Raw genomic sequence first — 55,087 nt, forward strand, 5'->3', positions numbered from 1 at the left:
ACATATTTGTGGTGCCATCAGTGTGCACTTGTCTAGCCATTTCCTTGGGCCTAATTTATATAAGGGGAATTACCGGGTCAAAGGAGATTACATATTTAAGGCATTTGTGCATATTAAAAAATTGCCCTGCAGAAAAGTCTCTTAGTCTTTTTCTAAAGTCAAATGTAGGAATAATATGAATTAGCAGTGATACAATATTCCATTTACATCCTGACATCTCCAACACAGTATGCCCAATAATCATGTGATAAGGTTTGGATCCTGTTTGGAGAAAGGTCCCACTTTGGCCTTCCTATGGAGCAATGTATGTTTGACAGAAGTTTTCCCATTTAATAATCATCTGGATTTGGTCTTCTTCATCTCACCATGATGTTTTCATGGCTACCTATGCCCCCATCAGGCATAGAGGGGCTTCTGTATCTTTAGATTCGAGAGCAGGTTTAGACCTCTGACTCCAGGCTTTGTCTTCTCAAAGTGGATATGGCTGCCAGCTAGCCAGCCTTTGGGGAAAGGTTCTTCCAAGAGGGACGGGCTCTTAGCCATTTGATACCTTCTTACCTCTGATTCCCAACACAAGCGCCTGGCAGGTGGTGGATCCCCAGGAAATGTTTGTGAAACAAATGAGTAAACTTAACCTTTCTATTTTTAGCTTCCACTGTTTTCCTATCATGTAAAGTCAGGACACATTAAGGTAGAAATATTTTCAATTTTCCTCTTTGAGGATAGGTCTTAATCAACTTTGAATCTCAAGCTTCTAGCACATAGTAGGTTTTCAAATAGTGTGTGGCCACTGTTCATTTCATCCCCTCTGCCTGAAGTTCTCCATTCTGCCTCCATGCAGCCAGGCTGTGGACTTTGCTGAAATCTTAGCTGTCCTGAAAGGATTAGCTAAAAATGCCACGTTCTTCCTTGGTTACACCTGACAGCAGAGTAATAACTGATTATTGTTTGCTAAGTGTTTTACACATATTAATCCTCAACCATTCAAATTAGGTATCATCCCCATTTTACAGTTCAGGAAACAGAAGTCCCCAAGGTCAAACAATAGTAAATGACAGGCCAGAAACCAAATTCTGTACCAATGGCCTCAAAGACAGTGTCATCCACAGTCACTGAACTCTACATAAGGTATCTCTGTTACCCATCCCATCACCACATGGGCTATAGACACTTCCAGGCACCCCCTTCCCCAAAGGCAAGCTTGCCAAGAATAGATACTGGGGGTCGTGCCCCTGGTCTGCTGAAACACAGCCCCAGCCAGGACCCCACCAAGCTGGGAACCAGGGTTTAATGCTTTAGCCTTATCCTGGGCTTGGCCTTTGTAGGGCTGTCGATCTGTCCCTAGTCTACCCATGGCCTCTTTCTTTGTGTCTCTGTCTCTTTGTCTCTGCCGGTATCACTGTCTTTGTTCCTCTGCCTCTCAGTCTCTTTTTTTCCAGGGTCCCTGCTTTTCCGTAGCTAGCGCTCCTCCAACTCTGCTTCACTGACTTTCTCTCTCTCTCTTATCTGTCTCTACATCTCTTTGTCTCTGGTGGCCAATCTTTTGCTCCTTTATTTTTGGTTTGTTGCTGTCTCTCCGTCCCTCTCTGCCTTAGCGTCCTGACTCAGGGCTTTCAGGTTACAACATTGCCTCTAGCACAGGTTCTCTGTTCGGGGCCCCAGCTCTGATTCGACGTGCCTGCCTCTTCCCAGAAGCGATCAGGCATCTGCCTTTAGCCTCAGCGCCAGTCTCGGTCTCCCCTAGACAGCCCAGCCCAGCCCAGCCCCCAGCCACCGCCCCCACCCCGGCGCTCGGCCACTCGGACCGGCCCTGCTTTGTTTCCAGTGTCTCGGCGCCCCGCCCCCGCCCCGTCGGGGTCTCCGCCGCCCTCTGCCGCCCTTTGTCTGCCTTGGTCTTTCCCCGACACCTCTCCCTGGGTCCGTCTTTCGATCTCTCTTTGTCTCTCCGGGCCGGAGTGGCTGGCACTATCGGCCAGCCCTGGAGGTCAGCGCAAGCGGCCCAATACAGCGACAATTAGGAAGAGTCCTTGACTCTCATCACCCAGCTCCAGCCCCGGAGGCACATGGTTAATACCACCGAGTTCCATCAACTATTCTTGGCTCAGAGTAGCCCTCTCTGCGGCACGCGGCGGCTCGCCGGCCACCGAGCTCCGGAGGACGCTGGTCGTCCCCACAGGCGTGCACCTCCTCCAAGGTCCTAGAGCGGCTCCGAGCGGCCCAGCGCTTCCGCTTCCCATCCCCGCCCCTGGCGGTTGTCCCCGGGACGCCTGGGTCCGAGCTCCTTCCCCGTTGGGCGCGGAGCTGGCATCCCGGAGCAGCCGGAGGCTCGGGCGCCGGAGCCCAGCCGAGGAGCTCCGGAAGGCGCCGGGGTGGCGGAGCCAGAGGTGGCCGGTAGGTGAAGGGGACGGCTGTGTGAAGAAAGGAGCAGCAGGTGCAGGGACAGCCGGCGGCGCAGGGGAGGGTCACCGGGAGCCGCGCCCCGCACCTCGGATCCGGACGCTGCCTTGTGCCCGCCCCGGCCGGCAGAGGGCAGCGGCAGGGCGCCACGGACCGCACATGGCTGTGTGACGGTGGGATTGTGTCTGTTCCCTTATCCAGGGTGGCGTGCAGGCGATGGAGCGCACAGTGGAGCCCTGGGGCCCGGATCTGCATGGCCCAGAGGACAGGGAGCCACTGAGAGGCGCCCGCACAGGTGAGGGCCGCGGCGGTGCGCCGCCAGGACCTGCTAAAAGGCTGGGTGGGGACTCCGGTGCTAGGCTCTGACTGGCCAAGACCCAGAAAAATCGGACATCAACTGCGCTTCCAGGGAGAGAAGGGGAGGGGTATAAAAATTGAGAGAGGGAGCCAACGTCTCTGAGCATCTGTGCCCCAGGCCGTGAGGGGCATCATCTCAAGGACTCTCTCCCAGTCTTCGACAGTCTTCACCGTTCTCACGGCCTCTGCTCTACTTGAGGCCTCATTCTATCCATCCCGGCAATTGCAGCAGCCTCTCCTCAGCCCTTTTCTCTCCAGTAACGCACTCTGCAGCCACATTGATCTAAGTCCAGATCTAATCCTGTCTCGCTTCTCAAAAAACTTCCCAGGCTCCCTTCTGCCTACTAATTAAAAGCCTTAGCTTCAGTGTTCAACCCAGACTTTACATGCTCAATCTAATCCCATCATCCCTTTACAGTTTTATTTTACATTCTTCTCCATGGTTTGCTTTTTTCTTCGCTGTGAAAGCCTGGCCCTATCTTCTTTCTTATTTCTCCTCTCTTGTGACAGCACAGTTATTCTGAGCCCACGATTATAATTATTTGTACTTTATCTTCTCACCTCCCAACCCCAAGCATCTTGAGGAACAGGTGTGTCTGGGTCCTCTCAGGTACATACAAGATAATTAAAGTAAAAAAAAATGGGCTGATATGAAAAAAGACATAATACAAATAGCAAATATCAGGTTTTCAAATAGAGACAAATATAATATTGTGGTTGACGTAGGTTTGGGTATCAGGCAGACCTGAGTTAGAAACCTGGCATTGCTACTTTCTAACGTTTCTAACCTTGAGCAAGTGACTTAAATTCTCTTGAGTCTCCATGACTGTAAAATAGGGATAGTAATAGTATTACCTCATAGGTTTGCAAGGATTCAGTAATGCTTAGTTCAATGATTGGCATAGGTGAAGGGTGTGGTAAAGGAAGTTACTGTTACTATTAAAAGGCATGGTCAATAATAAGGGTTTCAGAATTTCAGGGGTGAGAGAGATCCCTGTGACCCCAGATTGTTGAGGAAGCCTTTCTGGGGAGATTTCTATCAAAGACATGGAATGAGCCAAAAAGCAGGGTCTGCAACTCCCTTTTCTTTCCCCAGGTCTAGGCAGTGAGAATGCGCAGCTGTCTCAGCCAGATGAGTTTGAACATACCCCACAAGAGGATGACTTGGGGTTCAAGGAAGAGGAAGATTTGGCCCCAGATCATGAAGTAGGAAATGCGTCTCTCAAACCCGAAGGCATCAAGACCTGGGATGACTTATGGATCCAGAGAGAGGGACCAGGAAAACCACATACTCGGGACAGAAGCCCTCGGCTCCTGGGAGAACCACGTTGGGGCCAGACTAGTGATCGGGCTGCAGTGTGTGGCGAGTGTGGCAAGAGCTTTGGGCAGATGTCAGATCTGGTGAAACACCAGCGGACCCACACAGGGGAGAAACCCTACAAGTGCGGAGTCTGTGGCAAGGGCTTTGGGGATAGCTCTGCCCGAATCAAACACCAGCGAACTCATAGTGGTGAAAAGCCCTACAGAGCCCGACCACCAGCCCAAGGTCCCCCAAAGATTCCTCGGTCCAGGATCCCTGCTGGTGAGCGCCCCACTATCTGTGGTGAATGTGGCAAGAGCTTCCGGCAGAGTTCTGACCTGGTAAAACACCAGCGGACACATACGGGAGAGAAGCCCTACAAGTGTGGCATCTGTGGCAAGGGCTTTGGTGATAGTTCTGCCCGAATAAAGCACCAGCGGACACACCGTGGGGAGCAGCCCTCTCGGCCAGTGGTGCCCCGACAGCAGCCGTCTCGAACAGCCACTGCTACCACACAGGGACCCAAGGCCCAGGACAAGCCATATATCTGTACTGACTGTGGCAAAAGATTTGTGCTCAGTTGTAGTCTTCTGAGCCACCAGCGCAGTCATCTGGGGCCCAAGCCTTTTGGCTGTGATGTATGTGGAAAGGAGTTTGCCCGGGGCTCAGACCTGGTGAAGCACCTGCGGGTGCACACAGGAGAGAAGCCTTACCTCTGCCCTGAGTGTGGAAAGGGCTTTGCTGACAGCTCCGCCAGGGTAAAGCACCTCCGTACCCATAGTGGCGAGAGGCCTCATGCCTGCCCGGAATGTGACCGCACCTTCAGCCTCAGCTCCACCCTTCTCCGCCACCGCCTCACTCATATGGAGCCCCAGGACTTCAGCCTCCCAGGCTATCCCCTGGCTCCCCTAATCCCTACCCCACCCCCAAGCTCAAGTCCACCTCCTCCCCCTCTTGGCACCAGTCCCCCGCTGACGCCTCGAAGCCCTTCACACTCGGGTGATGGGCCTTTTGGCCTTCCCGGCTTGGAGCCAGAGCCAGGGGGTCCACAGGCTGGGGAGCCACCCCCACCACTGGCAGGTGACAAGCCCCATAAGTGCCCTGAGTGTGGCAAGGGCTTCCGCCGAAGCTCGGACCTGGTGAAACACCATCGTGTGCACACAGGGGAAAAACCCTACCTCTGCCCTGAATGCGGCAAGGGTTTTGCTGATAGCTCAGCCCGAGTCAAGCACCTCCGTACCCATCGCGGTGAACGGGCTCGGCCACCACCACCATCCACTCTTCTGAAGCCACATAACCCCCCCGGCCCAGCAACCATGGCCCCCCAAGTTCGAGTTCAGGCCCAACCCTCTGGACCCAGCCAGCCCCATGTATGTGGCTTTTGTGGGAAGGAGTTTCCCCGGAGCTCAGATCTAGTCAAACATAGGCGCACACACACTGGGGAGAAGCCATACAAGTGTGCAGAGTGTGGCAAGGGATTTGGTGACAGTTCTGCCCGTATCAAGCACCAGCGTGGGCACCTGGGCCTGAGGCCCTTTGGGATGGGGGATGGTCGGGCAAGGCCTCTCAAGGAGGAGCCGCCAGCAGGACTGGAATGATGGGTCCAGTGAGAGTGGAGGCCCAGGAGACCAAAGGGAGGGTATCTGCTGCTTAAGCAGAGAAGAAAGGGCCTGGGAGTAGTGGGAGGGTGAAAGGGGAAGAAATGGGAGAAAGGAGTGAATAGATAGAAAAGAGATGGGAGACAATGACCTTGAAGCTCAGGAAACTGTCCTGGTTGGGCTCAGTCAGGACCTTGCCAATGTGGTCTATCTCCCCCAGCTTCTAGAACACTGCCTAGTACACAGACACTCAACTTGTTGGATGAATAAATTGGCTTTAGCCTGAGGGCCCTTGAAGAACCCTAAATTCCTGCTGCCACTTACTGTGTTAAGAACTGGTTCCATCTTGCTCTGGGAGACCACCCTGAACAGGGTTTGTTTAACCTTGTGTGCTGCCAACAATGAGATTTCTGGAATTCAGGGTGACGGAATGAGATGGGGACATTTGGATAATCCTTATGGTGGGAAGAGTATTACTCTGGCAGGCAGCACTCAGCCTCAGGCCACTGGTCATGGTCTTAGGAAGGGCCCTCTTGCACAGAACCCAGACCTATCTGCCCTGGAGAGCCCCAAACCACCCTGACACCTGGACACTGGAAGAATAAACCAGAGACAGCAGAAGGAGCACTGAATACCAAGCCTAGCTCCTGGTGCACATCAACAGAGAGCCTGGCTGCGAAAAGGGCCGGACTGGAGTGAGGCCAGGGGGCGCTCCAAGGACCAACAGCCACGTCTCCATGTATCTCCTCGCCAATAAACTGCTTCTTGTGTGAGGCTTGGACTCTGTGTGCGTTGATGTGAGCGTGCATTCGCGTGGTGAGGAGGGCAAAAGGTGTCAAAGTGTCACCTCAGGTGAAACTGACAAACCATGTGAAAACTTGCGTGGGTCCCTTGCCCTCTGAACCCATCAAATAACGAAGATGGCTTGGCATAATCGGCTGCTTTCTAGCTCCAACATCTGGTTGAAAACGGCCACCAAGTCTGTCAGCTGATAGTATAGACCAGAGTTCTGACTGCCCACAGGCGCCATCTACACCATAGCATCCAGTGCGACCCTTAAAAAACGAAAACACGCTACGGCTTGGAGTGGTGGTGGGGTGTTCAGCGAGCGCTGTTGCTACGGCGACCGGTACCGGGAGAAATGTGGCCGGCTAGTCTGGTATGGTCGCAGAAGGCCTGGAAGCTGAGGGTCTTTCTACTGGGAAACCACGCCTCCCTGAGGCCCTTTTTGATTAGTCGAGAAACAGGTCATTTGGCTGCACAGCCCAAAGAGAAGGCAAAGGGGATGACTCTCCTAGAAAAGGGGGCCATGTTTTCCCAGCGACCCATGCGTTATTAGGTGCAGGCCTCCAATTTCTAGCTTTTTCTGAGGGCGTCGATGGGGAAAAAAGGGAGAGGCGCTGACCTGATTGGCCAGAAACAAAAAAGACTAGGGCTGTTAGCGCACGCAGAAACGAAGTAACAAGATTGCATTGCCGCTTAGTGAATTGGGCATCTCAGCTAATTTACTGCGGGATAGTCCCCGATAGAAGCCCTCGTGAGATCTTAGCCATCGGACAGGCTTCCCTAGAAATCAATGAAAGCTTGCTACAGTGCGGTTCCTCCCGTGCTCCCATCCCTGCCAAGTCATTTAGGCAACTCGAAACCCTGGAATTGAGTTCAAGTCTGGATACTTCACGGCTTCAGTGCAGAAGTATACACACGCCCATAGTCCTGAATGGAGGCCTTTTGGGGCTTTTGGTAAATTCTCCCCTGCTGGATTCCGTGTTTCCCCTACCTACCAGGTCATCCTCTAACCCAGCCTTGCGGTGAACTTGGTAAAATACATCTGTGTTACTCCCCTATTGAAAACCCTGCTGTATCTCCCCCATGTCTTCTCGGTAAAATGGAACTCCTTAGTTGGCATTCAAGGCCTTCCACTTGTGTGGTTTCAGCTCTGTGCCTCTTTAAATGTTTTGTTTCTTTTTTTGGAATGCAACCCCCACACTCCCACACAGCTACACACTTGTTAATCTCTCCAGTCAAAACAACTCCAGCATTCCTCCCAGAAGCCTTCCCTGAACCTCCAGTCTGGGTTAGAACACCCCTTCATCTGAGCATTTAACACATCAAGAGGTTTTTGAGGATAGTGAGTTACTATGCAGCATTACCTACTGTGTGCTATGTACTGGGGAAAGAATTAAAAATAAGACAAAGTCTCTGCCTTCAGTCCCTGCAGAAGATAGACATTGAACAAATCGTTACAAGTGTAGTAAGGACTATGCAGGAAGCATACATGCAGGAGAGAATCCTAACTGACCCAAAAACCTGTCCAAAGGGTGACAGCCTAAAAATCGACTTGGATAAGCTAAGAAAGGAGGAGGTGGGGGATGGGAAGGGAGGCATGTTCTATGCAGAATGAAGAGTAGGCACCTTCCCTGGGGATTCAAGAACTGAAGTAAAGTTCTAGTGAGGATTCAAGAACTGAAGTAAAGTTCTAGTGAGGTGAAAGGCAAATAGTGAAAGGCAGGGTAATGAGGAGTAAGATAAAGACTTTTCCAAATTCAACTACTTTTCAGTCCTAACAGGGGCCTGGCATACAACAGGCCTCACTAAATATTTTGGTGAAGTGTCCTTGGAACATGATATGCTCTTTCTAAAATTTATAATCCCACAAGCAGCTACCTCCTTGTTAATCTGGCAAACTCCTACTCATCTTTGAAGGTCCTTTACATTTATCTCTTCACTGAGGCCTGCACCCAATAGCCACTCCCTTCCAAGAGAGTTATTCAGTAATTCACTCATCCCACTCCTGTATTCTCCTGCCAGAACACCTACTGCTTTCCTTTTCATAAATATATATGTGTGTGTGTGTATATATATATATATATATATTTTTTTTTTTAAATCACCATCTTCTTTACTAGACTATGAGATTCTCAAGAACAGAAACTAGATCTGGTTCCAGGTAAATTCTTATACACGTCTGTAAAGCAAATGGATGGAGTCCTTTTCCTCCTTTCACAAGAATCTGTTCCCTAGTCCTCACACAGCAAGAGGCCCTTCCAGCAGGATTTCCATTTTTCCCAGCTGAGTCTCCTCACTCATTCTCTGAATCAGGGCAAGAAGGCCTTTCCTTTTGCCAGGAGTGGGGTTCCAGCCATAATCTGGCCCCTGCCTACCTCTCCTCCATTCCCACATTGTATTTTCCCTCACTAACCCACTTGGCTCCAGCCTTCTTTCTGTTCCTCAACATGCCAAGCTTATTCTCACCTTAAAGCCTCTACAGTTCTGTCTGGAACACTTTTCCTCCAGATTTCAAATGGCTAACCTTTTCGTATCATTCAAGTTTCATCTCATATATTATTTCCTTGGAGGTGTCTTCCCTGCTCACATTTCAGAAGCCCTCCAACCACAGTCACTCCCTACTGCACAATTTTGCCCAGTTTGCTTCTTGCACCTATCATTATCTGAAATTGTCTTAACTTCTTTACATTTTTTACACTTAGAAACACCATAGCTGCCATGATTTTTGTCTGTTTTGTTCAGTACAGCATTTCCAACACCTAGAATTGTGCCAGGCACATAGTAGGGCTCAACAAATACTTTAAAGAATGAACACAATCAAAGTGACTGTTGGAGATCTTGAGTGTGAGTATCCGGGCATTTACGCCCTTTTCCCAGCTCTAGGGAAGAGCAAAAGTTTGACAAGATGTAATCCCAACATCCAATTTATGCCCTGGGCTCTGTGGACTGAGGCTCAGGTTTGAGTCCTGACTCTGCCACCAATTTCCTATTGTAACCTCATTTCTGTTCTGTAACTTGGTGCAAGAGAAAAAGCATGAGCTTAGAAATCTGCTACTTAACAGCTACATGACTTTGAGCAAATTACTTATACTGTCTAAGCTGTAGTTCTGTCATTTGTCACAGGGAGATAATATGATTGATTTGCACAGGACTGTGGTAGAGACTGTGGTAGGGACTGTAAGCACTTACTGTTATTTCTTTCTTTCACTTCTCAATCTGTTCCCCATTCATACAATGGGAGAATTAGATTATCTTTTTCAGATCAAGTGGGAAATTCAGATCTTTATAAGAAATACCCCAATGTTTAAATGTTAGAAATTAAAATTTGTAAAAGATCTTTTTTTTTAAACCAATTTTTGAAAGTAAAAATACCCTGAGGGCCAAACAAGGTACTTTATGAACTGAATTTGGCCCGTGGGCCCCTAACTTTGCACCTAAGCTACCGGTTGTCAGGGCTGCTATGAAAAACTTTATGCAAAATTTAGGCAAATCAATTTACCTCTCTGAACTCCAATTAGCCCATCTGTAAAATGGACCCACCTTTGTGCGGATCAAAGGGGATGAGCAGTGTAAAACGCTTAGCATATTGCTGGCGCGCAGTAGGGATGCCACACAATAAGCCGCAGCGGTAGTTTGGGTGGCTATCGATTTGGAAAGTATTCAATGCGCAAGCTAGCCCAGAGATCGGAAGACCGGGAAGACGACGCGCGAAAGATGGAGAAAAGCCGGGGGAGGAGGAAAAAAAGGAAGGAAAGAGGTGAGGAGGTAACAGGGTCCGCCCTCCAGGCGGGGCGCCAGCGAGAGGCCCAGGCCAGAGCAGGAGCGCACGTGGCCTATTTCGGGAGGAGCAGAAGCGCCTGGCTGCAGCGGAGACCTCCGAGCCGGCCATAGGAGACGAGTCTTGAAGGTAGGTTACAACCGGGCTGCGAGGACCTTGAAACGCCGGGATGGAACTGCCCGAGGCCCCTGGAACTTGGGGAACAGCAGAGGGCGCCAGGTCTGGGCTCAATACCCTCTGGGGACAGCTGGGACCGGACGCCTGGGTTCTCTGGGCCACACCTCCTCGGGGGCGGGGTTGTGCGTTCTGACCAGTGACCGGCCGTCTCCGAGGCCCCGCCCCTTCACGCCCCCGGAGCCGTGGCCTCGCAGTGCCCCACAGCCCGGCGCCCTGGTCTGGGCAGGTAGAGCGCCGATCCTGCGCCTGGTGAGTGCGCAGCCTCAGGGTCTCCGCCTTAATCCCGCCTGCAGCCCGTGTCCTAGAGCTCCGGGCCTCCGACCCTGGCGCCGGGGAGTGACTCAGCCCGGTCTGGGGGCGGGGGAGGGTTGCGACTCGCTGGGGCTGGAGATTCCAACTGTTCAGGGCCTTGAATGCCGCGATGAGTGGGGTGACGAGTGTCTTCGAAGCTAGTCCCGGAGCAGTGCTAGGGCCTGGGGCCGGGCTGGGGTGGAGGGGAGAAGGCCAGACCCAGAGATCAGGGCTGGCCAGGAGAAACCAAGGCGCACCGCTTTGCATGGGCCAGGGCCATCTTTGGCGGGGGTGGGTCCCAAGCTTCTGACCCAGCTCCCTGCCCCAGGACAACAAGATGCCTGGAGAACAGCAGACGGAGGAGGAGGAGGAGGAGGAGGAAGAGATGAAAGAGGAGATGGTGCTGCTGGTGAAGGGTGAGGAGGATGAGGGTGAGAAGTATGAAGTGGTGAAACTCAAGATCCCCATGGACAAAGAGGTACGTGTGGCACACCCTGGGGCCCCGTTAGCCCTAGGAACTGTTCATGTTCAGTTCTGAAACCATGTTCAGATCCAGCCTCCCTCAGACAGAAGCCAGGGATCCAGACTCTGGATCAGAACCTTGGACCTAGAATCACAGAGTTGGCCGACTATCCTTCTGCCCCCACTGCCTATGCTGCCATCATACAGATGTCACACCTGTGCTAGGCTCTGTGCTGGGGAGTAAAGGCTACCCTGGGTTCCCTTGGTTTCCCATGGAGCTTGATGTCTAGTGGGTTCTGACTGACAAGTAACCATACAGCTATAATCTTGTGTGATGGGTGGAGGCAGGGGGTGTGGAAGCCCAGAGATGGAACTTCATGCAGACTTAAGGCATTGGCAGCAGTAAGAACTGACTCTTAGTAGTGTTTACTATGCACCCCTGTTCAACGTTCCTCAATTCTATGACATAGGTAGTATTTGTTCCATTTTACAGGTGAAAAAACTGAGGCCCAGAAAATATTGGCAGTTTGGTGACTGGTTGAAGGTCTCAATGTTAGTAAAAGGGATGGCTTATCCAAGACCAGCGGTAGTCTGAGGAGAAGAAGGAATGGCCTTTTCAGTGGCTCAACAGAGTGACTGCGGCCCTCGGAGAAGTGAAGGCAGGTGGCTCAGTCATGCTGTAGCATGGATGAGGTGGTTGTCAGACTAGGTGGGGCATCTGGGCTTTATCCTGAGGGTGTTGAAGGTTTAAAGAGAGATGTTTGAGAAGATCAGAATGAGTTAGATTTCCCCCTCCAAACTCTGCCTGCCACCAGGTGCATTTCCTTTTCCCAGATCCCAACAGGACTCCACCCTCAGCCAGAACAGCCCTGAGTCCCCCTGGAGGATTCCTGCTGCGCTGGGATTCTGGGCCCAGGCTTCCCTCTGATTTCTTCCTGCACAGGGGACAGTTCCCAGGGAAAGAAAGTTCTGCTGCCCCCTGGTGGGTATGGTAGGTCCTAGAGGGATGGGGCTGGCTGCTTTGGCCTCCTCTTCCAGTCAAAACACGTAGTTCTGTTTTTCTTGGGCTTCCTTGGCCCATTCTGGCTCAACCTGCCTCTTCTGACCCTGTGGATCCCCTGATCTCCATCTCTGGCATGTAAGTTAAGAACTCAGACTCCAGAGCTTAGGGTCTACTTCCAACTCCAACACTTAACTAGCTGTGTGACCTTGGTAAAATTTCTTAACCACATTGTGCCTCAGTTTCCTCATCTGTAAAAAGGAAATCATACAGTGCCTGCTCTCAGAGGTTGGGAGGACTAAATGAGTTAATACATGTAAAGAGTTAGAACTATGTCTGGCATATAATAAACACTATGTAAATATTTGCTGCTATTATTCATTCTTCTCCCTGAAGTTCAGGACTTTGGAGATTTTTCAACTTATTTTCATCAAAGGCCTCTCTGGTCTGAACTCTGAAGTAGGGAGTGAACAGGCAAACCAATATGGAAGCCTAGACAGAGGATTCAGGGTAGACAACTCAAGGCAATGGGGAAGGCTTCATGGAGATGACTTTTGACTTTGGCCTTGAAGACTTAGTGGGGATTTGGCAAATGGAGGAGGAGGAGGAAAGACATTCTGGGAGAAGGACACAGCAAAGAACAAAGGCTCAGAGGAGATGAGGCCAGAGTAAAAGGCGTTAAATGCCAGCATAAGAATTTGAACATATTGTGTTAGGTTATGCATCAGAAGCCTCAAATCAGAGAAGGGACATAACTGGATTTTCTATGTAGAAGAATCATTGGCTGGTATGGGGGAACCATGCCAAATAAGGCTGGTAGCCTGCTCTAAGGTAGTGGCAGCAGTGGAGAGAAAGAGATATTTGGGAATGCTGATTAGACTGGCTGGCTGGGGATATTGGGAGTGGGCATGGCAAGTCATGAAAGGTATGAGAACTAGACTAAATGATATCATCATACCATGTAGACTCTAAAAAGTACCATGAAGCAGTTAAAAGCATTGGTCTAAACCCACTTATCAGCTTTACCTTGGCTTTCTCATCTGTAAAATGGGATAATGAAAGTTAAGATCTTTGAATGTTAGCCAGAGAATTGTCATCTGGGCAACTTTATGTGGAGGAGGACAGTGGAACTGAGGATTACACGCACAAATTCCATAAATATTTAACACTGTGGAGCTATCTTCTGGGCACAGTGCTAAATACTCAACTTGCTCTGTGGTCTCTGAGTCTCTATTTCTATGAAATAGTGGTCTCAAAAGCTCTTTCCAGTGCTGACATTCTGTGACTCTTAACTATCACTCAGTCCCATGGCCAGTCATTTTCCAGAACAGGTCTTAATTGTGCTACACTCAGGTACTGGAGTGTTCTCACTGCTTGTCAAAATCGAATCTGTCCTAAATGAATAGAAAAGATTTTCTCAGAGGGTTTTGTGCACATCCAATCCTGTCTCTCCCTGCTTAAAACCTTGAGTGGTTGTCTGTTTAATTCAGGATAAAGTCTTGGCTTCTAAGCCTGGCATTCAAAGTTCTTCACCATCCAACCTCATGTCGTAGCTTAACCTCTAATCACCCAATACCCATCCCATGCCCCAGCTTCAGGCACTCTGACCCTTTCTCATCTCTAAGAGTTTGCCCATGTGGCCTTTCAGCCTGTAAAACCCTCTTCACCTTTTCCACCTGCTTTCTCTAGAAGTAGCTCTTCTCTCTTCCAGTCTGGATTTCTTGATTTTGATTCAGTAGGTCTGGGTGGAACTTGAGATTCTGCATTTCTGACAAATTCCCAGTGATGCTGATGTTGCTGGTCTATGAACTACACTCCTGCAGCTCAGAGCTAGATGATAGGGGTTGCATTTTATACTTTGTACCCAAAGGAAGGGAGATTCTGACTGCTAAAAGAGTTCAGGGAAGAGTGAGAAGCTGCATAGGTAACCTCAAACTTGTCAGTGAGATAGAATTGCCTCATGGCTGAGAGAAAAGGTGTTATGGATAATGATAGGCTTGTACTTCAAACCCTGGCTCTGCCACTGAGGCCTTGGGTAGTCACTTTACTTCTGAATCTTATATCCTTATTTGTAAAATGGAACTAATGATGCCTAGTCCAAAGGGTTATGAGAATTTAAAATGAGAACATGAGTGAAAAGCACTTAGCAGCACAGTTCCTGACACATAGTGAATACACAGTAAATAGTAGTTATTATCATTAGTTAGAGAGTAATGGCTGAGAAGGAAACTGGGATGTTTGCCCTAGTTAAAAATGTACTTAAGCAGGAACACAAAATCACTAACTTCAAATATTTGGACTATCCTATTATTATACCACATTGTGTTCTTATGGTACACTTTGTTACAGTGCAAATACCATTTATGCTAATTTTTCAATCTAGTAGAATTTCAGACATGTAAGTGCCTGTAATAATCACCTAGTCTGGTATTTGCCAAGCTTCAGTCATATGTATATTGCTCATCTATTGTGCTCATTTATTTCATGCTTTTCTTCAAATAGATTCACATTGTTTTGTTAAATAAATTTGCTTTTATTCAAACAATAGTATTGATGAAATTGTGGGTTTTATGTGGTCTGTTGTTTTTTTAATGTCTGTGAAAATAATTACATAATTATTGTAATAAGATAAAAGTTTCCCTACATAACACCGAAATCCTCTTGCATCTTATGGTGTGCAACTTGGGAAATTTTGATAGAGCCTACTTCACCTTCTTTGGGACAGTGAGGCAGGGGATGGGAGTGACTTGGCAGGGTCCTTAACAAGCTAGACTTAGGCCTTCTTACCAAGATTATTCCTGAGGCATCCAAGTCCCCTCCCCTTGGAGCAGAAGGTAAAAAAAGGTAATTGTGTGAAGAATTTCTTTTTCGTAAGTCAGTGAACCCAGCATAAGGCAGTCCTCAGGTTGATCAAAGTCATCTTAATGAAAAGCCGCCCTACCCAAGCCCCAACAAAAAGAGGACCAGAAAGATGTAGATATGAGAAGAGTTCTCTCCACAATGGCTGACGTGTTAAACCCAATAGATGTCAAAACCAGACCAAGACTGGAAAGTGACCTTGAATTCAGACCTGCCAAAATGTTCTGTGAGAAGTTTCTCAATTTAAAGTATCAAATTGTATTTTAACCTTGCATCCTCTTGGAGAGTGCCAGGAACTTGGGAGTCCAGCCTCTGTCACATCTTGGTTGTGTGTGGACAGGAAAGCAGTGTAGCCTACTGGATAAGGGTGAGCACTTTAGAGTCAGTCCTGACTCCCACTGGCTATGTGAAATTAATCTCCCTGAGCCTTGTTTTTCTCAACTATCAAAACTAACACCTGACTCAAGGAGGTGACAGGAAGATTTAATACAATAATGTACATAAAATAGCACTGTCAAACTTTACCCTGTAATGTTATTGTCACTGTTTCCATACATAGTGTTTAAACCAGAGTTCCCTTGACTGGTCACTAATTTCTCAAACTGCCTTGTTTTCCAGTTTCTGAGTTGGTGACCAAAACTGCCTTTTTACAAAGGATCCTGAACACTTTGAAGTCTCCTTCCTTGCAACTTCAGAAAGAAAAGGTCTTACTGCTCCCTCGCTGCCACTCTTCCTCTCAACCTGTTTCCTTATCTATATGATGATAATAGTAGTAACTACATTGTGGACGTCAATGGGGAGAAGCTAACAGTCTTGTCCTTAATACGTGCTCGGTATTTCATTTGGTCATGAATTAATGTACCTAATTGCTTGGCCCACAGTATATACTCAACATCACTTTTGCTGGGATGAGTGTTCTCTTTTCTAAGAAGGCAGCAGTGTGTCCTCAACATTCCTCTTCACTCTGCTGTTAGAAAATATTTTCCCTTGACCTGCCTCTTACAAAGCATTTCTTTTCTTTTTCTTATGTTATCTCTAGAGGCTCAGACCTCATGAAACTGGCTCATTATCAAAATTCTTTCATTTCAGGACTTGCTTTCTTCTTTACAGTTTAAAAAATGATAGGTGCTTGCTCTGAAGTTTCTCAAAAAGCCTGGATCTAAGACACCATGGTCTCCTCCTACACTGGCTGTTCCTGCTCAGCCTTCTTTTCTGGCTGTTTCTCACCATGTTGCTGCCGCCCCCCACCGCCCCACGCCAGGTTTTCTCTGCCCATTCCTTGGATGCTCTCATCCACTCTCAAGGTTTTAAAAACCATCTATAGGCCAGCAGCTTCCCAAGTAGTATTTTCAAACCTAGGCCTCTCTCCTGAGCTCCTGATGTGTCAAGGAGAACTGGAGATACGATTCCAAGCAGGATTCACTTAACCAACTTACCCCTCCTGCCATTATAATCGCTGTAGATGGCAACTCCACCTTGGCAGTTGCTAAAGCTCAAAATCTTTGGAGTCATTGTGACTCGTCTCTCTTTACACCTAGCATTTAATCTGTTATCAAATCTGTTGTCTCAAACTGCAAAATATATCCAGAAGCAGACTCCTCCTCATCACCTTCACTTTCCAAGTGTCACCTGGGTCTGAGCCACTGTCTCCTCTTGCCAGATGGCTAACCTCCTCACTGGACTCCTGCTTCTGCCCTCTCCCTTCCTTGATTCTGTTCTCAAACCCAGCAACCTAAAGGAGCCTTTTCAAATATGAGTCTGATCTGTTCAGTCCCTGCTCAGAACCATATAACATCTCTAATGGTTCCCCATCACATTCATATTCCAAGGCCCTAAGCTAAGAGATCCCCTCCAGGATCACCCCACCCATTACTTTCCTAGGTACTTTTTCTTGCCATTCCTGGAATTCAGCAGGCAAACTCCTGCCTTGGCCTTGCTGTTCCCCCTGTAGCCCCCTCTCTCACCTCCTGTAGGTCTTTGCTCGTGTTATATCGGTAAGGTTTCTTAACCCTGTCTAAATTTGCAGCATATTATACCATTATACATCTCCCCCCATGCCAGCACCCCTTACTGTTCTTCCTGGTAGCAGGAATATTGTTTATTTAATGCTGAATCTCCAGAGTCTGGCACCTCAATAAATATTTGTTGAATTAATAAAGAATAGCTAGAATGATTAATAGACATTGTGATACGTGCATTAATGTATTATCTCATTTAAGTGAACCACTGTCCTGAGGTTGGCACCATTGCTTTTTCTATCCCACAGGCGGGGAACTGAGAGATTGCAGTTTGCGGAGACCCAGGTCTTCAGCATCCGGGTCTATCAGTCAGGGCTGACCTGTCCCCCCTCTCCCCGCAGGTCCCGAGGGAGGCGCCAGCGCCGTCTGTAGATCCGGCGCGCCCACACGCGTGCCCGGACTGCGGCCGCGCCTTTGCGCGCCGCTCCACGCTGGCCAAACACGCACGCACGCACACGGGCGAGCGGCCCTTTGCGTGCACGGAGTGCGGCCGGCGCTTCTCGCAGAAGTCGGCGCTGACCAAACACGGCCGAACGCATACGGGCGAGCGGCCCTATGAGTGCCCCGAATGCGACAAGCGCTTCTCGGCCGCCTCGAACCTGCGACAGCACCGGCGGCGCCACACCGGCGAGAAGCCGTACGCATGCGCGCACTGCGGCCGCCGCTTTGCGCAGAGCTCCAACTACGCCCAGCACCTGCGCGTGCACACGGGCGAGAAGCCGTACGCGTGCCCGGATTGCGGACGCGCCTTCGGCGGCAGTTCGTGCCTGGCGCGCCACCGACGCACGCACACAGGCGAGAGGCCGTACGCATGCGCCGACTGCGGCACGCGCTTTGCGCAGAGCTCGGCGCTGGCCAAGCACCGGCGCGTGCACACCGGCGAGAAGCCGCACCGGTGCGCGGTGTGCGGCCGCCGCTTCGGCCACCGCTCCAACCTGGCGGAGCATGCGCGCACGCACACGGGCGAGCGGCCCTACCCGTGCGCTGAGTGCGGCCGGCGCTTCCGCCTCAGCTCACACTTTATTCGCCACCGGCGCGCTCACCTGCGGCGCCGTCTCTACATCTGCGCCGGCTGCGGCCGGGACTTCAAACTATCCCCGGGCGCCACAGCAGCCACTGCCACTGAGCGCTGCCCAGAGTGCGAGGGCAGTTGAGCCGCAGTTCTTGTCGCCGCGGGGCTGCGAGTCCGGCTGGGATTGGGGGGTATACGGGGATCCCGGACTGGGGCTGCAAGAGTTGGACGACTGCCTCTCCCCACCGCCCGAGTCTGGGAAAGGATGGGACGGCAGGACTGGTTGCCGTGGAACTGGCAGAAAGGGAGAATCCCCTACTGGGATCCCTGGGAACCCTCCCCTCCCTCACTACATCACCTCGGCCCATGTTAGTGAATAAAGTATTAATCCTCACCCCACTCGTGCCTATGAATGAGGTAGGTGGGGAAAGGAGGAAAGTTGGGTTTTTCCCCAAAGGAGGTGACTTAAGTGAGCTGTCCCCAACTTAGGAGGAGACAAGTAAGGCTATAAATTCAAAAGGGTTCCTGAAATTGGGTTTGTGTACAGTCATCCCACACTTGGTCCTTATGTTCTCATGACCTCAGATCTGGAAGGGTCCATAAAAGTAGCACATTTGTGATCAAACAGGCACTGCTCTGGGGAGCAGACAGACCTGGAGCCCCCCGTTGAGTGAAGAACAGATAAGCAGTAGTAGAAACTTTATAGCACTACATTAAAGGCTTCAAGTACTTTGTTGTTATTATTAGGTCATTTTCATTCCAAACAAGTTCTTAACATCTCAAAGTTAGGTTAATCTTTTATCTTCATTTCTGCAAATGAGCAAAATAGGTACTGGCTAGGGATGAATGGCAGGGCGGGTACAAGTAAACAGGCAAATTGCTGTCCGTTATCACTGTAGCTATGATGAGGAAAGCTGTTGGATAGAAGAAATCTTCAGTGCAATCTTGGGAGTTTAGAGAGGCTCTCCTCAGATGTTCAAGCTTTAAGATACTGAAGATTAAGAGTTGGGTTTGCGAAGCATGGAGAGGGCCCCTGAAACTGTATGGCAGCTTTGTCAGAGTTTATAGACATCCCCTCTGGTGGAATGTAGAGACAAAATGCAATGAGGTTAGTAGAAGATAGACCACTAGGGATCTAAGCCAGGTTAAGGGGCCCAAGGCAACAAATAAAATGTCTTGGGATTATAGGGGAAGGATAGATCAAACACATTAAGGAGCTAGAATTCATTGGAGTTAGAGTGGACCTGGGGATGAGGGATAGGAGAGATGAGAGCACAGGATGAGGAGCAGGACAGGAGTTGAAGTGGTGGCAATTGTTACACCCCAATCTGGACATGGTAAATGTGAGTTCAATGTGGAGGGGTGTGGGAGGTAAGTGGAAATAACAGCTCAGGGACATCAGGTCTGGAGTGCATAACACTGAATCCAGAAGAGGGTACATGAGCAGTGAAAGAACAGCCAGAGGTAGAAAAAAACAGAAGGGTCTTGTCTGGGAAATCAAGAGGGAAGTGTTTCACAGGAGTGGACAGCTCGGCCGGATAGTTTATTCGTAGGAGTTTAAAGTGGTGAGTGCAGTTTCAGTGGAGAGTGGGGTGAAAGCCAGCCTTGAGTGAGGTAGGGAAGAAATGGGAGAATGAGTAAGCAGAGCAGATGGATGTAAACAACCCTTTTCAAAAGGCTTGGCTGTGAAAAGTATGAGGGAAGGAGTGGAAGGTTTTTGCTGCTGTCAATAGGGAAGACTTCAGGCTCTATATCCTCGGGTGGAGAGGGCTAATGGAAAGGAAGACAAGTTATGCAGAGGGGAGAGGAAATGAGATTGATGCCAGCGTTCTTGTTTGCAGAGTCGAAGAATGAACTTAGCAAACAGTCAAGGTAGGAGAGTCAGGGAAAGGCTTTTATTGAGATATACAGTGAAAGGACAGAGCTCCTGGCTCTCACCAGGAGAGGACGAGAGCTCAGGGTGGTGAGTTGTCTAGGAGTTTTATAGGGAGTTGAGTATTTCGGGGAACATGAAGAAAAGCTTAGGGGTGTGGACTTATTAAGTGGTCCCTGAATATTTAGAATTAACTTAAGACAAGCAACTTCTTGCTCTGATGATTTCTCCTTGAGATATGGTCTGGTTGCATATCAAACAAGGCCACCTGCCCAGCCCTCAAGGTGGGTGAGGTACTGTTTGCTAAAGAATAAGTTAAGAATTTCTAACTTCTTAACTTCCTAGGTATTAAAATGCAATCTTATCTTTAAGGTGGAATCCTTCTTGCCTATGTTGTTTATGCCTGGGCTTACTTGCTAAATTAGTTGCCCAGTTTGCAAAATCACCTCATCAGATCTGAAGGAAGACAGACAGCACACAGGCCTGGACCTTTTAGCATGCTAAAGTGAATCTTACACATGATTATAAATGATTAGCATATTAAAAACATGTACTACTCTTCTTTGTGTGGGGAATATTAACTGATCTCACTGAAGAATGACCCTAGAGTTTAATGTTTAACAGAGTTTTGGTAGGGAGTTTCCTTGCATGTAGTTACACTGCTCTGACTGCAAATATCTTGCCTTGCTTTTTCCAGAGGCCCTCACCCTACTCTGACTACAGCTATGGTCCCTGTCTCAAGATCAGTAAGGATAAGGCTACTGCTGTCACTGGTAGGGGAAAGGAAAGGTGGGTTTGGGAATGCAAAGCTGAAAGCAGTTCCAACCTGGATTGTTTTACATGAGTGGCTAAGAGAAAGTAAGGTCGTTAATAGAAGGAATGAGGCCAGTAAAAGGGGAATTCCTCCTTTTACTGATGTGGAAAGGGGCTCAGAGGGGAAACAATAGTTTACAGGGCTTTTTCATACATTACCTAACCCTGTGAAGGAAGCAGGCCATGGGTATCTCAGAAATGTAAGTGATGTGCCTGAGGTCACACAAGGGGTAAATCCTACACACCCAACACTGTCCTTAGGTGTAGAGGTGGAAATTAGCATTGGGAGGGCAGAAGAGAGGGCAAGAGGCCCATACCCAAGAGGAGAGTAAGCCCTGTTCTGCTCCACATCAAAGACCAGACTATGATTTATGCTGAAGTCCCAGGGAGAGGGGCAGAAGGACCTCGCAGGGCTGTGGTCCTGATGGACAAGGCTGGGACCTAAGTCGGGGTTCTAGGCCCAGACCAGCTTTAACTGTTGAATGTTTCCTGCTCTGAGTCCCTGAGAGTTTTGAGTTAAAAAGGCAAACAGGTAACAATAACAGCAAATTCACAAAGTACCCATCATGCACCAGGCATTGTCCTAAGTACGCTATACTTATAAAAATGCACTTACACCTTCTGTGTAACCCTATAACATAGATACCATTATTTTCATGAAAGATGAGGAGACTGAGGCACAGAAAGATGAAGTAATTTGGTGAATGTCATCCAGCCCATACATACCAAAGATGGCATTTGAACCCAGATGACTGCACGTCAGAATCCGGGCTCCTAACCAACACTACATACATCTTCCAGTCTCCTTTAGAGGCCCAGAAGGGGGAAGGGACTTGGATGAGATCAGATAGGCAACTTAGTAGAAATCAGATTTCTCTGCCCTGTAGGTGGGAGGTACAAGACACAGACCTGAAGCTGGGCTCAAAGGCACCCCTGGTGCCTTTTCCCAGCACCTGTTGAGACCGAGCCTCCCCAACCTCCCCAGGAAAAATCTACAAGTTGCTAACCAAAACTTTTATTGAGAGAAAAATACCAGGAGGCTGTCTTCTGAAGGTTCTTGGGTCTCAGACCTCAGAAAGTGGGACCCCCAGGCCCAAGATCTGTTAGGAAAGGACTAGAATGAAGTTCTATACCTAGGTCACCCTCTGTTCCTCAGGTGCCATGCTGAGTTGCAGGTCCTGTGCCCATATTTCTAGGTTGAGGCCTGGTCTATGGACTCACAAGGCAGGCAAGGTCTGCAGGCCCCACAGCCTGGTCTTCAGTGGTGGCCCCATGGGACAAGTCTGTATACTTGCGGGCAGAGTCGCAGGAAAGATGTGCTGGGTAGCATCGCTGGTTGGTGTCCATCTTGAAGATCACTGCTTGGGGCAGATCCACATGGCAGCAGGCAGCTAGTGCTACCAGGTAGATGAGGACATCACTAAGCTCCTCTTGAAGGGCCAGCCGTTCCTTGTGGGGCCAGGCTTGAGGGCTAGGCTCCTCATCAAGCTTCCACTGACTGGGGGCAGAACACACACAGATATAGTTAGGACAGTGTGGTCCACCTCTCTTAGGATCACCTTAGTCCTTGCAGCAATGAACTGCCAACTCTTAGGAAGTTCCTCTAAGGACAACTCAACATATCTGGGCCCTGAGCAGGGTTGGGGTGGAGAAGAGGCCCCAACAGATGATTCACCCAGATCTGTGTCCCTACCTGAGCCAAAAATTGGCCAGGAGGACATTTCATTTGTCAAGACCTGATTTTACTTTCAGCCCTAGCCACCGCCACCCCAAACTAAACCTCAGACCTGGATCACTGTGGAAGCTGCTAACTCATCTTCTACTCTTGCCCAGGACCACCTTTTAAAAGCACAAATTATAATTTGTCTCTGTCTACTCCCCCAACTGTGCTTGGAATAAAATCACAACTCCTGACCATCCACTTTAGGTCCTGCATGAGCTGACTCTTGCTTCTTCCAATGTCAGTATTCACCGCTGTCCCTGTCACTCCCTACCTAAAAGCACTCTGGCCTTCTTCTTGCAAAATGTCACAGGGCCTTTGTACTTACTGCTCCCTCTGCCTTGAATGCTGCCCCCCTTTTGTCCCCCAAGATCTTTCCCATGGCTGGCTCCTCCCTGTTATTCAGGTCTCAGCTTAGGTGTCACCTTCTCAGAAAAGCCCTCTTCCTGTTACCTTCTTTCTAACATTACCTTATGCTATTTCTGCACAGAACTTATCAAAACTCCGTATCTTTTAAAATTAGTGTGCTTATTTATTGTCATTTTCGCACTGTGAAGGTAGGAACTCTATCTTGTTTAAGGCCATTATCTCTTGATTCTAGAAGCCCTACACATAGGTGATACTCATAAACCTGTCATGAATGAATGGCTTGCCCTCTCACACATCCCTGTGCCTCGTTTCTCCATCCCCAAGTGATTACCCTGGTTTAGGCCTCACCACTTCTTGCCTGATCTCCATTAGCCTCCTTACTGGTCTCCCCTGCCCCAATTCTCTTGGAGATCCAGTGCTCCTTGCCAACCCAAAGCTCTTTCTACCACTCAAATCTGATCAGTTTTCTGTCCAACCTCTATCACTCCTAACTCCAACTCTGTCATTCTGGGTTCATATCCCACCCCCTCCTCCACAGCCCTTACCACTCATTCAGTAAATATTATCTATTGAGTGTCTGTTGTGTGCCAGACATCCCAGAACACAAAACAGATACAAAATCCTTGCTCTTTCTTGAGAAACTTACCCTAAAGGAGTCTCAGATTCTCCCTGAATTTAACTTGTTCTTTCCCACCTCACTGCCTTTGCAAATGTAGTTTCTCCTGTCTGGAATGCCACAGGCAAGTCTTCTATGGAATACCTTCCTTTCCACCCAAGAGGCAGAAGTAAAGGAAGGTTACCACACCCCCTTCTTAAGACCTATACTTACCTAGCTGTTTTTGTACTTTTCTCTCCCAGGAGACTGGGAGTCCCAAGAAGGCAAGAACTAGGGAGTCATCTCTGTATCCCAGCACCAGGAAATTGAATCCATGGACATCTGATGATCAAATAAATGTCTCTCCACACTCCCCCCCACACAGACTTTCCAGGAAGCTTTCCATATACCTACAATAGCTCTGCCAGCTCCCCCACTTCCCCAACCAAGGCCAGGAGAGGAGGTTCCAAGGCTGGTGGAACTGATCCCAGTCTCGTTCAGCAGCAAACTCTGCACGAAGGCGGCGGCTTTAATAGGAGAAAGGGGTGAAAGCCCAGATCCCAGGATTGGAGGAGGAGACACAGGACTCAGGCAGCTATCTCAGTGACATGTACCGGGGGCATAAGTATCAGGGGATTCTGCAACTAATTCCTTGGATGGCCTTAAGCAAGTTATTTGTTCTCTACTGAACTTGGTCTCACCTATAAAATGGGTGCTTGCCTGCACAGGCCCTAAACTCTATCAAAACCTAACAATACCCTCTTTCCCATGATTCCACTTACTACTGCTGTTTCTGCAGTTTCCTCCACCTAGAATATTTGTACTCTGCATAGCTGAAGCATACCGATTTTAGAGTGCAGCTCCACAGTCATTTCCCCTAAGCAGTCCTCTGTGTTTTCCTCCAGCAAGAAATAGTGTCTCCCACCTCTCAGCAGTGCATTTGCCCCCATCCTACCAACCACTCCTGGAGGGCAGAGGCAGCATACCTGCATCACCCAGGACTGGTTCTAATATTACTCACCGGATCACCCTTTCCCCTGCCTCAGGTGTGCACTGCTAAACCCATTTTGCAGATGAGGAGGTTAGAAGGCTCGCCCCATCAGCCAGCAGAACTGGGACCAGAGCACGGCTACTCCTTCGTGTTGGGGGAGAGGCACTGTGTATTTTCCTCAGTTCTTGTCTCCGACGCAACAAAGAATTGAAGGGCAGAGACAGTAGTGAAACAGAGTGAAAGTTTTATTTCAAGTTACTTAGAAAGTGCAGGTAACCTCAGAGAGGGAGGAGCGCCCTGGAAGGTTGTGGGTTCCCCCTTTTAAGGATTTTTTCAGGGATGTGACAAAGGGCTGGGCTGTGGACTTGTTAAGTGGTCTTAAGTATCTCTGATGAGACATTAAGTTTCTTATCAGTCCTCTAGGTAATTCTGCAAAATTAGCTTAACAAAAGAAATTTACTGCTTTACTACCCTCCCAGGAGAGCAGCTTCCAGGTTTGGGAGCATATCAAGACTGCCTGCCCTTCCTCCAAGGTGGGCAGAGTTATTTGTTTGTTGTTTGCTAAAGAGTATGTTAAGAATCTTTCTTCTTAAACTTCCTGGGTTTTTTCAAAATGCAATTTTGGCTTTAAGGTGGGATCTCCCTGTCTTTATTATGCTGTTTAAAGGTGGGCCTTTTAGCATGCTATAGTAAATCTTACAATGATCTAGTTGACACAATGAAGACATGGGCTATGCTCAGATACTTCTCTTTATCTGGGGAATATTCAAACATTCAAGGCCAAGTTGCTCCTGACCTTTTGAGCTTTAACCGATTAGCTCATTAACTTTGAGTCTTTTCTGGCTTTCTAGTTTTAACTGGTTAACTGAGTCCTTTCTAGAGGGCTTTACTAATCTTGTTTTCTTTCCATCCCGCTCATATCTACTTTCCTGCTTAACATTCTTACCCACCACGTGGAGGGACCCTCCCCAAAAGGAGGGAGAAGGGGGAGATCTTAGAAGATGAGCAAGAACGGCTTACATGTCCTCGAGCGTGGGCTCCGGGCTAAAGCTGAAAGGGCCATCGGCAGCAATCCTCTCTCCCCCGGTGGCCCCACGCGTATCCCCACTCGCGAAGGACATTCAGCCCACAACACAGCGGCCTCTACGTTCCCAGAGATCGCCGCGCCGTGCTCTCAACCCTCCTCCAGAGCCCCCGACCAATCACAGGTGTTTGCGGTAGCTGCATGGGGCGGAGCCGCAGAAAAGACTAATTATTTATGTGGAGTGTACTGCAGCCCGCCCCTTACCCAGATTGGGCCAATCCAAGCGAGTTTCAAGGTGCTCAACTTCATTTTAGAGGGCATCTTAAAGGCATAGGAACCAGAGTCGACCGGGTGAAGAGACAGAGGGCAGGGGGCGAGAGAGCGAAGGCTCGTCACATCCTTTGTGGGTGCCAGATGGCGCTAAAGAGAAATGACGGTGCGGGGAAAGCCGGTGGGGAAAGAGCAGCTGAGTACATCACCAACAGTGCTTACATCCTCCCTTCCCGTCTTCTAAAGTTGTCCCCACTTTTCATAGTGTTTAAATAGGGTAACATTAATTTTTGTAAATAGTACTAATTACCATTTGAAGTAATATAGTGTAGGGGTCAATAACACAGACTCTGAAGCCAAACTGCTTGGACTTGAAACCTGGCTGCTACCTTACTAGCTACTGAGTTAAATTAATCTCTCAGCTTTCTTATCTGTAAAATGGAAATGATGATGATGATACTAGCTATCTCATAGGGTTGTTGTGAAGATTAAATATGTAAAATGCTTAAAACTGCTACCCTAGCTCCAGTTCACTCCTATGGCCCAGCTGTATCCTGGAGATATTCTTGTATCCTTATAATAAATTCCCCTTTCTTGCTTAAACTCTCCAATTCTGAGGTTCACCACAGAGTGTCCCACCACCTTTGCTTCTGGATTAGGCAACATGGAAGTTGAATATGGGAGCTGGGAGAAAAGAGTCTGTGCAACTCCGGGGTTTCTGGCTTGAGTAAATGGATGGATAGTTTTGCCATTTGCTGAAATGAGGACACAGAAAACCCAGGGGTTGGAATGGGAGGGAAGAATGAATTGAGTTTGGAACACCTTGAATCCAAGATGGCTCTGGAACATCTGATGGTGTCCAGCAAGCAGATGGGCATAGAGGCCTGGAGTGTAGAGCATCCAGCCACTTTATGGATCTGGGAACTCAAAAGTCTCAGAAGCCAAGTACTTCCCTGCAGCAAAGTTGCCACCTCTGGGAAGCCTTTTCCAAACAGGATATAACTTGGTCTTCTATAGCACTTAATCCACTCTAGCCTTCATGGCATTTACCACTTCTCATCTTAATTTTGGGGTGATTGGTGTCCCTGTTCTAGGTCTCCCCCTAGCCTGGGACTCCTAATGAATAGAAGCAGTGTCAGGCTTTTGTTTTCCCAGGGCCTGGTACTTGAGTAGACCTAGTAAGTATGAATATATAACAGCATGTCTCATGGGATCGCCTCCATGACATCCCTGCCAGAGGCTAAGCCTATTTTACAGATGGGGAAACTGAAGCCCAGAGCCTTCTCTGAGATAATCTAGAATGTGAAAGATGAAGTTCACTAGCACACCCCAGTGCTCCTCAGCAAGTGAAAGATGTCTCCCCACCCCTGCAAGGGAGGAAAGCTTCCATGTCCTGGGATGTGCTGAGGCCGCCTTGCTCCTGCCTTTCCTTCTCCCTTCTATCCCTTCTCTTCATTATCCTTTCTCTTCCTCTAGCTTCAGCTTCCTCTCCTTTTTCTTTTCTTTCTTTGTCTTTCTATTCCATTTCTTCCTCTCCTTTTCCTCCATTGCCTGTTATTCTGTTGTGATTCCACCCAAGGCCCAGTCACCTCCACAACCTGCCCTTCCATTTTGCTGCCCAGCCCCTCCCTAAGGAAAAGTTGGATGCCTGTCTTGCCCTCAACCTCGAACTCTTTCTTGGTTAATTAAGGGGACTCAGGCTAGTGAAGCAGCTGATCATCTTCCCATTTTGTACCCCAACCAGTTAGAAAGCTGTGTAAGTGGATACCAGCACCCATGCCTGAATTTCTTCTCTAAATCCTTAAGAAGTTGGTAGTAATAGCTTCCACCACTAGGAAACACCAAGAGCAAGGAAAGTGTGAAAACAGAGGGTGCTAGGGTCCCCAACCTGTACCTCATTCACTCACTCTCGCTTCATTCATTCATTCATTCATTATTTTCTGAGCACCACCTATGGACCAAACACTGTTGTAGATTCTGAGGATACAGAAGATCCTCTCCCGTCTTGAAGCTTGTACACTAGTGAAAATGACAACTATGAAGTAAGTTAATAATAAATTCTCAATATAATTACAGATTAGGATAAGATCTATGAAGCCAATAAATGAGGTGATGAATTGGAAAGTTGCTAGGTGTTGGCTGAGGTCAGAGAGGGCTTTTATGAGGGGGGTTTATTTAAGCTGAGCAGTACTAAGAGTCAGCCAGGATGTAAATATTCATTGATGAATACTATATATAGTTACATTTCAATTGTTACACAAGGTTTCATTTTTGGTTGAAGTTGAAAACTGCCTCATTTTTTTTCTTTTTGCTAATTTCTACATAATCACTGATTCTTTTTATATCTTCCATTAACCTTCCAATATAATTTTTCACACAATTAAATGAATCAATACTCCATCAGTTCCATTTTCTTTTTCCTGGAACCCTTTCAGGCTTCTGTTCAGTGTGGACTGGTTGCTCTCAAGGCCTGCTACACAGCTGTTACATTGAAAACTCCCCTCACTTTCTGCTGTGCTGGGTTGGTTCTCTGGACCCCATGTTTTTTCTCTTTCTTGGTTTGCTCTCCTTTTGCTGGAGCACACCTTCCAGTATTTCTTGAGAAAACATGCATGGATGAAACCATTTTGATACTTTGCATGTCTAAATGTACCTTTATTCTATTTGTGTGAAAAATGTGGCTCAGTATAGAATTATACATAGAAAATCATTTACCCTCAGAATTTTGAAGACATTGCTTCATTATCTTTTAGCTTCCGATTTGCTATTGAGAAGCCTGATATCATTCTTATCCCCAAACCTTTGCATGTGATCTACCTCTCCCTCCAGAAGATCTGAGGAGAGCATAGTGGACTCCTGAGTTACACTGCATAGAATACAGCCTGTATAACTTTGGACAAATTTCTTAAACTCTCCGTGCCTCAGCTTCATTTGCAAAACAGTGTTGTTCAAAGTTTAATTGAGTTAATACATGTAAGACACAACAGAGCCTGGCAGAATATGCACTACATAAACATTTGCTGTTATTATCAGTAGGGTCTTCTTATCCCTGACATTTAAAATTTAATAATAAAATTAATGTACATCTATTTTTACTCAGTATACTGGGAATTCAAGAGGTGACACAACTTTTGAGTCTTAGCAAGTTTTCTTGTATCAGTCTTTGATAATTTTCTTTCTTCCATTTGTTTTATTACCTTTTTCTGGAACTTTAGATGTTGAACCTCCTGGCTCACCTCTGGTTTTCATACATTTTTCCTTCTAGTGTGCACCTTTTTGTTTTTGTTCCACTTTGATAAATTTCCTCAACTTTATCTTCTAAGTCTTCTACTGAAGTTTAAAATTCTAGCTATCTTTTTATATTCTAAGTGCTTTAGTCTCATCATTTCATGGATATATTTTTTTCTTCTGTTCCCTGTATTGTCTCCTTCTTGAGTTTTTTCTGCTTGCTTTGACTCCAAGTTGGAGGTTTGCCTCAAATGCTGATGATCGTTGACTGCTCATATTTAAGAATGAGGTGTTAAAAACAATGTGCTTGAGTGAATCTTTTCACTGGGGGTCCCTAAATCTTTACGTGTATAGGTCTTTTTTCTGGGCATGTTCATTTTCTCCAGAGAACTATTTGGTCTCCCACCTGCACCAGCAAGGGGAGAATAAAGCTTCCTGGACAGTGTTTTTAATAGCTAAGCTGAGGAACAGGGCTGGGGCATCTCAGGTTTCAGTCTTTATTCTTGTTTTTGGTCAGGCCTCCTGTCCTTTGCTGTGCCTGGTGTCCCCGACTGCAGTTATTTTTAAACTAACATTTTCCAGAAAATAAACCTCCCTTTATCTGCAAATATGAGAGGCAGTTATCAGGCTTTGTGACACAGGGCGAAGGTTTAAGAACTTCAAAGATCTAATTACCCTGTGTAGAAATTTTGAATCAGCATGTTTTTATCTCCATCCTTCACCCCCATCTTCCTTAGTACCTCTGGAGCACAGCCCTTGCTTCCTGTTACTATTCCATAACTCTGAAGACACTTACCCTTTGGCTCACTCTATTTGGCCAAGTCAGTTACTCCTATTCCACCTACTTTTCATCTTTCCAGAATTGTGGAATCTTTCTTTTGCTATTTCCTCTCCCACATGCTAGTCCTTATAGAATTTATGCCTGTTGAGTTCTTTGCTGTTGACTCAGGGGGAAGGTGAAAACCTAAATCTGAGTGTTAAATCCCCTGGTCTAGGATCAAAGAAAACACTCTCACTCTAAATGTATCAACTGGTTCATTCTGTAAAATTATAAAGGATTCAGAATTCCAAGGATCCAAACATTAGCCAGAAGAATTTTCCAACAAAGTCCTTTTTATTTCACTAGAAATTACTCTTTATTGATTAAACCAGGAATTTTCAGCACAAGATTTAACATCTTAATGACCACCAAGGCTTGGGCTCTCAGGTTTGCTCTGCCACTCCCAGTCCTTAAAGGGGTTTAGTGGGAGAGGCATCATTAACAGAAACCAAGTCAGATGGTTGCAAGTCTTCCTTTCCTAGTCATTGGACAAGCTGCTCAATTCTTGTCCAGAGAAAGGAAAGAGCCAGTATTTCAGAAAAATTTAATATAGAATTTGACATTGCATTGTAAAATCTCTCTTAAAAATTAAGATTTATTAACAGTATTGGTCCAAACTTATTTGTTTCTGATCTGTTTTTCATTTTGCAATTTACTTCTATGGTGCTCTGATATCTGTGTAATTTAGTAAGTAATCTCTCTCGCTGTGCAGATATAAAGCAACCCAGTGCCAAGAAAAATCCCTCAAACTGGAATAGTCTCATCTTGCTCTTGGAGAGGAAACAGGTTTTTCTGCTCCTCTGCTACACAAGAATGAGCAAACCTCCCTCCTGAAGTCCAAAATGTTACTTCTGGCCTTGGAATGTGCAGCTTTTGGTGGGCTAATTCAAATCACCCAAAAGAGGCAGCTGGAGCTACTATGCAGGCAGCCTTCTTTGGAAATTTCTTCTTAAAAATCAACCCTTGAGCATCACCCATGACTGTATGCAAAGGCTCTAAAGTCCAAACAACTGCTGTTCCATTTCAGGAGCTACGCTCAGAGGAGGCACTGGAATTGTCAGGAGCAAGAGCAGTAGCAGTGGCCCCATGAGGTAGGACCTCAATAACTCGAGGCTTGTCAATGATCCGGGCTGTCCGGTTTCCCTTTTCCACAATGCCCACGATCCATGCTTGGTGACCCTCTCCATACTTGGAAGATTTGATTTCAGAACAAAAGCGGGCTGCCTGTTCTCTTGGCAGGCAAATCAGTAATCCCCCAGAAGTTTCTGCTGAAGTTCCCTGAAGGAGCCCAAAGCACCCACTGGCCTTGCTGATGGTGGCCATTTTGGCAATGATTGGCAAATTATGAATGACAAAGGACACCTCATTTCTTTGTTGTTTTGCAAGGTTCTGAGAGTGTCCTAGAATGCCAAAGCCTGTGATATCTGTGGCTGCATGGGCATTAAATGTGTGCATTAATCCAGCAGCAGTTCTGTTTAGGGTTGCCATATTGAGCATGGCTTCCTGATAGGCCAGCTCTACCTCTTCTCTGGAGACTACAATCTTTATCTTATTCCATCTGTCCGGATTATCCAGCCACTGGTGGGCATTGACAGCAACTTGGGTTCCTAAGGGTTTGGTTAACACGAGTACATCCCCCACAACTGCACTGTCAGGCATTATGAATTCATTAGGCTGACATACCACAGTGGCAACTCCACCGATGATTATCCAAGGGTTTACGACTGTTTGTCCACCAGTCACTGCAGTCCCTCCTTCCTCAGCAGCATCCCGGAAGCCTTTGATCATGAGTGGTGTTATTTTTTCTCGTTCTTCCTCAGTCATATTCTGGCTGACGCTGAGTAACATCAACATGTTGTCACATTCAGTAATGCCCATGGCATAGAGGTCACTCAGCACGTTGGCACAAGCTATTCGCCCCATCATGTAGGGATCTTCTACTAAGGGGTAAAAGAAGTCCGTGGTCTGTACCAGCGACAGACCCCCGTGCCTCAGGGGTATGACGCAGGAGTCCAGCCCAATGCCCAGGGCTGGAAAGGTTGGGATGGGGTCCCCGCTGGCCGGCAGACCTACTTCCTGGGCCACCTCTTCATGGCCTCCGACCAGCCCCTGAGGGGGCCGCACGTCCGGCCGCGTCAGTCCCGCCAGGAGTTTGAGCAGGGTCTCCTGGGGGACCTTGCAGCCTCAGCCCTTCATGCCAGAGAAGCCCGTCAGCCGCCAGCTCGGGCTGAGGCCCAACGCCTGGGGTTCGAAGTGCCGGTAGCTCGAGAAGCCCCGGCCCAGAGACAAGCCAGCCAGGCCCGACGAGCCTTCCGCCGCCGCCGCCACGGCCGCCGCCTCTCCTCTGGCGCCCGATGCCGCGCCTTCCGCCATCACGCCGGCCCGGCAGGGAGGAGAAAGGAGGAGAGAAGAGAAGTGTTTATTTTCTACTCCGGTTAATACTGCGTAACAGGTACTACCGCAGAGATCCTTCCCCGCTAGACGCGCGGCGTACCGCGCGCTTCCGGCCTTCCAAGGCAGGAGCCGCCGGCCTCCCTTATTTATATCCCTGGTGATTGACAGCCATGCTATCCAATGACGACTTAGCCGGCGAGAGGTGGGCTTCCTTTGGTCTAAAAGATAAATTACAAATCAACCACCCGTTTACGAAATTGGTTTGGGCGAAATTACAATACAAGTGCTTTGTTTCTTTCTCTTGTTGTACGTTAAACGATCTCTTGGGAGTAACTGGTGGAAATCTACTCCCTTAGAGGCAGTTTACCAAATGCAACATTTTTGAAGATGAGGAAGATCTGTCACTTGACAAACCTCAGGCAGGTCAGAACTGTCCAAGGGTCACCTGGCAGCGCACATGATCAATCACATAAGGTAGGAAAATGCCCAGGGAAAAAAAAAAAGAAATAATAATGAGAGATTAAACATTAAGTTACTACCATTAAGTAAGCAAATTGCAGCATCAAAATACTGAAATGTTAAAATGGATTTTAAGGAATTTTAGGACTCTAACTGCAGACACCTGCATGGGGGTTCTGGTGCTGTTTCCACCACTAACTGCCCATGGGAGTCACTTTCCCTCTCCTGGCATCAGTTGACTCATCTGGACAGCAAAGTAGCTCACCTAGGTATTTTCTATTCTAAATTTTATGTTGTCTCTTTAAGTTACTATATGAGAATCTTGACGTATCCATGAAGGACAATTTGCCAATATCTATTAAAAATAGAAGTTCCAATTCTATAACTTTATCCTAGAGGTGTACTCAGGAGCATGAATGAGAAATGATAAATTATTTATTGCTGTGCTGTTTGTAATTTCAAAATACTGGAAACAACTTAAATGTTTACTATTTATGATTTAAGATACACTGTGAATCATTTATATAATAGGCTACCAAGCAACCATAAAAAAAGAATGAGAAACCATTGATGTAATTATATCAATAATAGTCACAGATCTAAATGCTTAACATAAGGTAACTAACGTAATTCTCATAAAAACCTTTTGAGTTAGGATTCTTTCCACATTTTACAAATAAGTAATACAAGGCACAGAGAAATTTAAAATGACCTATGCAAGGTACAGCCGGTTTAGAGTAGAGCTGAATTACAAATCTAAGCAGCCTACTCCGAAAACCACCAGGTCATGCTGCCTATGATGTTTGTTAAGAGAAACAAACAAGCTTCAGAACAGTATGATAGAAGGCTACTATTTGTTATAAAAGAAGAAATATGTGCATAGCATATTTCTAGGAGGGTAATCACCAGAAACTGGTGACATTGATCATGCTTGGGGAGGGAATGATGTGGTTAGGTGTCAGGAGATTTTTTCATTGTATTTTCTTTTTGTTCCTTTAACATTTAGAACTTATAAACATTAAAAAATATATATCTGAATGTATTACATATTTTTTTAAAAGTAGCTGCTTATGAAAATCTCATGGACATAAACATTAGTGACTTCTTCATGAACATATCTCCCCGGGCAAGGGAAACAAAGGCAAAAATGAACAAGTGGGACTATATCAAGCTAAAAAGCTTCTGTACAGCAAAGGACACCATCAATAGAACAAAAAGGTATCCTACAGTATGGGAGAACATATTCACAAATGACAGATCCGATAAAGGATTGACATCCAAAACATATAAAGAGCTCACATGCCTCAACAAACAAAAAGCAAATAATCCAATTAAAAAATGGGCAGAGGAGCTGAATAGACAGCTCTCTAAAGAAGAAATCCAGATGGCCAACAGGCACATGAAAAGATGCTCCACATCACTAATCATCAGAGAAATGCAAATTAAAACCACAATGAGATATCACCTCACACCAGTAAGGATCGCCATCATTGAAAAGACAAACAACAACAAATGTTGGCGAGGTTGTGGAGAAAGGGGTACCCTCCTACACTGCTGGTGGGAATGTAAATTAGTTCAACCATTGTTCAAAGCAGTATGGAGGTTCCTCAGAATGCTCAAAATAGAAGTACCATTTGACCCAGGAATTCCACTTCTAGGAATTTACCCTAAGAATGCAGCACTCCAGTTTGAAAAAGACAGATGCACCCCTATGTTTATCGCTGCACTGTTTACAATAGCCAAGATATGGAAGTAATCTAAATGTCCATCAGTAGATGAATGGATAAAGAAGATGTGGTACATATACACAATGGAATATTACGCAGCCATAAGAAAAAAACAGATCTTACCATTCGCAACAACATGGATGGAGCTAGAGGGTATTATGCTCAGTGAAATAAGCCAAGCGGAGAAGGACAAGTACCAAATGATTTCACTCATATGTGGAGTGTAAGAACAAAGGAAAACTGAAGGAACAGAACAGCAGCAGAATCACAGAACCCAAGAATGGACTAATAGTTACCAAAGGGAAAGGGACTGGGGACGATGGGTGGGAAGGGAGGGATAAGGGAGGGGAAAAAGAAAGAGGACATTACGATTAGCATGTATAGTGAGCGGGGGACACGGGGAGGGCTGTGCAACACAGAGAAGACAAGTAGTGATTTTACAGCATCTTACTACACAGATGGACAGTGACTGTGAAGGGGTATGTGGGGGGGACTTGGTGAAGGGGGGAACCTAGTAAACATAATATTCTTTCTGTAATTGTAGATTAATGATACCAAAAAAAATTATAAAAATAAAAAAAAAGTAGCTGCTTATGGAAGTATAAATTAGTGCAATCATTTTGTAAGAATTTGGCCTTAATTGACAAAATCAAACCTATGCAAACCCATGCATTCCACTCATAGGTGGAACACCAGCAGTTCTACACATAGAGACACCCTAGAGAAACTCTTTCACACGTGCCCCAGGGGACATATACAAGAATGTAAGTGCTCCATGACTGCTTGTATAACAATGTGAATATACTTAACACTACTGAGCTGTACATTTAAAAATGGTTAAGAGTAAATTTCATTATGTGTATTTTACCACAATTAAAAAATTAAAAATATAGGAAATACTTATGTATCTTATAGTACATCATAACATTTGACTTGCATTACTGCACAATGCAGTATTAAGACATGAAGTGAATTGGAAGGAATTGGACTTTAGAATTAGTCTGAGTCTCAATCTTGACTCTCCAAATGACCTTGGGCAAATTGTCTAACCTCTAGGAACTTCAGGGTCATTGCCTATAAAATAGTCCTTTCACCTGAAAATAATAACAGATACCAGGTAGTAGTCTTACGAGAAGTAAATTTTAAAATGTGTGTAAAGTCCTCAACACAGTTCCTGGGTGATGGTAAACTCAAAATAAATGATAGAACCAATTATCATATAGTACTATGAATGTGGATGTAGGGACTGGAATTTAAATTCACAAAACTTATAACATCTTGGAAAGTTTTTTATAAAAACAAATCCACTTATCTTCCTATTTAAAAAAAGAATATAACAGCAAAACACTGGAAATAACCCAAGTGTCTGTTAACAGGGGAATATATAAGTAAGTTGTGGTATAATCATGCAATGGAATATTATCTATCTGTGAGAATTAATTATGGGTATAGGCATTATCAATGTGGATAATCTCAAAAACAAGATGTTGGGAGTAAGAAGCAAGTTACAAAAAAATACATAAACTAAGATGCCATTTATATAAAGTTCAACACCAGGAAAAGTTATAATATATTGTTAAGAGATACATAAATGATAAAAAGTGTTCTACAAAGGCAAGATAGTGAATAATTAACAAAACAGCATAGGGATTGCTTCTGGAGAAGGGTACATAGGGGACTTCCTGGCCATGTTGAACTGTTCCTTGGGCTGGGTGGCACTTACATGGGTGTTCTTTAAACTGTACATATATGTTTTCCCACTCACTTTGGTAAGTAAGTTATATTTCAACATTTTTTAAAAAGTACGCTGGGAGAATATATTCATAAACGACTCATCTGATAAAGGGTTAACATCCAAAATATGTAAGAACTCATACACCTCAACACCCCAAAAATAAATAATCTGATCAAAAAATGGGCAGAGGACCTGAACAGACATTTCTCCAAAGAAGAAATATAAATGGCCAACAGGCACATGAAAAGATGCGCCACATCGCTAATCATCAGGAAAATGCAAATTAAAACCACAGTGAGGTATCACCTCACACCAGTTAGAATGGCCACTATTCAAAAGAGAAGAAATATCAGATGAGAGGATGTGGAGAAATAGGAACCTTCCTACGTTGTTGGTGGGACTGCAAATTGGTGCAACTGCTGTGGAAAGCAGTATGGAAGTTCCCCAAAAAACTAAAAATTGAAATACCATTTGACCCAGTAATTCCACTCCTATGAATTTATCCAAGGAAAACAAAATCCCTGATTCAAAAAGATATACGCACCCCTATGTTTATCGTTGCTGTTTGCAATAGCCACGATATGGAAGCAACTCAATGTCCATCAATAAATGAATGGATAAAGAAGAGGTGGTACATATACACAATGGAATATTATTCGGTCATAAAAAGAAAAGAAATCCTGCCATTTGTAACAACATGGATGGATCTAGAGGGTATTATGTTCCATGAAATAAGCCAGGTGGAGAAAGATAAATACCATATAATTTCACTTATTTGTGGAATATAAAAACAAAGCAAAACAGAATGAACAAAACAGCATTAGACTCATAGACACTGAGAAGTGAGGGGACTATTAAACCACTGTGATGTACATTTGATTAAAAAAGTAAAAAGAAAATTTTTCTATATTGCAGAATTAAAAACACAAAAAGAAAAAAATGAGATAGTGAAAAAGCAGATGTGGAAGCAAAAGACCTCTGGATTTTGTCTGACCCTTGAATTTGCTATCAATAACTTGAGGAAGTTATATAACCTTTCTACACCTTCATTTCCACTTCTGTAAAATGACAGTCATAATCTCTGCTTAGGATCTGGTATACGGATTGTATGAAAATCTCAACTATGAAAAGCTCTTTGCAGTGTCCAGTGTATTATACATGTGAAAGATCCTTATATTGCTAAGGGAAAAACAAAAAAATTCTATTACATCTGTGATCACCTCACCTAGGTTAAAAAGTAACTAGATCAGGTGCCCCTAGTTAAATGCTGTCTTTATTCTTTGGACTTTTCCCTCTCAGTATTTAGCACACTTTTTACTTCTTTATTCATGTGATCACTCCATGACTGTGTCTGCCCCACTGGTCTGTAAGCTGCACAGGGCAGGGGCTGCTCTGTCTCACACACTCTGGTTTCCCTAGCATTTTACATGGCAGTAACATTTGTTGAGTGAATACAACATTTTATACCATATAGTTTGTTGAGCACATATGATGAGCCATACATGGTGCTGAGTATTTATTCAACCCCTCATTTAATCCTCATAGAAGCCTTATAGAAGCGTTACTGTCTCCATTTTACAGATAAAAAATCTGAGGCCCCTGATAGGTTAGGAGTCTTAACACAGGGTCAGCAGCTGGGAATCAACCTAGTGAGAATGCAAGCCCAGGTCTGTCTGACCTGAAAGCTGGTGTTCTTCCCCTTTTCCTTGGGGGCCCCCTTGATAATACTGACAATCCCTATCATTTAACTGGAGAAAGCAGGACTCGTTTTGGGGTAAGATTTTCATCTGTATAGTTTCCTGTTGGTTCGGAAGCAATGTTCTTTCAGGCCAATGCAAAGAAAGTCGTGAATTTGCCTTGGCTGGTGGCTAGCCCACTAGGCTCAGAACAAGTTCATTTGCCTTTGTGTAAGCGATCCACATGGGCCTCTCAAGTGTGATCCTTGTGATTGTATCATGAACGTTCCAAAGCAGTCTTTTAATCTTTCTCTTGTTTTTCCCTGAGAGATCCATTGAACTACATTTACTACTTGGGTTCAAGCATGTGGGTCAAAGATTGCAAACGTAAAAACCTGGTGGTGGAGTTGGGAGAGCAGGAAAAGGAGATGAAAGAGGGGTTTTAAAGAATAAGAGGATCTGAGTACCAGCCCCTCATTTGTTTTTCACATACAACAAAGGCTTGAGGCTAGGTCTACTTACAGTTTTATCCCCATTATAATACTAATGTAGAATTATAACACTACACTGTAAGGTCAGTACACTTTAGAAACTTGCTGCAGTAAAATATACACTCAGTATATTTTCAGTACACTGAAAATACTTTAGTAGGTTTAGTATACTTTTAATTAAAATTTTCTCTTACTATAAAATCATTCTGTTGTCATAGAGAAATCACAAAATGCATCTTAAAAAGAAGTAAAAAGGAAAAGAGTTAAAATTATTTTAAATCCCTTCTTCTAGAGAGAAGCACTACTAACACCTTATGGGAGTGTATTTTAGACACTTTTATGTATATAGAAGGCCACCACCTCGCTCTGAACTCCAGGGGGCGCCCTGTCACTTCAGGCTATGTGAAGCAGTGTACTGTGGGCTCTGTTGTATTACATACACTTTTCTTTTTAAAACAAAAATGGAATCATCCCATTTATTTCTAGTAAGAAATAAACAAATGGCTGAAAAATATCTGGCATGCAATAGGTGCTCAATGCTCCCCTTGGGTTCATGCACAAATACTACCTTTGTGCCAGCCGCTACACAAGAAACTAAAGCTATAGCAGTGAACACAACAGACAAAAATCCTGGTCCTCGTGGAGCTGACATACTAATGGAGAGAGATAGCAATAGATAAGATCAATCATTTGCTAGTTAGGGATAGATACTAAGGAGAAAAAATGAATTCTGGAGAGAGGGGGTAGGAAGTCTAGCATGTGAGTGTGTATTGTGTGATTGTAGCCAGGGAAGTCCTTACTGAAAAAGTAATTTGAAGTAAAGGCCTGAATGGAGAATAGAAAAAGTATGCAGATGAGAAACAGGGTTTGAAGCAAAAAGAATGGCAAGTGCAAAGACCCTGAGGCAGGAGTGTACCTAGGTGTTCCAGGAAGGAGGAGGCCAGGGTGGCTGGTGCATGGTGAGTGGGAGAGCTGTAGGAAGTGAGGTCAGACAGATGTGATGCAGGGTGGGGGAAGGTGGCATAGGATGTAGGACCTCACAGAGCATTGTGAGACTGACATAATCCAATTTTGCTATAGCTTTTAATCTGTGGTTAAACCCCACAGGTCCAAAAATTAACCATTCGTCTGAGCCCCTACCAATCTGGAACAGCATCCAGGTCAATGTCCCCATTGCTAGTCCCTGACTTGGGTCAGACCCAGGTAGGGCACAGCCCGTTTCCAGCCCCACCTCCCCTGAGTTTGCCCTGTGGGGCTTCCAGAAACAAGCTTTGCCTCAGGAGACCAGAGTAATGATACCTACGGCCTTGGCTCTCACACTTTTAACTACCTCCCACCATCCCAAGCAGCAGGAAGTTTCATCTCTGTATCTGGGGCAAATGTGAGAAGCCCTAATGAGTCACCATTTGCCATAAGAGCAAGAGAGAGAGACAAGGAGAAAGAGACTCAGAGTGATGGCAAACTCAGGAAATAGAGTATTCAGAAGTAAAGATAGAGAGTGAGAAGGTGGCTTTGAAGGTGAGGGATGGAGTCATGTGATAATCTGGGGAAACAGCATTCCAGGCAGAGAAACACCCATGGCAAATGCCTCAAGACAGAGCAAGCCTGAGTGTTGGAGGAACAGTAAGGAGTCCAGTGTGGCTGGTGACAAGTGGGCCAGGGAAAGAGCAGGAGGAAGTGATGTCAGAGAGGTAATGAAGGGTCAGATGTGAATGGCCTGTGGGCTGCTATAAGGCCTTTCGCTTTGGATCTGAGTAGGAGAGAAACGGTACTGGAGAGTTAACACCCAAGGGGTGACATGATCACTCTGGCTGAGGTGAGAGTAGACAGGGTTGTGGAAGTAGATGTAGAGAGACAGTGAGGAGGCTCCTGCAAAAACCCAGGGGAGAGACAGCAGTGGCTTACACCAACCAGGTTGTTACATTGGAGATGGTGATAGGCTGTTAGATTCTGGCTTCTTTTTTTTGGTATCATTACTAGACTCTCCCCATTATCAAGTCCCCACCACGATTCTGGAATTTTTTAAAGATACAGCCAACATATTTCCTGATGGATCATAATCAAATGTGTCATGTGAAGGCTTTTTGGACTTTTTGTCTTAAGAGAAAGAGGAAGTCACTGGATTGGTTTTAAGCAGGGGGATAACATGATTGTATTTGTGATTTTAAAGGGTCTCTCTTAACTGCTAGGTCAAGAATAGACTGGAGGGGAAGGACTAGAGTAGAGTAGAGTGGAAGGGGTGGGCAGAAGACAGCACAGCTCTCTCCACCTCTGGGCCTTTGCACAGGCTGCTCTCAATCACCCAAAAGCCCTTAATGCCTAACAAATAGTCTTATCTCTAAGACTCTAGGAAGTCCCTCCCCCATGATTCTATAACCCTGGGGTTTCCTCTGATCTAGGGTTTATCATGCTAGGGTTTCTCTGACATCTGTGAGCTCCTCACAGCTGGGACCATGCCTCACGGGCTCCATGAGCCAAAAGCACAGTCTGGGGTCTTGGCCTAGAGAGGGCTTTAGAGAGCATTTGTTGAATGAATAAATAGAAAGAATGTGAATGAGGGAAGAAATCAACACCCTAATACTTGGAGATCACCAAGGCATGGCAAATCCATTATTTTTTTTTCTGATTATAAAAGTAATACGTGCTCTTTATAAAAAACAAACACTACAGATATACATATAATGAAAGATCCCTAAAACTTTATCCTCTGTTCTCTAGAAGTAAGACAACTGTGGACTCTAGAAATAACAACTATGCAAAGTTCAGTAAATATCTTTCCCCCAATGTGTTTTAAAGTATATGCTAAAAAATGAAATGTTTAAGAGGCAGAGATGTGGGGGAGAGAGAGGTTGAGAAAGCGACTTCCTACTTAGCAGACAAATAAGATGTAATGCACACTGTTTTGTAATTTGCTTTGTTTCTACTTGCATTATCATAACAATCTTTCTATGCTAGTACATGTAAATTTACCATATTTTGTTAGATTGAATAGTGTTCTATAGAGTAGGTTCATTTAATCTAACTGATTTCTTATTATTGCTGAGTATTTAATTTATTTTCTTTTTATAATTAAGATTTCTTTTAACATCATTATTGCATTTGTTTTGAGGTTCCAGATTATAGAATGGTAGTTGGAACAGGTGTTCTTCATGGCATAATCAGAGGACTTGACACTATCTTGTAACTCAGAATAACTGAGGATCTTCCATCTAGAAGAGAGAAGAGTACAGGGTGACATGAGTCCTGTCCAAATTCCTGAAGGGGCTTCCAGGAGGGAAAAACAACAGACTTATCCTGAGCATTTCCACAGGGCACAGCCAGGTCTAATGTGTGGAAGTCACAAGGAGGCAAACTAGTGTGTAATACAAGATAAGCATTTTCTTACAGGCAGAGCTGCAGGAGACACAGTATCTCATGTGAAAGTCATGAGCCTACTATCTCTGAAGGTGTGTAAGCAGGGCTTTGTTGATGATTTAGTGGGAGGAAATATAAGGGACTTGTCTGCAGTAGGTCAGGGTTGAATTAGGTGATAGTCAGGTGTCCTTTCAAGTCTGAAGTTTTGTTCCTACACTTTTAATTGAAGGTATAAAAAGAATGGCATGGAGAAGCTGGCATGATGCCTTGGATGACTGGGAAGAGTTTGACAAGTGGTGATGGGGAATGCACATTCCAGGCAAGGGGGGTAGACTGATGAGAGATGGAGGGGAAAAAGTAGGACACGAGGCTCAAGAAAGTTTGGGCCAAGTCACAGACTAAAATTAAGCTTTACCCCAGGTAACAGCTTCTGGCATTTCTGTCTGGCCCTATCACCTCTACTTAAAAATAACTCACTTAGGGATTGAGGGCGAGATGGCCAGATGCTGGTTGGTATTCAGGATGTTAGCCATGGCCATGGCTAATTACTGTAGGGTGAACACCTCACCCCAGCAGGGCCAATTCTCCTACCCTTAAGACTCTTAAGTGTGGCAATTCAGAGATCTTAGCCTCCATGGCCTTTTCAACTAAGTATATGTAAAGTTGGGATGGAGTTACCACTGAAGAGCAACTTTTTTCAACCTTTGTTAAAAAGGTAGAGAAAAGTGGCCTGCCAAAAGAGAAGAATGGGGGACACGTGGGGTCCTCCTCCAGCTGCCTGGAAGACCAAAGTGTATTTAGGTTCCTTTGAGGGCTTTGTGATATCCTTTAAGCAAATGTATTCCTTTGGTCTTAGCAAGCGCAAATGGGTTCCTATTACTTTTCCCATTATGAGATTTGGCCAAGACCCTCTAAATTAATAGGAGTCATCCAAAGCTTTGAAAGGAGTTATCCACAGCTCTGGAAGAGCTTCAGGAATATTCAGCAAGAGGAGTGCAGCAGGGGTTGAGAGGAGGCTGATAATAGTGAGACCAGGGAGGAGGCCTTCCTGATCATTTAGGGATCACAGATAGCTGCTGCTTCCCCCTCACACTTCCCCTTGTCATACGGTGCAAATACAGCCTTCAATAACAAGTCTTCCAGGTTCTGTTTGATTTGCTTTCTAGATAGACTCAAGCTACCTCGCAGAAGGCAGGAAATGTTTTCCTTTTCCCTGAGACAGAGTGATGGCGGGAGCTCACTTTCTTTGGTATGACAAACAAAATAGGGTATCAGTGATATCCCAGTTGTATATGCAGAAGGCCAAACTTGGGTTTTGGCCACTTCAGAAGTTCTAGAATGACTGGGCCTGTCTGGAGAACCAACAAGGTGACCCTACAGAAGACATTCAGGAGGGAGCAGAGGAACTTCCTGAGCATGGGGGAAACTCAGACTGCAATGAGCTTGACTCAGGAACGAAGTCTTCCTAGTTGGAGGGGATCAGGGATCCTTCCTGTAAACAGTGGTTCCCATACAAGTATATGTCTGGCTCAGGCCCCTGAACATAAATCAGAATTCAAGAGGGAGACTGGAAGAAGAGCATAAGTAAAGCCTCAAACCTCAAAGAGCTGCTTCTCTAGCCTGTACTAACTAAGGCCCAACCAGTAGAGCTTGGGGACACCTCTACTGTGGTGCAACTCAAAGCAGAAGAGAGGCTCCCCAGCTCTACCACAGTTTCCCCTCATCTCTGGTATCTGAGGCTTGGAGCTTTTAAACAAGAACTGCTGTATCTAAGTCTTAGCTGTAAAACAATAGCAAAGTTTGAAGCCCGGAGCAGCTCACTAGCAGGGTGGAGCACACCAATGAAGTGAAATACCTCTGGAGACTTTCTGAAATAGCCCAGAGACTTGCAGGCAGCTAGAGATCTTGTACTAGCAGGTGGGGGTAATACGGCAACAACGTGGGAGTATTAGGATTAATAGGATCCGATTTGAACTCACAGATTGGTGAGTCCTGTAGAACTCTGAGCTATGTTCAGAGAAAGGAACCAAGATCCAGAGAGGTGAAGAGATTCATCAGCACCACAGGGGAAGTACCTGTGCTTCTGGGGGAAGTACCACATAGCAAATGGGTACTGTTTGGAACTGGTTCCAAAGTCTCTGTCCCTGAACCATATACTCTTTTGGTCACAAAAATCAACCATGTGCCTAGAGGATGCCACTGGACCTCAAGGAGTGAGGTCACCCAGTGACAGCAGAGCCTTATGGACTGCTGTGACTACCCAAGGTATCATCTTCAGAAAGTCCCTACCTGTGATGTATTTCAGCTCAGCCCTCCCTCTGAATCCAGGTAGAGTTTTCAGAACATTAGAGTGCCCTGGCTGACCCAGCAGTGAGATCACAGGGCCTTGGCATAGGGAGGTGGCCTACAAGCCTCACCCTCTGTGGGCCCTAGTGACCCCTCTACTCCCAGGCTCAGCCTCCTTCTGGGGAAGTTTTTCTTCAAACCCTGGCAGGTGGGAAGAAGGGGAAGGAGCATTGTGGCGACTGTTATTTCTGTCAGAACCAAGCTGACCAAAGGGCCCCTCTCACGCCAACCAGGAGGAAGTGGTGGGTGGAGAGGCAGGGCGGGAGTTACCAGCTGGTGGCAACCAGCTGCACTGGTACCAGCAAATCTTCTGTGTGAATCTGAAGAACTGGGCCCTGATTGGTCCTGGGTTTATAGGCTGTGCTGGAAGGTTGGTATAGGGCTGGGGAAGCCCCAGCATGCCTTTCCTGCTGCCTTCTACATCAAGCATGTCCACAGGCTCCCTGCTGCCACACCCTTGCTTATTCACCATTTCATTCATTTAAACACCCCAAAATAGAAAGGGTTCAGTAGGAGGGTACTGTGGACTGGGACTAGAGAGGTCACAGAGTGTAAGCAGCCCCGCACACTATCGCAGGGCTTATGCTTTATCTTTCATGTCATCTATTTCTCTGCAGGTCTGCACCATTCTCCCTTCACTCACAACTAGCCAAGCGTCTCTGCATCCTCCAGATTAAGTTCTGGAAGGAGCCAACTGATTGCTTACTTGCCACTAGTTTATTCTTTAATTTTATGTATTTATTCCTGTCTCTGGGAATTCAGTTCTCTTCTTTCAACTCCTTAACCTCTCCCTTTTGGACAGCTTTATGCCTGTAAGAGCCTGGACCTTGGAAAGCAAAAGCCTCTTGACTATCCTTGGGGCAAGGACAGCCGCAAGCATTCACTCTTCAGTAAGTATTTACTGACAAAATATTTGCTTACTATGCTTCAGGCACTGTCTTAGAAACTGGGGATACAGCAGTGAATAACACCACCACCAAATAATACCATCCTGGTGAATTTTACATTCTAGGAGGGATGATGGACAATAAACTGGATGAATAAGTAAACTGATAGTGTAAGCATAAGTCTATAAGTGATAAGGAGCAAAGACCTAAAGGAGGTGAAGGAATAGGCCATGAAATCAAAAATCTATTCTTGGCTTGGAAAAGCCAAGCAAGAGACTAGCAAGTGCAAAGGCCCTGGGGCAAAATTGTGATGGAATGATGAAAGAGCCAGGACAGCTGTGTGGCTGGAAGGGCATGGGGACAAGAATTCAAAAAGTTTCCATCTGATAGGTTAAGTGTGGGTAAAATTCTAATATTTCCAGAATATCTCGCCTGGCTTTAGTACATCTACATATCAGCATGCGCTTAAGGGTGGAGAGAAGTATGGCTTTCGTGCATTTGCATCATTCCTCAGGGGTGGAAAGAAGTTCATCTCCTATCAATGGATAATTACCTGGGCAAGGAGGGCTTATCTGTACCCAAGAGGTGAGGGAAGGGCTGGTTTTGTTGCTCCTGGAGCAGGAAAGAGAGAAGGCCCTGGACTACAGCTTGTAAGCAATAAATGGATCTTAAACTTTATTTCTCCCTTTGACTGATTTTGGTTTTTAGAGGTATTTTGCCCTGGGATTTCCTTTCCCCAGACTTACAGTTAAGGTTTTGTGGGCCACAGGGAGAACTTTGGCTTGTATTTTGAGTGAAATGGAGAGCCACTTTTGAGCAAGAAAACATTATCTAACTTATATTTTTAAAGGGTCCCTGTGGGTAAAATTGTAACATTTTCAGAATATCTCACCTGGCTTTAGTGCATTTTCATATCCTCGGGGTGGAGAGAAGTTCATCTCTATGTCAGTGGAGAGCAACCAAGGGCATGTCTGAACCTGAGAGTTTAAAGGGAGGGGCTAGCTTGCTTGGTGGCTGGCTTCTTCTGGAGCAGAAGAGAGAAGACGGCCCTGGACTGCAGTTTGTAAGCAATAAACAGGTTTTAAACTTTATTTCTCCCTTTGACTGATTTCTGTTTTTAGAGGTATTTTGCCCCAGGATTTCCTCTCCCCGCACTTACAGTCCCTCTGGCTGCTGGGTGAAGTATAGACTGTAGCAAAGGCAAGGTTGGAAGCAGGAGGATTGCTGGTTAGGGGACTGACTCGCAATCCAGGCAGGTGATGACAGTAGCTGGGACAGGAAATGAACAGTGTTGAAGATGAAAAATGGCTGGACACAAAGTCCTATTTGCTCTAAGTGCAGCAAGAGAAAAATTCTCATGGTTTTCAGATGAACTTAGAGAAACATAATCATAATTAAAATCATTTTACTTTATAAAGCCATGGAGCATGTGAGGCTGCAGGTCACTGATTCTATCTTGATGCACAGATTCTGTGTACCCAGACCTTTCCAGTCTAGGTCCTAATTTGTCCTCCTCTGTGAGATGATATGCTTGAGGCCATTTTCAGGACCCTGTATGGAACAATTTATAAGTGGAGTGACTGAGCCATCCTTGAGAGCTGGCATCTGTTGGGTTCTGTCCATGGTTCCCTTTGCCCTGGGCATTGATCCATACCACCAGGACCAGTTTCATACCTACTAAAGCTGCTGTTCTCAGTATGGCCAATGCTTTGAGTTTCATAAACTCCTCTCTAGATACTTGATCTATTTGAGTACTGCAGAAACAGTTGGTAAGGTAGAGCACAGGGTAGGGAGAGGCAGTGAGGCCCTTGAAAGCCATGCTGATAGCTTGAAGTTTGTAACTCTGGAGGGTAAAATCCCAGGGCAAAATACCTCTAAAACCTAAATCAGTCAAAGGGGGAGATAAAGTTAAGAAACTTATTTCTTACAAGCTGTCTTCTGTCTCCCTCTTGACCCAGCTACAGCAGAAGAAAGCTCCACCCCACCTCTCCAATCCAAATAAACCCTTGCACACCCTTGCAATTACCTACTGATATGTAGATTAAGCTAATTTTCTCCACCCCTTGAAAACACCTATTGATATGCAGATACACTAAAGCCAGGCCAGATATTCTGGAAATATTACAATTTTACCCAAAGAGTTGATGCTGTGTATGTGAAAGGGAAATCATCAGAGGCTTTAAAGTCTGACAGAGACATGCTCATGTTTCTCAAGGTTAATTTGGTCATACCTGGGAGTTAGAACCTTCTCTAGGGGGAGGAGACTGAGGGGAGGAAGAGCTGTAGTGGACAAACATCCCTCAGGTGAGAACTGATGGTGATTCTAATAAAAGGAATGAAATTGATGGGTCAGAGGACTTGGGCCCTCAGAGAACTAACAGCCTGCGATGTGGTGGTGGCAGCCAGTGCCTGGGACTAAGGAAGAAGCCTGCATGTGTGAAAGCCATCGCCAGCCTCAAGACTGCCTCACATGACCCCAGTCTTGTAGCCTTTGTAGCTCTGCACATCTTTGTGATGCTGGGGTTCTTGTTCATGGAGTGGAAGAATGAACTTCACAAACACTCAAGGTAGGAGGGCAAGGCAGAGGCTTTTATTTAGAGATAAAGCAAGAAGCAGAGCTCCTGGCTCAGGCCAGGAGGGGACAAGAGACTCCTGGGTGGTGCATTGTCTAAGGGTTTTATAGGCAGTTGAGAGACAAAGGGCTAGGGATGTACACCTGCTAAGTGGTCCCAAAATGTTTATCTTTGAAGAAAAACTAAGTTTCTTATTAGTCTTTCTGGTTATTTACAATAAATTTACTGCTCTGATTTCCTCCCAGGATAGCAACTTCCTAGTCTGGGAGCATATCACTCAAGACTGATTGCTTTGCTCCCAAGGTGGGCTGAGTTAATTGTCTTTTTCTTAAAGAGTATGATAAGAAACTTACTTTTTAACTAATTGGATTTTAAAATGCAATCTTATTTTCAAGATGGAATCCTTCCTGTTTTTACTATGTTGTTTTGGGCTTACTTGCTATTTTGCCCAGGTTGCAAATCACTAGTTTAGGGCTGGAGAAAGAAAAGCAGCACTTGGGTAAAGTCAGAAAAACAAGCTGGAACCCCCAGCAGGCTAAAGCAAATCCTTTAGGTTGCTATTCATAGATCATTCTGTTTTTAGGAGAATTGATTGCCTTCCTTGGAATCTGTGGTACATGCAGCAGCTCACTAAATCTTGACAGAAATCTGTTTCTTGTTATAGCTACTCCCCATTGTCTGGCGCCAGGGACATCTTCCCCGGTGACCTGGAGGCTGTAAGATAAATTCTAACTGAAATAAGCAGGCGACGAGAGGCAACAAAGGGCCAGGCAGTTTATTTGAGTGCAATTCCCAGGCGAGGTTCACCAGTCTACGTAAATGGAGGCTGGGGAAGTCACACCGGGTCAGGGAGGTGGGGGCTTATAAGGGGTTAGGAGGGAGAGGAGTGGGCAAGCTATCCTAGGGGGTGTGGAGAGGCATGATTGGCTAAAGGTGACATGATAGACAAGTAGAAACTTTTTTTCCTTCCAAGAGGGAGGAGGCTGACATCCGGGTCTTAGTCGGCACATCAGAAGGATGGAATTCAGGGAGAGCTGTCCCCTTTCCATATAAGGCTCAGACTTTGGGGTCTGGTCTGTTCTATTTTCATGGTATCTCTCTGTTCTGTTTGCATGTCCTTGTTTTTCCTTCCTCCAGCCTAACATTCCAGCCTTTTGGTCATAATGGGCAACGACTCAATCTGGCTACTTCCAGCTGACAAGGGGCGTCATGGGAGTTTGAGGCTGGTATTAGGCCGAAGGAGGGGGTTCAGTGGGAAGAGGTGTATAACAGTGAAGTAACATCTGGTTGGTGGTGACCTGGGTCATCTGGGTTAGCCACTGTTGGAGGAACCTGAGGACACAAGGGACAACTAAGAGTAAACCACAAACTGTTAATAAGGGGCCCAGTAGGGGCATTAGCCAGGCCATTATGGGGGACTGGAATTCTGGATCGAGTTTACATCTCAATGACTAGTATTAGGATTTAGTATAGATAAGACTGCATTATTGAAACAATACTTTTCTCTAAAATCACCCTCATTTTTATTAGAAGTAGCCAGATTAAGAAAATAATTAACAGTTGGCTTGATTATTTGCATAAGTGCAGCAAGAAGAGTAATTGATTACATGGGGTCTTTTAAATGTGCTTTGCTGGAACTTTTTGTAAGGAATTTCAGATTGAACTTTTAAAGGCTTCTCGAGGCCAGACAGCCAAGCCAGACATGCCATCAGGTTGTGCCTGCAGTACCTGTAGATTTGGGTGAATTCCTCTCTTCTTGAGGTTCCCAAGACATTCCTGAGGTTCCTGCACATGCCAGGAAGTGACCTTCCTTACTCACCAGGTAAGGCTGCTGGGAACTCTGTAAGCAAGGTACCAGGCCAGTTCTTCTAAGGGGATTTGTTGGCTTTATAAAGTCAATCTTAGTTCTTTAAAGCTGTCTGTTCATATCTGAGTTTACACACATTTCTCTCAGGTATGACATTCCAGTCAGAGCCTTAGTAATATAACCAGTGTTTTTAATTGTCTTCTTACAAGGAAAGCAGATTATTATTGAACTTGTGCAAATAAACATACTGCCATGAAATATAAAAATAGTCACTGAGAGTTTTTAAATTCTGGAGGGATCAGGTAGAGAGAAAGATACAGTTTCAATTCTGCTTATAAAGGCAGTCATTTACTAAACTGTTGTCAGCTTAAGAGAAAAAGCTTAAAACACTTTATCAACAACATTTGAAACAAAAAGCCACAAAATCATCTTCTTTAGTTTACTTAATCCTATGTAACTAATACCTGTTCTGCTGAAATCTAGTTTTTTACTAGTTTAGGAGTAATAAAACAGTGAGTATAGATGACAAAAGACTTACAAATGACAATGGTTAAAGATCTGATGAGAGCTTACTGTAAGACAGTTGACATATGGAAATTTGGATATTTCTGTAACACAAAACATTCAGTAACAAAGTTTAACATCATTCCCTTTGACAGTGCTTTCCAGGTAATTAATCAGGTAATTATATATCAGATAAATAAGCCAAATTAGCCAAATATTTTCTCTAATAAGAAGAAATTCCTCTGACATGTTCCAGGGGCCCTCTGGAAAATATCAGAGTGAACTAGAGGTAAAAGCACCTTTTTGAATTTGATTTTTTTTTTTGGCACTTGCTTAAATAGGATTATAGGTTGCCATGAAGCAGTACTTATCCATTTAACCCGAATGACAACGAAATACCTCAAAGGCAAATAAAGAAAAGTTAGAAAAGTTTAGCTTTCAGTCCTTTTAATATTAAAATCTCATTATCTTAAATACTCAGACAACTCGTTGAGACTTTAAGCATAAGAAACTGCTTTGATAAAACAATTAGAAAACCTTTTAAAATCTTTCAACATTAAGAGCAGACTGTTTAAGAAAACTTTGTCTTTTTAACTGAAAACAAAATTCTAATTTTGCTGTGTACTTGATACAGAGACTCATTTGCCTTAATTTTATACAGCATGACCATATCAATTCTTACACAAACTTTCTACAACTACCTTTTACATTTAGAGTTCTCCCTCTTTAAATAAACAGCTGTACTTTAGAACAAAGTTACTTTCTTTTATCAAAAGACACATTCTTTAGCATGCAAAAATGTTTTCCTTATTACTTTAACTGGTTTTAATTAGAACTTAAAACCATTAGGTACCTTAATATTCAATGAACACTGAGAAGTAGGCTATTATAAACTGTTACACTAGCATTCTTTGAAAAATTTATGAATACATTTTATAATTTCTGGAATCGTGTGCTTTACAGCACAATCTCATTAAGCACAAAATATGTTTAAAATTAGCAATGCTTTAAGGTTTTAGGTTACCACAAAGATTCTCAGGCTGTTCTGTAGGCATACACACTGTAACACACAATTTTAAGATGTTCACTTGCTACACTTACTTTACTCATTCTTAACAACTATGCTAGATTACTTACAAAACTTTTATTGAACATTAGACAAAGTCAAGCCTCTAAGCATTTTATTCTTGAAAGATTTAACAGATAACATCAACTTAAATGACTTTAGGTCAACTTAGGCATCTGATAACCATAAGGACATGTCTGTTTCAGTTCAACTTAAATTAGCATTAATGCTTAATATTTTTTATTAGATTTTCTGGGAGTTTTAGAATGTTCAGTTTTCACAAGCACTTGTTTTTAAATAAATTTTTATTAATACCATCTGGAGGTAAGAAAATATTTTTCATTTACACACTGAGACACACAAACATACAAATTGAGACATAACGACTACAGTTAGCAACACTTTTCATATAAAAACATAAACACAGACAAACTGATATAAAGATTTGAGTTACTAATATTTAATAGCTTTCTTTCTCTTTAGCTTCTTGTCCGTGGCTTTCAGAACCTGAGGGTGGGAGGAGTGTGTTCCGGTGGGGGAAGAGGGTGATGAAGGTGGAAGGAGAGGGAGAGGGGGTGGTGCAGCCATCGGAAGAGGAGAGCAGGACAATGGCATGGTTGAGAATGTAGGACTTTAAGATGGCAGCAACACGGTGAAGTACAAATAACTTAAAGATGGTGGCAGAGAGGGGTGGGGGTAGGGAGCTGAGAGAGGTGGGAGACTAAGGTCCTCTGGCATATCTGAAAAGGAAGAAGGACTGGGCAGAGTAAGAGGCTGACAATTTTTAACTGGAGATCGGGCCAGGAGAACTTGGGTCATTGAACACTTAACGTAAAGGTTTGGGCGGGAGCGCAAAGTCCAAAAAGCCTGCACATATGGGATTTCACTCCACTCTCCAGTGGCAATAATTAATCAAGTCAGTGAGGAGGCTAAAATCAAATGTTCCCTCAGGGAGCCAGCGAGACTGGTTGTCCAAGGGATACTGAGGCCCGGCCTCAAAGCAAATAAAGACTAGCTTCCATTTATGAACTTCCTCGGACAAATATAAAGTAGCCAAATTAGAAATGAGACACCACAGTGGGGTCTGAGCCTCTACTTTCGAGGGCTGGTTCCCTATGTCTGCGCCACTCCCCAACTAATCCCGCTGAGAGGAGAGCCCAGCGTCCCAAGCGTGCCAGGTCAGGGAAGACATCCTGGGAGCCTGGGTGAGGGACGTCTCCCACACTGCAGGGCCAGGGGTGGGTATCCCGGATGCCCAGAGCAGATGGGCTGGATGCCCAAACCTGGACGTAGCTACAATTTCGGATGGACCAGGTGAAACGGAGTTAGGAAGGGAAACAGACCGTGGGAAACTGAGGGACTCACCGGAAAATAGTCCACACAGCAGAGAGCAGGCTGAGGTCCCGGGTTGGGGAAGGAGGGGGCAGGGTGACCAGTGGCTGGTTGGGACCCCACACCCACGCTCCTTCCGGGGTTTTGGCACCAAATATAAGATAAATTCTAAACAAAATAAGCAGGCGACAAGAGGCAACAAAGGGCCAGGCAGTTTATTTGAGTGCAATTCCCAGGTGAGGTTCACCAGTCTACATAAATGGAGGCTGGGGAAGTCACACCCGGTCAGGGAAGTGGGGGCTTATAAGGGGTTAGGAGGGAGAGAAGTGGGCAAGCTATCCTAGGGGGTGTGGAGAGGTATGATTGGCTAAAGGTGACATGACAAACAACTAGAAACTTTTTTTTCTTCCAAGAGGGAGGAGGCTGACATCCGGGTCTTAGTTGGCACATCAGAAGGATGAAATTCAGGAAGAGCTGTCCCCTTTCCATATAAGGCACGGACCTTGGGGTCTGGTCTGTTCTCCTTTTATGGTATCTCTCTGTTCTGTTTGCATGTCCTTGTTTTTCCTTCCTCCAGCCTAACAGAGGTAATTACACTCCTGGAGTAAAGCATGTTAATCATTGTGTCTAGAAACTTGTTAACCCACTCAAGAATGTGATTCCTGATCAATAAATATGAGAGGTGCTCTTTCAGCACCACTCTTGAGCTGTTACACCTTGAGCCCCCTGGCTGGCCCTTTCAGGTCTTCGATATCTCATTGCGTCTCTCCCTTGTCTGTGGGTCAGAAGCAGGGAGGGGACCGGCAAAATCCCACAATGGATTTATCTTGCTTTGTTTTTTCCAGAGGCCCTCACCCTACTCATCTAGGCCCATGGTCCCTGAATGATTTGTAGCCCAGCCCTTCTGCAGCCCAGCCCTGCGCAGTCCTGCATGAGTTCCTGGCTTCCTAGGGTCCTTGGAACTTACCTGTACTTTGTAGTCCTTTTGTTGTTTGAAACTGAAAACCAGAAAGTGATAAATATGTAAGTGAGCATATTTGCCCACTGGGACATGCATATAAACTGTTATCCTAGAAGCCGAGACTTTGAAATCTTTTCTTGAATTCCTTTTATCCCAGGTGTTGCTACTGATGGAGTCTTGAACTTTCAACCAACTTGAGCCCTAATTCAAGAACCTAAGTTTTGAAGATGGCCTACAGGGAAACCTTCACACTGGAGATGGTTTGATTTGACTCTTAATTCTGCATGAGACGATTACAATTTTCCCAAACAGACCCAACTTGTACAACCAGTTAACTACTAGAACTAACAATTTTTTGTCATGAAGAATGAATGGCTCCAAATTGTTAACAACTTTTCATTCTTAAGATTAGGTGTAGGAGGTGAATGTTTAGAGAAAGTTTTTAACCCTCTTACTTTATATACTTCTGTAATGCTTGAATTTAAAATGTATATTCTTTTTGTAATTTCAGGACAAAACAGAAGAATTTGGTTAGATGTAAAGTGTTGTACAGAGAATCAAAGGAATCAGTTTGAATTATCTGATTTTTAACTGAATTTGAAAAAGACAATCTGGCATCACCTAATTACCAAGAGCCAACTTGTGCTGTCATAGCTGCCTGGCAGGAGGTTATAGATAATCTGTCTGCAAAAGTCTTCCCTGGGGCAGTGACACTGGAAGTGGCCCTGCAAGTTGATAAGGATTTTCTCACGATACAGCGAGAATCTGAATGTCCTTCCCACTTTCCCAGAAACAAATACAGTTCCTCTATTCTGTTGTCTTTTTACTATTGTTATTTTAAAAAATTACCCAAGTTATACATCCTCATTGTGAAATCAGACAATACAGAAATGTGTAAACCTTATTCTGCAAAGGTAACCTCTGTGTGGAGTTTGGTTGTGTGACTTTCAGGGTTTTCTTTACATACACAAACATATCATTTCAATTTTTTTATTTTTTGAGATATAATTCACATGCCATAAAACACTTTAAGTGTACAATTTCATGGTTTTTAATATATTCACATTTAGTTGTGCAACCATCACCACTATCATTTTATCACTCTGCAAAAGAACCCTGTATCCATAGCAATCACTGCCCTTTCCCCACTCCCCCAATCCTGGCAACCACTAATCTACTTTTTGTCTCTATAGTTCATCTATTCTTGACATTTTACTACCAAACCCCCAAATCCGGATTTGTGTGCCTGACGCCCAGTAAGCCAATCTCTAAGTCACTGTGTTTGAAGCAGAGAAAGCTCTACTATCAGGAGAGCACCCCAACAAGAAGGCAGAGGAGCATTCCCAAATCTGCCTTTCTGGTTGAGCTGAGGGATGGTTTATATATGATCAGAAAAGAATGAGTGGGTTCAGGCAGAAACTGAGGGGTCTGACATTTCTCAAAGTTATGCACTGATTTCAGCCTTCTGACATCATCCGGAGGTCTTGGTATGCTTTATGTTGGTCTTGAAGTATTCCATGTTAAAACTGGAGTGTTTTATGTTGAACTATCAATTCTGTAACACTGAGTTTGTCAACCAACATCAACCAACTTACCCTCTGTTTACAGCAATCAGCTTCAGGAAAGAGGAGATAGAATAAGGTTAATAATTCTTGCATGAGGTTACCAGGGAGAGAATGAAGGTTTAAGTAAATGAAGATATGTATGTCCAGGTCCAATTTCATTTAACAGAATCATACAACATGTGTTCTTTTGTATCTGGCTTCTTTCATTTAACATAATGTTTATTCTTTTTTATGGCTGAATGATATTCCATTGCATGGCCATACCATTTATGTTTATCCACTCACATCAGTTGATGGACATTTGTGTTGCTTCCAGTTTGGGGCTAATATGAATAATGCTGTTATAAGCATTCATGTGTACATATGTTTTCTATTCTTTTGGTCTATACCTAGGAATTGGTAGGTCATATGGTAATTCTCTATTTAACTTTTTTGAGAAATTGTCAGTTGGCTGCACCATTTTACACCCCTG

At 45.2% G+C, this 55,087-nt stretch overlaps 4 protein-coding genes and 1 long non-coding RNA gene across 7 annotated transcripts; 3 read left to right on the forward strand and 2 right to left on the reverse strand.

The window, feature by feature from the left end:
* Positions 1-2,237: 2,237 nt before the first annotated feature.
* On the forward strand, positions 2,238-6,676 carry ZNF48 (zinc finger protein 48). Its single transcript, XM_036917671.2, has 3 exons — positions 2,238-2,391; positions 2,599-2,692; positions 3,851-6,676. Exons 2-3 carry the CDS (start codon positions 2,614-2,616, stop codon positions 5,650-5,652), a joined length of 1,881 nt encoding a protein of 626 aa, XP_036773566.2. The 5' UTR covers positions 2,238-2,391; positions 2,599-2,613; the 3' UTR covers positions 5,653-6,676.
* Positions 6,677-10,266: 3,590 nt separating this feature from the next.
* On the forward strand, positions 10,267-18,429 carry ZNF771 (zinc finger protein 771). 2 transcript variants are annotated; one of them, XM_036917675.2, is made up of 3 exons: positions 10,267-10,345; positions 11,013-11,162; positions 17,365-18,429. In XM_036917675.2, the coding sequence occupies exons 2-3, from the start codon at positions 11,022-11,024 to the stop codon at positions 18,175-18,177; spliced, it is 954 nt and encodes a 317-aa protein (XP_036773570.1). In that variant the 5' UTR covers positions 10,267-10,345; positions 11,013-11,021; the 3' UTR covers positions 18,178-18,429. The 2 variants fall into 2 exon arrangements, with proteins under 2 accessions (XP_036773570.1, XP_036773569.1); XM_036917674.2 differs by lacking the exon at positions 10,267-10,345 and adding an exon at positions 10,406-10,642.
* Positions 18,430-21,726: 3,297 nt separating this feature from the next.
* Positions 21,727-27,752, reverse strand: DCTPP1 (dCTP pyrophosphatase 1). Its single transcript, XM_057487145.1, has 2 exons — positions 25,417-27,752; positions 21,727-22,219 (listed from the first exon to the last, which is right to left on the reverse strand). Exons 1-2 carry the CDS (start codon positions 25,515-25,517, stop codon positions 21,931-21,933), a joined length of 390 nt encoding a protein of 129 aa, XP_057343128.1. The 5' UTR covers positions 25,518-27,752; the 3' UTR covers positions 21,727-21,930.
* Positions 27,753-30,011: 2,259 nt separating this feature from the next.
* On the reverse strand, positions 30,012-32,238 carry SEPHS2 (selenophosphate synthetase 2). Its single transcript, XM_036917668.2, has one exon. The coding sequence runs from the start codon at positions 32,109-32,111 to the stop codon at positions 30,762-30,764; it is 1,350 nt and encodes a 449-aa protein (XP_036773563.2). The 5' UTR covers positions 32,112-32,238; the 3' UTR covers positions 30,012-30,761.
* A 9-nt stretch (positions 32,239-32,247) lies between these two features.
* On the forward strand, positions 32,248-53,968 carry LOC118928440 (uncharacterized). 2 transcript variants are annotated; one of them, XR_008992170.1, is made up of 4 exons: positions 32,248-32,606; positions 44,723-44,810; positions 52,935-53,112; positions 53,208-53,968. It is a non-coding gene; the product is annotated as an uncharacterized LOC118928440 (long non-coding RNA). The 2 variants fall into 2 exon arrangements; XR_008992171.1 differs by lacking the exon at positions 52,935-53,112.
* Positions 53,969-55,087: the final 1,119 nt, after the last annotated feature.

This window comes from Manis pentadactyla, chromosome 10 (genome assembly GCF_030020395.1).
Source record: "Manis pentadactyla isolate mManPen7 chromosome 10, mManPen7.hap1, whole genome shotgun sequence".
Lineage (NCBI taxonomy): Eukaryota > Metazoa > Chordata > Mammalia > Pholidota > Manidae > Manis > Manis pentadactyla.

Excerpts from the sequence above, each read along its gene's own strand:
- ZNF771 (XM_036917675.2), top strand. The coding sequence starts at position 11,022 with ATGCCTGGAGAACAGCAGACGGAGGAGGAGGAGGAGGAGGAGGAAGAG. Across the intron at positions 11,163-17,364 it reads AGATCCCCATGGACAAAGAG|GTCCCGAGGGAGGCGCCAGC; the intron begins GTACGTGTGGCA and ends CTCTCCCCGCAG.
- DCTPP1 (XM_057487145.1), bottom strand. The coding sequence starts at position 25,517 with ATGTCCTTCGCGAGTGGGGATACGCGTGGGGCCACCGGGGGAGAGAGG. Across the intron at positions 22,220-25,416 it reads GAGCCCACGCTCGAGGACAT|TCAGTGGAAGCTTGATGAGG; the intron begins GTAAGCCGTTCT and ends TTCTGCCCCCAG.
- ZNF48 (XM_036917671.2), top strand. The coding sequence starts at position 2,614 with ATGGAGCGCACAGTGGAGCCCTGGGGCCCGGATCTGCATGGCCCAGAG. Across the intron at positions 2,693-3,850 it reads ACTGAGAGGCGCCCGCACAG|GTCTAGGCAGTGAGAATGCG; the intron begins GTGAGGGCCGCG and ends TTCTTTCCCCAG.